At 45.4% G+C, this 72,089-nt stretch overlaps 1 protein-coding gene and 1 long non-coding RNA gene across 2 annotated transcripts; both read right to left on the bottom strand.

Moving 5' to 3' along the window:
* Window positions 1-26,854: 26,854 nt before the first annotated feature.
* Window positions 26,855-39,258, bottom strand: LOC147967547 (uncharacterized). Its single transcript, XR_015603809.1, has 2 exons — window positions 38,780-39,258; window positions 26,855-27,178 (listed from the first exon to the last, which is right to left on the bottom strand). It is a non-coding gene; the product is annotated as an uncharacterized LOC147967547 (long non-coding RNA).
* Window positions 39,259-50,355: 11,097 nt separating this feature from the next.
* LOC147967546 ((E)-beta-caryophyllene synthase-like) lies at window positions 50,356-57,590 on the bottom strand. The gene is made up of 7 exons (XM_087525329.1): window positions 57,456-57,590; window positions 56,942-57,200; window positions 56,468-56,840; window positions 53,802-54,020; window positions 53,579-53,708; window positions 51,287-51,532; window positions 50,356-50,661 (listed from the first exon to the last, which is right to left on the bottom strand). Exons 1-7 carry the CDS (start codon window positions 57,588-57,590, stop codon window positions 50,356-50,358), a joined length of 1,668 nt encoding a protein of 555 aa, XP_087381455.1.
* Window positions 57,591-72,089: the final 14,499 nt, after the last annotated feature.

The raw sequence follows: 72,089 nt of genomic DNA, 5'->3' as shown, positions 1-72,089 counted from the left end.
TTGCCCTCTCTCTATATCCTCCCTCTATTTGCCTCTTTTTGCCCGCTTGATTTTTGTTTGCTTGTGTGTTAGTTTGCTTGCTTGTCATGATGGCTCAAGATAATACTAAATTGTGTGACTTCACCAATACCAACAACAATGATTTTATTAGCACTCCGATTGTTCCTCTTACCGATGCTGAATCTTGTGAAATTAATGCTGCTTTGCTGAATCTTGTTATGAAAGATCCGTTCTTCGGCCTTCCTAGTGAATATGCCGCTACCCATCTAAATAGATTCGTTGATTTGTGTGACATGCAAAAGAAGAAAGATGTGGATAATGATATTGTTAAATTGAAGCTATTTCCTTTTTCGCTTAGAGATCATGCTAAAGCTTGGTTTTCGTCTTTGCCTAAAAATAGTATTGATTCATGGAACAAGTGCAAAGATGCTTTTATCTCTAAGTATTTTCCTCCTGCTAAGATCATCTCTCTTAGAAACGATATTATGAACTTTAAGCAACTTCATCATGAACATGTTGCACAAGCTTGGGAGAGAACGAAATTAATGATACGTAATTGCCCTACTCATGGTTTATATTTATGGATGATTATACAAAATTTTTATGTAGGATTGAATTTTGCTTCTAGAAATCTTTTAGATTCGGCTGCGGGAGGCACTTTTATGGAAATCACTTTAGGAGAAGCTACTAAACTCCCAGATAATATTATGGTTAATTATTCTCAATGGCATACTGAAAGATCTACTAATAAAAAGGTGCATGCGATAGAAGAAATTAATGTTTTGTGTGGAAAGATGGATGAACTTATGAAATTATTTGCTAATAAGAGTGTTTCTTCTGATCCTAGTGATATTCCCTTGTCTACTTTGATTGAGAATAATAATGAATCTATGGATGTGAATTTTTTTGGTAGGAACAATTTTGGTAATAACGCGTATAGAGGAAATTTCAACCCTAGGCCTTATCCTAGTAATCCCTCTAATAATTATGGTAATTCCTACAACAATTCTTATGGAAATTTTAATAAGATTCCCTCTGATTTTGAATCTAATATTAGAGAATTTATTACTTCGCAAAAGAATTTTAAAGCTATGATTGAAGAAAAATTGCTTAAGATTGATGATTTGGCTAGGAATGTTGATAGAATTGCTCTTGATGTTGATTCTTTGAAACTTAGATCTATTCCACCTAAGCATGATATCAATGAGTCCCTCAAAGCCATGAGAATTTCCATTGATGAGTGCAAAGAAAGAACCGCTAGGATGCGTGCTAAGAAAGATGCCTTTATAAAGCGTGTTCTTCTAGTTCCTATGAAAATAATGATGAAGATCTAAAATTTATTGATGTGTCCCCTATTAAATCTTTGTTTTGCAATATGAATCTTGATAATGATGGGACTGAATATGATCCACCTTTACCTAGAAGGCTTTCCAAGAATTCTGAATCTTTTGATCCTGATGCTAAATTTGATAAAAGTGGGATTGAAGAAATTAAAACCCTAGATGTTGCTAAACCCACTATTACAGATTTCAAGGAATTTAACTATGAAAATTTCTCTTTGATTGATTGTATTTCCTTGTTGCAATCCGTGCTAAATTCTCCTCATGCTTATAGTCAAAATAAAGCGTTTACTAAACATATCGTTGATGCCTTGATGCAATCTTATGAATAAAAACTTGAATTGGAAGTTTCTATCCCTAGAAAACTTTATGATGAGTGGGAACCAACTATTAAAATTAAAATGAAAGATCATGAATGCTATGCTTTATGTGATTTTGGTGCTAGTGTTTCCACGATTCCAAAGACTCTGTGTGATTTGTTAGGTTTCCGTGATTTTGATGATTGCTCTCTAAACTTGCACCTTGCGGATTCCACTATTAAGAAACCTATGGGAAGAATTAATGATGTTCTTATTGTTGCAAATAGGAATTATGTGCCCGTAGATTTTATCGTTCTTGACATAGATTGCAATCCTTCATGGCCTATTATTCTTGGTAGACCTTTCCTTAGAACGATTGGTGCAATTATTGATATGAAGGAAGGAAATATTAGATTTCAATTTCCATTAAGGAAAGGCATGGAACACTTTTCTAGAAAGAAAATTAAATTTCCTGATGAATCTATTGTGAGAGCCACTTATGGATTGCCTACCAGAGATGGCAATACCTAGATCTATTCTTGCTTGTTATGCCTAGCTAGGGGCGTTAAACGATACGCTTGTTTGGAGGCAACCAATTTTATTTTCATTCCTTGCTTTTTTCTCCTGTTTAGTAATAAATAAATTATCTAGCCTCTGTTTTGGTTGTGTTTTTTGTGTGTTTAATTAGTGTTTGTGCCAAGTAGAACCGTTGGGAAGACTTGGGGAAAGTCTTGTTGAACTTGCTGTAAAAAACAGAAACTTTAGCGCTCACGAGAGCTGCTGTCATTTTTATTTGGAAAGTGCTATTTAGTTAATTCTTTTTGAATATGATTAATATATAAATTCCTCACTTCCAGCAATTTATTTTAGAATTGTTGGGGTTCCAGATCTTGCGCTAGCTACAGATTACTACAGACTGTTCTGTTTTTGACAGATTCTGTTTTTCGTGTGTTGTTTGCTTATTTTGATGAATCTATGGCTAGTAAAATAGTTTATAAACCATAGAGAAGTTGGAATACAGTAGGTATAACACCCATATAAATAAACAATGAGTTCATTACATTACCTTGAAGTGGTCTTTTGTTTTCTTTCGCTAACGGAGCTCACGAGATTTTCTACTTTAAGTTTTGTGTTGTGAAGTTTTCAAGTTTTGGGTAAAGATTTGATGGATTATGGAACAAGGAGTGGCAAGAGCCTAAGATTGGGGATTCCCATGGAACCCCCAATATAACCTAAGGACACCTAAAAGCCAAAGCTTGGGGATGCCCCGGAAGGCATCCCCTATTTCGTCTACTTCTATCGGTAACTTTACTTGGAGCTATATTTTTATTCGCCACATGATATGTGTTTTGCTTGGAGCGTCTTGTATTATTTGAGTCTTTGCTTGTTAGTTTACCACAACCATACTTTCTGTACACACCTTTTGAGAGAGCCATACATGATTTGGAATTTGTTAGAATAATCTATGTGCTTCGCTTATATCTTTTGAGTTGTATAATTTTGCTCTAGTGCTTCACTTAGACCTTTTAAGATCACGGTGGTGGATTTGTTTTATAGAAACTATTAATCTCTCATGATTCACTTAGATTATTTGAGAGTCTTAATAGCATGGTAATTTGCTTAAAATCCTAATATGCTTGGTATGCAAGATTAATAATAAAACTTTCTTATGAGTGTGTTGAATACTAAGAGATGTTTGATTCTTGATGATTGTTTTGAGACATGGAGGTAATAATATCAAAGTCATGCTAGTTGAGTAATTGTGAAATTGAGCAATACTTGTGTTGAGGTTTGCAAGTCCCGTAGCATGCACGTATGGTAAATGTTATGCAACAAATTTGAAACATGAGGTGTTATTTGATTGTCTTCCTTATGAGTGGCGGTCGGGGATGAGCGATGGTCTTTTCCTACCAATCTATCCCCCTAGGAGCATGCGCGTAGTATCGAGGTTTTTGATGACTTGTAGATTTTTGCAATAAGTATGTCAGTTCTTTATGACTAATGTTGAGTCCATGGATTATACGCACTCTCACCCTTCCATCCTTGCTAGCCTCTTCGGTACCATGCATTGCCCTTTCTCACATTGAGAGTTGGCGCAAACTTCGCCGGTGCATCCAAACCCCGTGATATGATACGCTCTTTCACACATAAACCTCCTTATATCTTCCTCAAAACAGCCACCATACCTACCTATTATGTCATTTCCATAGCCATTCCGAGATATATTGCCATGCAACTTTCCATCATTCCGTTCATCATGACACATTCATCATTGTCATATTGCTTAGCATGGTCATGTAGTTGACATAGTATTTGTGGCAAAGCCACCATTCATAATTCTTTCATACATGTCACTCTTGGTCCATTGCATATCCCGGTACACCGCCGGAGGCATTCATATAGAGTCATCTTTGTTCTAGTATCGAGTTGTAATCATTGAGTTGTAAATAAATAGAAGTGTGATGATCATCATTTTCTAGAGCATTGTCCCAAGTGAGGAATATAAAAAAAGATAAAGGCCATAATAAAAGAAGAGAAAAGGCCCAAAAAGAAAAAAAATGAGAGAAAAAGAGAGAAGGGACAATGTTACTATCCTTTGCCACACTCGTGCTTCAAAGTAGCACCATGATCTTCATAGTAGAGAGTCTCTCACTTTCATATACTAGTGGGAATTTTTCATTATAGAACTTGACTTGTATATTCCAACAATGGGCCTCCTCAAGTGCCCTAGGTCTTCGTGAGCAAGCAAGTTGGATGCACACCCACTAGTTTCTTTTGTTGAGCTTTCATACATTTATAGCTCTAGTGCATCCGTTGCATGGCAATCCCTACTCCTTGCATTAACATCAATCGGTGGGCATCTCCATAGCCCATTGATTAGCCTCATTGATGTGAGACTTCCTCTTTTTTTGTCTTCTCCACATAACCCCCCTCATTATATTCTATTCCACCTATAGTGCTATGTCCATGGCTCGTGCTCATATATTGCGTGAAAGTTTATAGGTTTGAGATGACTAAAGTATGAATCAATTGCTTGGCTTGTCATCGGGGTTGTGCATGATGATAGCATTCTTGTGTGACAAAAATGAAACATGACTAAACCATATGATTTTGTAGGGATGAACTTTCTTTGGCCATGTTATTTTGAGAAGACATAATTTCTTAGTTAGTATGCTTGAAGTATTATCATTTTTATGTCAATATGAACTTTTGTCTTGAATCTTTCGGATCTGAATATTCATACCACAATTAAGAAGAATTACATTAAAATTATGCCAAGTAGCACTCCGCATCAAAAATTCTGTTTTTATCATTTACCTCCTCGAGGACGAGCAGGAATTAAGCTTGGGGATGCTTGATACGTCTCCAACGTATCTATAATTTTTGATTGCTCCATGCTATGTTATCTATTGTTTTGGACATTATTGGGCTTTATTATCCACTTTTATATTATTTTTGGGACTAACCTATTAACCGGAGGCCCAGCCCAGAATTGCTATTTTATGCCTGTTTTAGGGTTTCAAAGAAAAGGAATATCAAACGGAGTCCAAATGGAATGAAACCTTCGGGAACGTGATTTTCTCATCGAATACAACTCAGGAGACTTGGACCCTACGTCAAGACACGTAACAGGAGGCCACGAGGTAGGGGGCGCGCCTACCCCCCAGGCACGCCCTCCACCCTCGTGGGCCCCCTGTTGCTCCACCGACGTACTTCTTCCTCCTATATATACCCACGTACCCCCAAACGATCAGAGACGGAGCCAAAACCCTAATTCCACCGCCGCAACTTTCTGTATCCACGAGATCCCATCTTGGGGCCTGTTCCGGAGCTACGCCGGGGGGGGGGGCATCGATCACGGAGGGCTTCTTCATCAACACATAGCCCCTCCGATGAAGTGTGAGTAGTTTACCTCAGACCTACGGGTCCATAGTTAGTAGCTAGATGGCTTCTTCTCTCTTTTTGGATCTCAATGCAATGTTCTCCCCCTCTCTTGTGGAGATCTATTCGATGTAATCTTCTTTTTGTGGTGTGTTTGTTGAGACCGATGAATTGTGGGTTTATGATCAAGTCTATCTATGAATAATATTTGAATCTTCTCTGAATTCTTTTATGTATGATTGGTTATCTTTGCAAGTCTCTTCAAATTATCAGTTTGGTTTGGCCTACTAGATTGATCTTTTTTGCAATGGGAGAAGTGCTTAGCTTTGGGTTTAATCTTGCGGTGTCCTTTCCCAGTGACAGTAGGGGCAGCAAGGCATGTATTGTATTGTTGCCAAAACCCTAATTCCACCGCTGCAACTTTCTGTATCCACGAGATCTCATCTTGGGGCCTGTTCCCGAGCTCCGCCGGAGGCGCGTCGATCACGGAGGGCTTCTACATCATCACCATAGCCCCTCTGATGAAGTGTGAGTAGTTTACCTCAGACCTACTGGTCCATAGTTATTAGCTAGATGACTTCTTCTCTCTTTTTGGATCTCAATGCAATGTTCTACCCCTCTCTTGTGGAGAAACTATTCGATGTAATCTTCTTTTTGTGGTGTGTTTGTTGAGACCGATGAATTGTGGGTTTATGATCAAGTCTATCTATGAACAATATTTGGATCTTCACTGAATTCTTTTATGTATGATTGGTTATCCTTGCAAGTCTCTTCGAATTATCAGTTTGGTTTGGCCTACTAGATTGATCTTTCTTGCAATGGGAGAAGTGCTTAGCTTTGGGTTCAATCTTGCGGTGTCCTTTCCCGGTGACAGTAAGGGCAGCAAGGCACGTATTGCATTGTTGCCATCGAGGATAACAAGATGGGGTTTTATTCATATTGCATGAGTCTATCCCTCTACATCATGTCATCTTGCTTAAGGCGTTACTCTGTTTTTAACTTAGTATTCTAGATGCATGCTGGATAGCGGTCGATGAGTGGAGTAATAGTAGTAGATGCAGGCAGGAGTCGGTCTACTTGTCTCGGACGTGATGCCTATATACATGATCATACCTAGATATTCTCATAACTATGCTCAATTCTATCAATTGCTCAACAGTAATTTGTTCACCCACCGTAGAATACTTATGCTCTCGAGAGAAGCCACTAGTGAAACCTATGGCCCCCAGGTCTATCTTTATCATATCAATCTCCAACTACTTAGTTATTTACTTTGCCATTTACTTTGACTTTATTTTACTTTGCATCTTTATCATAAAAATACCAAAAATATTATCTTATCATATCTATCAGATCTCACTCTCGTAAGTGACCCTATAGGGATTGACAACCCCTATTTGCGTTGGTTGCGAGGATTTATTTGTTTTGTGGAGGTGCGAGGGACTCACGCATAGCCTCATACTGGATTGATACCTTGGTTCTCAAAAACTGAGGGAAATACTCACGCTACTTTGCTGCATCATCCCTTCCTCTTCGGGGAAAACCAATGCAGTGCTAAAATAGGTAGCACATCGATCGGCTTCAGTTAGCAGCAGTAGTGAAGGAATTGCTCGATCGGGTTCAGTTAACAGCCATCGATCGAACGCTCGGGTTCAGTAACGCGTAGCCTGCAGTGCAATCGCTCGGGTTCAGTTAGAGCCCAACGCCTCTCTTGGGTTCAGTTAGAGCCAACGCCTCGCACACACGCGCGTACGTGTACGAGAGAAACGCGCATCGCTCGGCCCCCGACCTCCCACTTTAACCAGGAACTCCCCAAAATTTTCCTCCCCCTCGCTTCTACCATGGTTTTTTCCGTCATGGACGGCCCAAAGAATGTCATGCAGCGGCGTCTCCGGCCCGCCCAGGACGAAAAGCCCATTTTTTGTCATGATTTTTTGTCATAGAAGTAGGAGCCCACCACATATATGATGATACCGGGTTTTGTCACAATTATCGTCATAGAAGTGTCATATGTATGACATAATTTTTTTCGTTCGGCCCAAAAGGTCACGGATGTGTCTTTTTTTGTAGTGGTGTATGCGGTTTATCAGACTGATATGTCTCCAATGTATCTATAATTTTTGATTGCTCCATGCTATATTATCTACTGTTTTAGACATTATTGGGCTTTATTATCCACTTTTATATTATTTCCGGGACTAACCTATTAACCGGAGGCCCAGCCCAGAATTGTTGTTTTTTTGCCTATTTTAGGGTTTCGAAGAAAAGGAATATCAAACGGAGTCCAAACGGAATGAAACCTTCGGGAACGTGATTTTCTCAACAAATAAGACCCAGGAGACTTGGACGCAACGTCAAGACACAAAAGACGAGGCCACGAGGTAGGGGGGCGCGCCTACCCCCCCAGGCGCGCCCTCCACCCTCGTGGCCCCCCTGTTGCTCCACCGACGTACTCCTTCCTCCTATATATACCTACGTACCCCCAAACGATCAGAGACGGAGCCAAAACCCTAATTCCACCGCCGCAACTTTCTGTATCCACGAGATCCCATCTTGGGGCCTGTTCCGGAGCTCCGCCGGAGGGGGCAGCGATCACGGAGGGCTTCTACATCATCACCATAGCCCCTCCGATGAAGTGTGAGTAGTTTACCTCAGACCTACGGGTCCATAGTTATTAGCTAGATGGCTTCTTATCTCTTTTTGGATCCCAATACAATGTTCTCCCCCTCTCTTGTGGAGAACTATTCAATGTAATCTTCTTTTTGCGGTGTGTTTGTTGAGACCGATGAATTGTGGGTTTATGATCAAGTCTATTTATGAACAATATTTGAATCTTCTTTGAATTCTTTTATGTATGATTGGTTATCTTTGCAAGTCTCTTCGAATTATCAGTTTGGTTTGGCCTACTAGATTGATCTTTCTTGCAATGGGAGAAGTGCTTAGCTTTGGGTTAAATCTTGCGGTGTCCTTTTCCAGTGATAGTAGGGGCAGCAAGGCACATATTTATTGTTTCCATCGAGGATAACAAGATGGGGTTTTCATCATATTGCATGAGTTTATCCCTCTACATCATGTCATCTTGCTTAAGGCGTTACTCTGTTTTCATTAACTTAATACTCTAGATGCATGCTGGATAGCGGTCGATGAGTGGAGTAATAGTAGTAGATGCAGGCAGGAGTCGGTGTACTTGTCTCGGACGTGATGCCTATATACATGATCATGCCCAGATATTCTCATAACTATGCTCAATTCTATCAATTGCTCAACAGTAATTTGTTCACCCACCTTAGAATACTTATGCTCTTGAGAGAAGCCACTAGTGAAACCTATGGCCCCCGGGTCTATCTTCATCATATTAATCTTCCAATACTTTCTTATTTACTTTGCTTTTATTTTACTTTGCATCTTTATCATAAAAAATACCAAAAATATTATCTTATCATATCTATCAGATATCACTCTCGTAAGTGGCCATGTAGGGATTGACAACCCCTTATTGCGTTGGTTGCGATGATTTATTTGTTTTGTGCACGTACGAGGGACTCGCGCATGGCCTCCTACTGGATTGATACCTTGGTTCTCAAAAACTGAGGGAAATACTTACGCTACTCTGCTGCATCATCCCTTCTGTCGGTGTCAAAACCGGCAGATCTCGGGTAGGGGGTCCCGAACTGTGCGTCTAGGCGGATGGTAACAGGAGACAAGGGACACAATGTTTTACCCAGGTTCGGGCCCTCTTGATGGAGGTAAAACCCTACGTCCTGCTTGATTAATATTGATGATATGGGTAGTACAAGAGTAGATCTACCACGAGATCAAGGAGGCTAAACCCTAAAAGCTAGCCTATGGTATGATTGTTGTATGATGAAGTTGTCCTACGGACTAAAACCCTCCGGTTTATATAGACACCGGAGAGGGTTAGGATTACACAAAGTCGGTTACAATGGTAGGAGATCTTGAATATCCGCGTTGCCAAGCTTGCCTTCCACGCCAAGGAAAGTCCCATCCAGACACGGGACGGAGTCTTCAATCTTGTATCTTCATAGTCCTGGAGTCCGGCTGAAGGTATAGTCCGGCTACCCGAACACCCCCTAATCCAGGACTCCCTCAGTAGCCCCTGAACGAGGCTTCAATGACGACGAGTCTGGCGCGCAGATTGTCTTCGGCATTGCAAGGCGGGTTCCTCCAAATTCTTCATAAAAGTTTGTAAACACCAAGAGTAGTGTCCGGCTCTGCAAAATAAGCTTCTAGGTATTGCCATAGAGAGAATAATATTAACACAAATCTAATCTGCTGACGTATTCCGCAGCGTGACATCACACTACGGCCAAGCCTTTATTCGAATCGTTTTCACTTCACCTCAGCGTGTTTTGCGAGGTGGTTTCCTTGGCATGTCTTGTCAAAGCAGAGATCGTGTCCCCTTTGTTTACGGGATTCTCGTTAATACGGACGTGGGTAACCCAACCGCGCCACTTATCACGGCGCTTGAGAGGCAAGCGAGTTTTACTAGGCTGGTGGGGACGCATAGTCGCATCCGCCCATATAAGGGGATAAGGATCCACCTTTTTACCTACGCCTTCTTCCTCCTTTGCCTACCCATCTTCTGCGCACCCGAGCTCCAGCGCCCAAGCCCGCACTTCCTACCTCAACCCTCTCCAACAATGTCCGGAGTGGGAGGTAAGTGGATGGTCTCCTCCGTCACGGAGGGCCATGTCAAAAGGTTAAGGAAGGCCGGATACTTGTCCAAAGACATCGCGCACCGGCTTCCTGAGGAGGGGCAGCTTCTCCCCACCCCAAGGCCCCATGAGAGGGTAGTATTTCTTCCCCACTTCCTCCGCGGACTGGATTTTCCTCTCCACCCATTTGTCCGAGGGCTCATGTTCTATTATGGCCTAGATTTCCATGATCTGGCCCCGAACTTCATCCTCAATATCTCGGCATTTATCGTCGTGTGCGAGGCTTTCCTCTGCATTCGTCCCCATTTTGGCCTCTGGCTCAAGACATTCAACGTCAAGCCAAAGGTGGTGCACGGCAACCAGGCGGAGTGCGGAGGTGCCATGGCGGGCAAAATTGCCAACGTCCTATGGCTCGAGGGCTCCTTTGTGGAGACCTTGAAGGGGTGGCAGTCAGGGTGGTTTTACATCACCGAGCCACGTGATCCAAAGTGGATCGCAGCCCCTGAATTCCGATCCGGACCCCCTACGCGGCTCACGTCCTAGAAGGAGACGAGCTTGTCGTGGGGTGACGAAGAAGAGTTGACCGGACTGCAAAAATGCATCCAGTCCCTGGTGAACAAGCAGCTCAAGCTTGTCAACATAATCCAGGTCATGCTCGTCCGCCGGATCCTTCTGTGTCAAGAACGGGACTTCAATTTGTGGGAGTTCAACCCGGCGCAGCATTGAACTCTAAGCAGGCTCTTCGACACGATGTACGAAGATGTCTGGAGGGGGCTAACTAAAGGCGCCGAGGCTCCCACATCCACCTCCGAAGACCGCGGATTCAGCTCGCAGCGTCCTGCTAGCGAGGTAAGATATTTCCATCTTTTACAGGATGTTAAGTTTTTTCATAGTTTGACTCTATGCGGGATCTAAACTCCCTCACCTTTGACAGGATTGGCGGGAGAAGTCCGGACAGATTAGCTGTCCGGCTCCCTTGCCCGAAGACCCAGCCCCTGCTCTCGTAGAGAAGCTGCTGGTTCCGGCACCTTATGTGGTGCCGGAGAAGAAGGCCAATAAGAAGAAGGCCACGGGGACTCGAAAGAGTTCCCGGCATATGGTGGTGTCGGACTCGTCGTCTGACGAGTCCGAGACGCACTCCTCCCGTGAAGGTGAGGATGAGGAAGAAGAAACCTCTCCCCCTCTAGCGGGGGGAGGAAATAAGAGGGAGGCCGCCCCAGTAGGGGAGGCCGAGGGGTCCAAGAAGAGGAAAACCCCTCCGCCGGACTACGTCCCCGACGCTGACGAGGACGAAGAGGAGTGGCCGGACAGGGCCAAGAGTCCGGCGAGATCGTAAGTGTTCGGATACCCGTAGATTTTATTGTTCTTGACATAGATTGCAATTCTTCATGTCCTATTATTCTTGGCAGACCTTTCCTTAGAACGATTGGTGCAATTATTGATATGAAGGAAGGAAATATTAGATTCCAATTTCCATTAAGGAAAGGCATGGAACACTTTCCTAGAAAGAAAATTAAATTACCTTATGAATCTATTATGGGAGCCACTTATGGACTGCCTACCAAAGATGGCAATACCTAGATCTATCATTACTTTTTGTGCCTAGATAGGAGCGTTAAACGATAGCGCTTGTTGGGAGGCAACCCAATTTTATTTGTATTCCTTGCTTTTTGCTCCAGTTTAGTAATAAATAATTTATCTAGCCTCTGTTTAGTTTGTGTTTTTTGTGTTTAACTAGTGTTTGTGCCAAGTAGAACCGTTGGGAAGACTTGGGGAAAGTCTTGTTAATCTTGCTGTAAAAAACAAAAACTTTAGCACTCACGAGAACTTCTTCCATTTTTATTTGGAAAGTTCTATTTAGTTAATTCTTTTCGCAGATGATTAATAGATAAATTCCTCACGTCCAGCAATTTATTTTAGAATTTTTGGGGTTCTAGATCTTGCGCTAGCTACAGATTACTACAGACTGTTCTGTTTTTCATGTGTTGTTTGCTTATTTTGATGAATCTATGGCTAGTAAAATAGTTTATAAACCATAGAGAAGTTGGAATACAGTAGGTTTAACACCAATACAAATAAAGAATGAGTTCATTACAGTAACTTAAAGTGTTTTTTTGTTTTCTTTCGCTAACAGAGCTCACGAGATTTTCTACTTTAAGTTTTGTGTTGTGAAGTTTTCAAGTTTTGGGTAAAGATTTGATGGATTATGGAACAAGGAGTGGCAAGAGCCTAAGCTTGGGGATGCCCGTGGCACCCCCAAGATAATCTAAGGACATCTAAAAGCCAAAGCTTGGGGATGCCCCGGAAGGCATCCCCTCTTTTCGTCTACTTCTATCGGTAACTTTACTTGGAGCTATATTTTTATTCACCACATGATATGTGTTTTGCTTGGAGTGTCTTGTATTATTTGAGTCTTTATTTGTTTGTCTACCACAATCATCCTTGATGTACACACCTTTTGAGAGAGCCATACATGATTTGGAATTTGTTAGAATACTCTATGTACTTCGCTTATATCTTTCGAGTTATATAGTTTTGCTCTAGTACTTCACTTATATCTTTTAGAGCACGGTGGTGGATTTGTTTTATAGAAACTATTGATCTCTCATGCTTCACTTAGATTATTTTGAGAGTCTTAAATACCATGGTAATTTGCTTAAAAAAATCCTTATATGCTAGGTATACAAGATTAATAATAAAATTCTCTTATGAGTGTGTTGAATACTATGAGAAGTTTGATGCTTGATAATTGTTTTGAGATATGAAGGCGGTGATATTAAAGTTTTGCTAGTTGAGTAGTTGTGAATTTGAGAAATACTTGTGTTAAAGTTTGTGATTCCGTAGCATGCACGTATGGTGAACCGTTATGTGATGAAGTCGGAGCATGATTTATTTATTGATTGTCTTCCTTATGAGTGGCGGTCGGGGACGAGCGATGGTCTTTTCCTACCAATCTACCCCCCTAGGAGCATGCACGTAATACTTTTCTTTGATAACTTGTAGATTTTTGCAATAAGTATATGAGTTCTTTATGACTAATGTTGAGTCCATGGATTATACGCACTCTCACCCTTCCACCATTGCTAGCCTCTCTAATACCGCACACCTTTCGCCGGTATCATACACCCACCATATACCTTCATCAAAACAGCCACCATACCTACCTATTATGGCATTTCCATAGCCATTCCGAGATATATTGCCATGCAACTTTCCACCGTTCCGTTTATGATGACACACTCCATCATTGTCATATTGCTTAGCATGATCATGTAGTTGACATCGTATTTGTGGCAAAGCCACCGTTCATAATTCTTTCATACATGTCACTCATGAGTCATTGCATATCCCGGTACACTGCCGGAGGCATTCATATACAGTCATATTTTGTTCTAAGTATTGACTTGTAATTGTTGAGTTGTATGAAAATAAAAGTGTGATGATCATCATTATTAGAGCATTGTCCCAATGAGGAAAGGATGCTAGAGACTATGATTCCCCCACAAGTTAGGATGAAACTCCGGACGAAAAAAGAAAGATAAGAGGACATAAAAAAAGAAAAGGCCCAAATAAAAAAAATGAGAGAAAACGAGAGAAGGGACAATGCTTCTATCCTTTTACCACACTTGTGCTTCAAAGTAGCACCATGATATTCATAGTAGAGAGTCTCTCATTTCGTCACTTTCATATACTAGTGGGAATTTTTCATTATAGAACTTGGCTTGTATATTCCAATGATGGGCTTCCTCAAATTGCCCTAGGTCTTCATGAGCAAGCAAGTTGGATGCACACCCACTTAGTTTCTTTTGTTGAGCTTTCATATACTTATAGCTCTAGTGCATCCGTTGCATGACAATCCCTACTCACTCACATTGATATCTGTTGATGGGCATCTCCATAGCCCGTTGATACGCCTAGTTGATGTGAGACTATCTTCCCCCTTTTTTGTCTTCTCCACAACCACCATTCTATTCCACTTATAGTGCTATATCCATGGCTCACGCTCATGTATTGCGTGAAGATTGAAAAAGTTTTGAGAATGTCAAAAGTATGAAACAATTGCTTGGCTTGTCATCGAGGTTGTGCATGATTTAAATACTTTGTGTGGTGACGATAGAGCATAGCCAGACTATATGATTTTGTAGGGATAACTTTCTTTGGCCATGTTATTTTGAGAAGACATGATTGCTTTGTTAGTATGCTTGAAGTATTATTATTTTTATGTCAATATGAACCTTTATCTTGAATCTTTCGGATCTGAATATTCATACCACAATTAAGAAGAATTACATTAAAATTATTCCAAGTAGCACTCCGCATCAAAAATTCTGATTTTATCATTTACCTAATCGAGGACGAGCAGGAATTAAGCTTGGGGATGCTTCATACGTCTCCAACGTATCTATAATTTTTGATTGCTCCATGCTATATTATCTACTGTTTTGGACATTATTGGGCTTTATTATCCACTTTTATATTATTTTTGGGACTAACCTATTAACCGGAGGCCCAGCCCAGAATTGCTGTTTTTTTGCCTATATTAGGGTTTTGAAGAAAAGGAATATCAAACATCGTCCAAACGGAATGAAACCTTCGGGAATGTGATTTTCTCAACAAACAAGACCCAGGAGACTTGAACCCTACGTGAAGACACAAAAGAGGAGACCACGAGGTAGGGGGCGCGCCTACCCCCAAGTGTGCCCTCCACCTTCGTGGGCCCCCTGTTGCTCCACCAACGTACTCCTTCCTCCTATATATACCTACACACCCCCAAACGATCAGAGACGGAGCCAAAACCCTAATTCCACCGCCGCAACTTTCTGTATCCACGAGATCCCATCTTGGGGCCTGTTTCGGAGCTCCGCCGGAGGGGGCATCGATCACGAAGGGCTTCTACATCATCACCATAGCCCCTCCGATGAAGTGTGAGTAGTTTACCTCAGACCTACTGTAACATCCCAAATTTTCAATTTGGAATGTTATACATAGATCATCATTGCATATCATATTTTATTTGCATTTTGGCTTGATCCTAGAAATCCTACGCAACTCAAGGACCCATGGAGAGAGTTGGGGATTTCGTTATTTTCATATTTGGGGTTTTCTCAAATTTTGAAAATAGGATCATTTGATTTAATTATTTTATCTTCAATAATTCCAATTATAAAAATAAGTGAGAGGGAATAAAACGACTTTCCCAAATTAAAGGAATATTGAGGATTTAATAAAAAAATCAAATAATATTTTCATTTTGGAGTTTTTCGCTGTTTAATTTGAATTTAGGAAAAATACGTGTTTCTCAAAATTGCATTTAGGCCCCAAATAAATGTTCACCTTGTCCGGCTTGATTTTAGAAGTCGGGGAAAATTTATTTCGGGATTTTTGGTGTCCGTTTAGTATTTCTTCTATTTGTTTTTCTACGCGAAACTATTTAAAAAAACGAACCGACCTAGCCGGTCCGTACCAGACCCGGACTCTAGCCCGGCCGGCCTTTATAAGCCGGGGGAGCCCAGCCCCAAGCCGCCCAACCCCGCCCTAACCCTAGCCGCCGCCGCCCCGAGCCGCCGCTGCCGCCGCTCGCGCTGCCGTCGCCTCGCCACCGACCGCTGCCGCCCCAGCGGAGTTCGCCGCCGCCGCCACCGGTCCTCACCGGTTAACCGCCCGTTTTTTTATAAAAACCGCGGTCATTTTCTTTATTTAGATCGGTTTATTTTTTTCCCGGTTTAGTTTATTTAGCGGACGTTTGTCTGTACATTCGTTTTAACGAACGGTTTTCGTCGTTTAGCCGCAGACAGCGAACATTCGTTCGTTAGCCTGTTTGTCGTTTTGTCCTTTTCTCGGATTTCCCGCGATTATTACTGATCGCGATTTCTGATCCGATTTTCATTTTAATTTAACTTTTCACTCGTTTATCGGAATCAGGCGATTCAAGCGCCTAGAGTTTCGTCTTGAAACCCTCTTTCCATTTAACCAACTCAAACAAGTTTTTGCTTCTGTAAAATTTGACTTAGATCCAAATTAGTTAACGAAGCTTATTTCTTTCGCCGTTTGACTTTCATTGTTTCGTTCGATTTGTTTTTTTTCAAACCAGAGTTCTTAAGTTGAACTTTCTGGTTAGATCTCTTATTTGAGTTTTACCATTGCATTAGATGAGTACTTATTGTTTGCTTGTTTGTTTGTTTGCCTTAGAGTACCCGGAGTGCGCCGCTTGCTACTTCGAATCTCTAGGTTTCGCGAATCATCAGCAAGGCAAATAACACTTTGATCATACCTCTTACTACCTAGTTTTATTGCATTAGATCAATCCTCAAACATTGCATGATTAGGATCTAATTAAATTGTGGGTTTTGGGAAAGTAGATGAGGTAGTACCTATTACCTGTTTTATTATCAAACCCTTGGGAGTTACTTCTACGTTTGCTTATATTGCCATGCTATGCTAGTAGACGTGGATTGGGTGAGTGTATCCATGACAGATGTGAGATTGTTAATTAATGGTTTATTTAAGGTGGCAACTTTAATACCCATCTGGGTGGATTGAGGCACCTGGGAATTCCAACGATTGCCTGTTTTTCTTTATGGACCGCCACCCAGGCTCAAAGGGATCATGAGATTATTCATACTAGAAACATCCGTGTGCAGCCACAAGCTACTATGGGCTCTAGCATAGTTGATTAAGTCGTGCAAACTCTTACAGTGGTAGACTAGCAGATGTAGGGGAAAGTAGGTGTAACGGTCTACCCGATCGTAAGGTGCTAGCGCTTCTGAAAGACTATGTCTCGGTCATCCGTTTCTCAAACACCATGTAGTGCGAGAATCCCAATGGAGGAGATCGAGTCTTGTGGGGAAAAGTGCGCAAACCTCTGCAGAGTGTATAAACTAATCATGGTTAGCCGTGTCCCCGGTTATGGATGTCTTGAGTATCTAGTACTTGGATTATGATGTGAATCTCATCATGTGACTTTAATTAATTTTGTTGGGTTTTAATGATGATGTTTAATTGGGATTGAGAGGGTGTCTACACTCTCAATGTTTAACAACCACCATGATAGTTAAATAAAATGTATTCCTTTGAAGTAGGGAAAACCTGGCTTTACGCAAAACTGTAACCATAGAGCTTTCCACCAGCCATATAAGCATGTAGTATAGCTTATTTCTGTTCATTACTCTCTATGTGTTACATTGCCAGCATATTCCAGGTGCTGACCCGTTTTCAGGCTGCAACGTTCATCTTGCAAACTTTTCAGACGACGAGTAAGGTGCCTTTAGGTCGTGGTTCTATACTCAGTGATGCCGTTGGAGTTGATGGACTCACTTATCTTCCAAGCCTTCCGCTGTTATCGTTAATAGATGGCCTTAAGCCATATTATTTTGTAATAAGTTCTCTTTTGAGACATTCGATGTAATAAGTGTGTGATTGCTATTCTGTTATAAATCCTTCAAGTACTGTGCGTGTCAGCATTACTGATCCAGGGATGACACTGATGCACAGCGATCAGACTGTTTGAGGTCTGGTCGCGACAAGATGGTATCAGAGCACATGCTGATTGTAGGACACGACCACTAAGCTAAAGCCCTAGATTACTACTCACTCTTCTCATTTCTGACTTCTCATCTTTTCTACTCTTTTAGGATGGCGGATGCAAGGAACAAGTTCACGCAACCGGATGAAGATACACCCTTTGGACGCCACCTGAAGGAAGTCACTAAGTACCTGAACATTGGAGTACCAAGCTTCACCGGGACCTTCAACGCCACTTTACCTGAGGAGGAGCACTGGATGATTCAAGTTCAAGTTCCAGGAAGGACGTTCGCGCCAGTCACCGAGCCGATAGAGTTTTCCTTTGATGCACCAACCTGGAGTCTACGGAAGAGCATGGCGGCCCACATCACCATGGGACGTATTGGAGAAGTTTACCACAATGATCTCAAGGATACTATCTACCAGATTTGTGGGCGCCGAGATGAGCACTAGGAAATGATCAACACCAAGAAGGATAGATCAATCGCAGCTTTTATCCAGGAGTTAAACCAGCACATTCGACGTCAGGAGAACCAGATGTGCGCAGACATGATAGATCTGAAGAAGGCGATGACAAGAATCACGGAGCTGGAGGAAGAACTCAAGGCTACACATGAAGATTATGAGTAGGAAATCGTCGTACTAGTGGAGAGGAATGACGACCTGATTAAGAAGATAGGAATATTCATGGGAGACCCCACACCAGTAGAAGAAGACAAAGAACCCAAGGAGATTCGCCCGGAAGATTACATCATCATCGACGACACCGACTCTGACCTGAGCGATGATGACTTTGAAGACGAAGCTAGAGCAGATATCATGGAGTTTGCAACCGAGGAATATTTTTAGTAGACCACCACATCAGTAGTAGTATTCCACCCTGTAAATAGAGTAGTCCAAGCACTTTTGCGATAGTTAGACCGATTGTATGCCCTTGTTTGATTGATTGAGTGAAATGTTTGTGTTTGTCTCATGTGCATATGGGTAGTGCTTTCTCATTAGACCTCATTCTATTCTAATCTCTTCCCTCTAAACCCATCAGATGCCTCCAAGACATGACAATGGATTTGCCTTCCCATCGGAGCTTACTCAGTTGATCCAGCAGCAGAATGCGCTGATGCAGTTGCTAGTCCAGAATCAGAATCAGGGGAACAACAACAACAACAACCCACCACCACCACCTGTTGATCACTTAACCCATTTCCTTAGACTAAATCCGCCGGTGTTATCCAGTAGCACCGAGCCTATAGTAGCAGATGATTGGCTCCACAAGATTGGAAGGGAATTAACCACTACAGGATGTACTGACGCTGAGAAGGTGTGTTTTTCCACACACCAGTTGGATGGACCAGCAACATCATGGTGGGAGAATTACACTGTCACCTACCCTATAGCCACGGTGACATGGGACCAATTTCAGCAGGCTTTCCGTACAACCCATGTTTCAGCAGGAGCTATGGCCATGAAGAAGCATGAGTTTCGCAACTTGCGCCAAGGAGGACGGACAATTGGCCAATACATGGATGACTTTAGTAAGTTAGCACGTTATGCCCCGAATGATGTTGCTACGGATGCAGCTAAGTAGGAGAAGTTTCTGGAAGGACTGAATGATGAGTTGAGCATGCAGTTGATGGTAGCAACTTTCAACAACTACCAGGAACTGGTAGATCGTGCTCTTATGATTGAAGGGAAGCAGCAACAGATTGAGAACCGCAAGAGGAAGTAACAAGGGAAATACAATTCAGGAGCTCAGTAGAAGCCATGTTTTACCCCGAAAACGAGAGGACATTTTCAGCATACCCATGGAGGAGGGAGTTCGCATAATTATAATGGCCCCAAGAATGGTAATGGGAATGGGGGGAGCAACGGTCCGAACCGTACCAACCCATCAACCCCAGCCAAGAGAGACCTGAATCAAGTCACTTGTTATAATTGTTAGAAGACCGGACATTATGCCAATGAATGTCCTGAAGCCCAAAATGGAAATGGCAATGGAAGCTCTGGGAAGAAGCCGAACCCTTTCAACAGGGGACAGGTGAACCACGTTAACGTGGAGGAGGTTGAAGCCCAGCAAGATGCAGTAATAGGTAAGTTTTTGATTAAGTCATTTACTGCAATCGTTCTTTTTGATACTGGTGCATCGCATTCATACATATCAAGGGGATTCGTGGATAAGTTTAAATTGCCCACCAAGGTTTTTGGAACACCTATGTTAGTAAGCTCACCAGGAGCGGAGTATATGGCCAGTAAAGGATGTTTTCAAGTGCCATTGAGTATAGGTAGGCATGTGTTTCCCTCGGATTTAATCATTTTGGAATCACAAGGTTTGGATGTAATTCTGGGTATGGATTGGCTATCGATGTATGGAGGAAACATCGATTGCGCCAGTAAGTTGATTTTGCTTACCACCCCAGAAGGAAGAAGGATCAAGTATGTGTCACGGCATGAGCCGAAGAGGACACAAGTAAATTCCCTATCAGGAGTTGTACAGGAGGAAGTACCGGTGGTAAAGGATTTTCTGGATGTATTTCCAGAAGAATTGCCCGGCATGCCACCGGATAGAGACATTGAGTTGTTGATTGAGCTTTTGCCAGGCACATGACCAATATCAAAGAGACCGTATAGAATGCCTGCAAAGGATTTGGAGGAGATTAAGAAGCAGATTAAGGAGTTACTAGATAAGGGATATATTCGCCCAAGTTCTTCACCTTGGGGATCACCAGTACTTCTAGTGGAAAATAAGGATGGATCGTTAAGGATGGTTGTTGATTATCGAGGATTGAATGAAGTGACGATCAAGAATAAGTACCCACTACCGATGGTCAATGATTTATTTGAATAATTGCAAGGAGCTAAGGTATTTTCCAAGATTGATTTGCGATCAGGATACCACCAGTTGAAGATTCGAGAGCAGGACATACCTAAGACAACTTTTACCACAAGGTATGGGCTGTATGAGTATACCGTTATGTCATTTGGTCTGACTAACGCACTTGCTTATTTTATGAACATGATGAAGAAAGTGTTTATGGAGTTTTTGGATAAGTTCGTCGTAGTATTCATTGCTGATATTCTGGTTTACTAGAAGAATGAAGAATAACATAAAGAACATTTGCGTTTGGTACTTGGTAAGCTCAGAGAACATCAGTTATACAACAAGTTTCGCAAATGTGAGTTTTGGTTGAAGGAAGTTGGATTCCTCAGACATGTTATATCCGGAGAAGGAATAGCAGTAGATCCCACCAAAGTTGTCACTGTGACAAATTGGGAAGCTCCAACAACATTTGGAGAGATTCGGAGTTTTCTTGGACTCACAGGATAGTACTGGAGATTCATTGAAAATTTCTCGAAGATTGCAAAACCTATGATGGAGTTGTTGAAGAAGGATACCAAGTTCAAATGGACTGAGGAATGTGAGGCCAGTTTCCAGGAGTTGAAGAAACATTTGGTTACATCGCCAGTGTTGATTCTGCCAGATCAGTGCAAGGATTATGAAGTATATTGCGACGCTTCACGTCGAGGACTTGGAGCAGTGCTTATGCAGGAGGGAAGAGTTGTTTCATATGCCTCACGACAGCTTAAGCCCCATGAATTGAATTATGCTACACACGACTTGGAGTTAGCAGCCGTAGTGCATGCATTAAAGACGTGGAGACATTTTCTCATCGGAAACCATTGTGAGGTGTACACGGATCACAAGAGTTTGAAGTACATCTTCACGCAGAAGGAGTTGAATCTCAGGCAAAGAAGATGGTTGGAGCTCATCAAGGATTATGACATGAGATTGCATTATCACCCCAGAAAGGCTAACGTAGTAGCCTATGCGTGGTGATGATGTTGATGTTCTACCGACGCAGGGCTTCGCCTAAGCACCGCGACAGTATTATCGAGGTGGACTATGGTGGAGGGGGGCATCGCACACGGCTAAGAGATGATCAACTTGATCAACTTGTGTGTCTAGAGGTGCCCCCCTACCCCTGTATATAAAGGAGCAAGGGGGAGGCGGCCGGCCTAGGAGGATGGCGCGCCAAGGGGGGAGTCCTACTCCTACCGGGAGTAGGACTCCTCCTTTCCTTGTTGGAGTATGAGAGAAGGAAAGAGGAGGAGAGGGAGAAGGAAAAGGGGGCTGCACCCCTTGTCCAATTCGGACCAGAGGGGGGGCGCAGGCCTCCTTCCTTTTGGCCTCTCTCTTCTATTCCCGTATGGCCCAATAAGGACCATACACTCCCCTAATGGAATCCGCAAGATGCAAATTTAGAGAGCAATCATCAAAATTACAGAAATCTAGTAAATCACACAAAGTCTTGGGAATAGTAGAGACACTAGCACCCAAATCACACAAAGCATAAAACTCATGATTTTTAATTTCAATTTTAATAGTTGGTTCCCACTCATCATAGAGTTTTCTAGGGATAGAAACTTTCAACTCAAGTTTTCTTCATAAGATTGCATCAAGGCATCAACAATATGTTCGGTGAAGGCTTTATTTTGACTATAAGCATGTGGAGAATTTAGCACGGATTGCAATAAGGAAATACAATCAATCAAAGAGCAATTTTCATAATTAAATTCCTTGAAATCCAATATAGTGGGTTTAGCAACATCTAGATTTTTATTTCTTTCAATCCCACTTTCATCAATTTCATCATTAAGATCTAAACACTCCGAATTTTTAGAACGCCTTCTAGGTAAAGGAAGATCATATTCAGTTTCATCCAGATTCATATTGTAAAATAAAGATTTAATTGGAGACACATCAATAACTTTTAGATCTTCATCTTGATTTTCATAGGAATTGGAAGAACATGCTTTAATAAAGGCATCTTTGGAAGCACGCATCCTAGCGGTTCTTTCCTTACACTCATCAATTGAAATTCTCATGGCTTTTAGAGACTCATTAATATCATGCTTAGGTGGAATAGATCTAAGTTTCAAAGCATCAACATCAAGAGCAGTTCTATCAACGTTCCTAGCCAAATCATCAATCTTAAGCAATTTTTCTTCAATCATAGCATTAAAATTCTTTTGCGAAGAAATAAATTCTTTAATATTAGATTCAAAATCAGAGGGCATCTTATTATAATTTCCATAAGAGTTGTTGTAGGAATTCCCATAATTATTAGAAGGATTACTAGGATATGGCCTAGGATTAAAATTCCCTCTATAAGCGTTGTTACCAAAATTATTCCTACCAACAAAATTCACATCCATAGATTCATTGTTATTCTCAATCAAAGTAGATAAAGGCATATCATTAGGATCAAAAGAAACACTCTTAGTAGCAAATAATTTCATAAGTTCATCCATCTTTCCACTCAACACATTAATTTCTTCTATCGCATGCACTTTTTTATTAGAAGTTCTTCACTATGCCATTGAGAATAATTAACCATAATATTATCTAGGAGTTTAGTAGCATATCCTAAAGTGATTTCCATAAAAGTGCCTCCCGCGGCCAAATCTAAAAGATTTCTAGAAGCAAAATTCAATCCAGCATAATTTTTTTGCATAATCATCCATAAATTCAAACCATGAGTAGGGCAATTACGTATCATTAATTTCATTCTCTCCCAAGCTTGTGCAACATGTTCATGATCAAGTTGTTTAAAGTTCATTATATCGTTTCTAAGAGAGATGATCTTAGCGGGAGGAAAATACTTAGAGATAAAAGCATCTTCGCATTTGTTCCACGAATCAATACTATTCTTAGGCAAAGACGAAAACCAAACTTTAGCATGATCTCTAAACGAAAAAGGAAATAGCTTCAATTTAACAACATCATTATTGACATCTTTTTTCTTTTGCATATCACATAAATCAACGAAGCAATTCAGATGAGTAGCGGCATCTTCACTAGGAAGGCCGGCGAATTGATCTTTCATAACAAGATTCAACAAAGCAGTATTAATTTCACAAGATTCAGCATCGATAAGAGGAGCAATCGGAGTGCTAAGGAAATCATTATTATTGGTATTGGTGAAGTCACACAATTTGGTAGCATCTTGAGCCATCGCGACAAACAAGCAATCTAACACACGGGCAAACAAAAAGCAAGCGGACAAAAAGAGGCAAATAGAGAGGGAGGATGGAGAGAGAGAGGGCGAATAAAACGACAAGGGTGAATTGGGGGGGAGAGGAAAACGAGAGGCAAATGGCAAATAATGTAATGCGAGAGATAGGGATTGTGATGGGTACTTGGTATATGACTTTTTGCGTAGACTCCCCGGCAACGGCGCCAGAAATCCTTCTTGCTACGTCTTGAGCTTGCGTTGGTTTTCCCCGAAGAGGAAGGGATGGTGCAGCAGAGTAGCGTAAGTATTTCCCTCAGTTTTTTTGAGAACCAAGGTATCAATCCAGTAGGAGCCCATGCTCAAGTCCCTCGTACCTGCACAAAGCGATAGCTACTCGCAACCAACGCGATTAGGGGTTGTCAAGCCCTTCACGGTCACTTACAAGAGTGAGATCTGATAGATAGAATATTTTTGGTATTTTTGGTATAAAGATGCAAAGTAAAAAAGGAAAGGCAAAGTAAAAAGCAAAGTAATATAAAAGTGATGGAGATTGATATGATGAGAATAGACCCGGGGGCCATAGGTTTCACTAGTGGCTTCTCTCAAGAGCATAAGTATTCTACGGTGGGTGAACAAATTACTGTTGAGCAATTGATAGAATTGTGCATAATTATGAGAATATCTAGGCATGATCATGTATATAGGCATCACGTCCGTGATAAGTAGATCGAAACGATTCTGCATCTACTACTATTACTCCACTCATCGACCGCTATCCAGCATGCATCTAGAGTATTAAGTTAAAAACAGAGTAACGCCTTAAGCAAGATGACATGATGTAGAGAGATAAATTCATGCAATATGAAATAAACCCCATCTTGTTATCCTCGATGGCGATGATACAATACGTGCCTTGCTGCCACTTCTGTCACTGGGTAAGGACGCCGCAAGATCGAACCCAAAGCTAAGCACTTCTCCCATGGCAAGAACTACCAATCTAGTTGGCCAAACCAAACGGATAATTCTAAGAGACTTGCAAAGATAACCAATCATGCATAAAAGAATTCGGAAAAGATTCAAATATTATTCATAGATAGACTTGATCATAAACCCACAATTCATCGGTCTCAACAAACACACCGCAAAAAGAAGATTACATCGAATAGATCTCCACAAGAGAGGGGGAGAACTTTGTATTGAGATTCAAAGAGAGAGAAGAAGCAATCTAGCTACTAACTATGGACCCGAAGGTCTGAGGTAAACTACTCACACTTCATTGGAGGGGCTAGGATGATGTAGAAGCCCTCCGTGATGACGGCCCTCTTCCGGCGGAGCTCCGGAACAGGCCCCAAGATGGGATCTCGTGGATACAGAAAGTTGTGGCGGTGGAATTAGGGTTTTGGATCCTGTTCTGATCGTTTGGGGGTACATGTGTATATATAGGAGGAAGGAGTACGTCGGTGGAGCACCGAGGGGCCCAGGAGGCAGGGGGGCGCGCCCTAGGGGGGGCGCCCCCACCCTCGTGACCACCTCTTTGATCCCTTGCAGTAGGGTCCAAGTCTCCTGGATCACGTTCGGCGAGAAAATCACGTTTCCGAAGATTTTATTCTGTTTGGACTCCGTTTGATATTCTGTTTATCCGAAACACTGAAATAGGCAAAAAAACAGCAATTCTGGGTTGGGCCTCCGGTTAATAGGTTAGTCCCAAAAATAATATAAAAGTGGAAAATAAAGCCAAATATAGTCCAAAACAGTAGATAATATAGCATGGAGCAATCAAAAATTATAGATACGTTGGAGACGTATCACGCGCCGCGCCTCTCGCACTGCGGCGCTCCAACAGTCTCACCGTGCGGCGAGCCAGAGCCTACCAGCGCGGATGCGCCTAGCTTGCTCTGCGGTGTGCCATCGATCATGTTGTGCGGCAAGCTGCAGCCTGTCGGCGCTGACATGCCTATCTTGATCCACGGCGCTCAAGCGCCATGCACCAAAGGTCTGCTCAACCCTGGTGATGACACGCATCACGGCGTAGTCCATCGCGTTGCCGTGCAGCGCCTCGGCCTCGACGGGCTGTGGCACCTGCTCGTTTTCCTCATCGACGAGGTTGATGGTAGAGGCGGCGCTTTGGTGGATTGGCATGCTTGAAAAAGGTGGATGTGCTATAGGCTGCGCTTGTCGCCTCCGTGCGTCGCGCGCCGCCTAGGTTTATAAGCAATATCGCTGGGTGGCGAGAAACATGTGAGGAAATGACGGGAAACGGCGGCGTGTTCATAAAACACCATCAGTTAATGAAAACTTAGCATAGAAGGAACATCGAGCTAGCACAAGAAGTAGATGATGATCAGATGAACACGGACCACACTAGGGAACCCGTCGGTGATGAATTCATCAATCGCAAACGGTTGAATACTAGCAAGTGTTTTCCCATAACACACACAGCTTATTCCATCACAAACAGGTCGGATGGATCAACTGAATGCCACATATCACACATTATCAAAAAGTAATGCGGTAGACCTTCTTTAACATGTGTTAAAAAAGGATCTTGAGGTTAAATTAACTCATGGCTGCTCCATCAACACAACTTTCCATCCAGTCACCCATCTGATGGCTGCTCCAGCCTGAGCACACTTAACTTGAGAGTTCTCTTATATGAGCTACTGGTGAAACAACTAGTCCTTGCTAATATAGGATGCCTCTTCGCATCCTTATGGCGTATCCACATGACCGCCTGACCCCAATGGCCAATAGATGCTGTATAGACAGAGCATATCACATACGTCTTATTAGAAGCAATTGTCTATGTTATTATCGGTCTTCGCACACATTTCTGATTACGGACTTGTTTGCCGCGTATCACACACATCTTGATATATTGAACCGTTTCTGTTATCTTGACTCAACGCAAACAGTTCATCCGAGTGAACCGCATGCCGTATATCGCACACACCTTGATCTAGCTGACCGTTTATTTTGTGTTGCCTAATCACAAATAGTTCATCCGAGTGAACCGTATGATGTATATCGCACACACCTTCATCTGGCTGATGTGACACCCCCAATTCGATCGTACACTAATCATACACGCAAACGTGTACGATCAAGATCAGAGACTCACGGGAAGATATCACAACACAACTCTACAAATAAAAATAAGTCATACAAGCATCATATTACAAGCCAGGGGCCTCGAGGGCTCGAATACAAGAGCTCGATCATAGACGAGTCAGCGGAAGCAACAATATCTGAGTACAGACATAAGTTAAACAAGATTGCCTTAAGAAGGCTAGCACAAACTGGGATACAGATCGAAAGAGGCACAGGCCTCCTGCCTGGGATCCTCCTAAACTACTCCTGGTCGTCGTCAGTGGGCTGCACGTAGTAGTAGGCACCTCCCGAGTAGTAGTAGTCGTCATCAACAGTGGCGTCTGGCTCCTGGGCTCCAACGTCTGTTCGCAGCAATTGGGTATAGAAAGGGAGAAAAGAGGGAGCAAAGCAACCGTGAGTACTCATCCAAAGTACTCGCAAGCAAGGAGCTACACTACATATGTATGCATTGGTATCAAATGGATTAAGGGTATCATATGTGGACTAAACTGTAGAATGCCGGAATAAGAGGGGGTTAGCTAGTCCTATCGTAGACTACGCTTCTGGACACCTCCATCTTGCAGCAGGAGAAGAGAGTAGATGATAAGTTCACCAAGTAGCATCGTGTAGCATAATCCTAACCGATGATCCTCCCCTCGTCGCCCTGTGAGAGAGCGATCACCGGTTGTATCTGGCACTTGGAAGGATGTGTTTTAATAAATATCCGGTTCTAGTTGTCATAAGGTCAAGGTACAACTCCAAGTTGTCCTGTTACCGAAGATCACGGCTATTCGAATAGATTAACTCCCTGCAGGGGTGCACCACATAACCCAACACGCTTGATCCCATTTGGCCGGACACACTTTCCTGGGTCATGCCCGGCCTCGGAAGATCAACACGTCGCAGCCCTACCTAGGCACAACAGAGAGGTCAGCACGTCGGTCTAAATCCTATGGCGCAGGGGTCTGGGCCCATCGCCCATTGCACACCTGCACGTTGCGAGGGCGGCCGGAAGCAGACCTAGCCTAGCAGGTGTTCCAGTCCAATCTGGCGCGCGTCGCTCAGTTGCTGACATCATGAAGGCTTTGGCTGATACCACGATGTCGAGTGCCCATAACTATCCCCGCGTAGATGGTTAGTGCGTATAGGCCTGTGGCCAGACTCAGATCAAATACCAAGATCTCGTTAAACGTGTTATCTTGAAATAACCGCAAACGCCGACCAGGGCCAGGCCCACCTCTCTCCTAGGTGGTCTCAACCTGCCCTGTCACTTCGCCACAAGGATCCACACAGAGGGCAGTCAGGAAAGTATGTCCTTCCAGCCCCCAATTCGTGAATCAACCGCGGGTACTCCTTGAGCCGACCCGTCTTTTGTCACCACAAGTATCATATATCATTATAAGTATATACCCGTGACCACCTCCCGAGCGATCACGGCCCGATAGTATAGCATGGCAGACGGACAAGAATGTAGGGCCACTAATGGTAAACTAGCATCCTATACTAAGCATTTAGGATTGCAGGTAAGGTATCAACAGTTGTAGCAACAATGACAGGCTATGCATCAGAATAGGATTAATGGAAAGCAGTAACAAGCTACACTACTCTAATGCAAGCAATATAGAGAAGAGTAGGAGATATCTGGTGATCAAGGGGGGGCTTGCCTGGTTGCTCTGGCAAGAGAGAGGGGTCGTCAACACCGTAGTCGTACTGGGTAGCAGCGACGTCGGTCTCGGTGTCTAGCGAGAGAAGAGGGGGAAGAAACAATAAATATAATGCAAACAAATGCATGACGATGCATGACATGACAAGTAGCGGTGCTAGGGGTGCCCTAACGCGGTATGAGGTGGTACCGGTGAAGGGGGGGTGAGAGAGTCCTGGATTAGGGGGTCTCCGAATAGCCGGACTATCTCCATTGGCCGGACTGTTGGACTATGAAGATACAAGATTGAAGACTTCGTCTCGTGTCCAGATGGGACTCTACTTGGTGTGGAAGGCAAGCTAGGCAACACGGATATGGATATCTCCTCCTTTGTAACCGAGCTTGTGTAACCCTAACCCCCTCCGGTGTCTATATAAACCGAAGGGTTTTAGTCCGTAGAACAACCATCATAACATACAATCATACCATAGGCTAGCTTCTAGGGTTTAGCCCCTCTGATCTCGTGGTAGATCTACTCTTGTACTACCCATATCATCAATATTAATCAAGCAGGATGTAGGGTTTTACTTCCATCAAGAGGGCCCGAACCTGGGTAAAACATCGTGTCCCCTGCCTCCTGTTACCATCTGGCCTAGACGCATAGTTCGGGACCCCCTACCCGAGATCCGCCGGTTTTGATACCGACATTGGTGCTTTCATTGAGAGTTCCTCTGTGTCGTCGCCGTTAGGCTTGATGGCTCCTACTATCATCGATAGTGATGCGGTCCAGGGTGAGACTTTTCTCCCCGGACAGATCTTCGTATTCGGCGGCTTTGCACCGCGGGCTAATTCGCTTGGCCATCTGGAACAGATTGAAAGCTACGCCCCTGGCCATCGGGTCAGATTTGGAAGTTTGAACTACACGGCCGATATCCGCAGAGACTTGATCTTCGACGGATTCGAGTCACAGCCGGGCGTGCCGCACTGTCGCGATGGGTATGACCTAGCTTTGCCGCCGAACAGTACCCCAGAGGCTGCGCCCGCATCAGCTCTGACCATTAGCTCGGAGCCAACTGCGCCAGTTGAGGACGGGTGGTTAGACACCGCCTTAGGGGCTGCGGTCTCAACAGCGATCGAGCCGAACACCAGCCTAAACCTCTGCGCAGCCTATGACTCCAAGGTGTCGGACTATTTTCCGGACTCCGAACCATCCGCGCCCCTGCCAATCGAATCCGATTGGGCGCCGATCATGGAATTCACCGTCGTGGATATCTTTCAGCACTCGCCCTTCGGCAACATTCTGAATTCACTACGGTCTCTCTCTTTGTCAGGAGAGCCCTGGCCGGATTATGGCCAACAGGACTGGGATGCGGACGACGAAGAAATTCGACGCCCACCCACCACCCACTTCGTAGCCACTGTCGATGATTTAACCGACATGCTCGACTTCGACTCCGAAGACATCGACGGTATGGACGACGATGTAGGAGACAAACATGAACCAACACCTATAGGGCACTGGAAAGCCACCTCGTCATATGACATATACATGGTGGATACACCCAACGAAGGCAATGGCGACGAGATAGCGGAGGATGACCCCTCCAAGAAGCAACCCAAGTGCCAATGTCAGCAGCGCCGCCCTAAGTCCCGCCAAAGCAAAAGTGGTGATACCGGCACAGGAGATAATAATACTCCGGATAGTGCCGAAGACAACAACAATCCCCTCCAGCAAGATTTAGAGCGGCAGATGGAGAGGAGGAGGATGACAATTACATCCCCCCCCTCCGAATACGAGGCAAGCCTCGACGACGATGAATTTGCCATCCCAGAGGATCCCGTCGAACAAGAGCGCTTCAAGCGCCGCCTTATGGCCATGGCAAATAGCCTGAAGAAAAAGCAGCAGCAGCTTCAAGCTGATCAGGATCTGCTGGCTGACAAATGGACTGAAGTCCTTGTGGCCGAGGAATATAAACTCGAGCGCCCCTCCAAGAGTTACCCAAGGCGCAGGTTACTACCCCGACTGGAGGAAGAAGCGTATGACACGGCTGATTGGCCACCTCGTGGCCGCGATAGAGAGGCATTCCAGCCAAAAGCTCAGCCTCCACCCCAATGCCATTCAAATAAAAAGGCATGGGGAGATACGCCAGACCTGCGAGACATATTGGAGGACAAGGCAAAGCATTCAAGATCGATCTACGGATCACGAGGGCGCACCACTCTGCGAGATGACAAACGTCACGCCGGATACAGAAGCAAATCCGTCCGGGCCGAACACAGCGAGCAAGACCCATTCGAGCTGCGTCGCCAAATAGCCCAATACAGAGGCGCCGCACACCCCTTATGCTTCACAGACGAAGTAATGGAACATCAATTCCCAGAAGGTTTCAAACCTGTAAATATTGAATCATACGACGGCACAACAGATCCCGTAGTATGGATTGAGGATTTCCTCCTCCACTACCACATGGCCCGCGGCGATGACTTACATGCCATCAAATACCTCCCACTAAAGCTCAAAGGACCAGCGCGGCATTGGCTTAACAGCTTGCCAGCGGACTCCATTAGCTGTTGGGAAGATCTGGAAGCCGCATTCCTCGAAAACTTTCAGGGCACTTATGTGCGACCACCAGACGCCGATGATTTGAGCCACATAATTCAGCAGCCAGAAGAATCGGCCAGGCAATTCTGGACTCGGTTCCTTACAAAGAAATATCAAATCGTCGACTGTCCGGATGCGGAGGCCTTAGCGGCTTTCAAGCACAACATCCGAGATGAGTGGCTAGCCTGGCACCTTGGTCAGGAAAAGCCGAAATCTATGGCAGCTCTCACGACTCTCATGACCCACTTTTGTGCAGGAGAAGATAGCTGGCTGGCTCGCAGTAATAACATATCAAAGAACCATGGTACCTCAGATACCAAGGACGGCAATAGCAGGTCACGTCACAACAAGCATAAGCGCCGCATTAACCGTGAAAATACTGAGGATACGGCAGCCAATGCCGGATTCAAAGGCTCTAAACCCAGTCAGCGGAAAAAGCCATTCAAACAAAGTACGCCGGGTCTGTCCAGCTTGGACCGTATACTCGATCGCTCATGTCAAATACACGGCACCCTAGACAAGCCAGCCAATCAAACCAACATGGATTGTTGGGTGTTCAAGAAGGTCGGCAAGTTAATTGCCGAAAACAAGGACAAGGGGCCGCATAGCGATGAGGAGGAGGAGCCCCGGCAGCCGCACACTGGAGGACAGAAGAGGTTTCCCCCGCAAGTGCGGCCGGTGAACATGATATACGCAACCCACATCCTAAGAGGGAGCGGAAGCGTGCGCTCAGGGACGTATATGTGTTGGAGCCAGTCGCCCCAAAGTTCAACCCTTGGTCCTCCTGCCCGATCACCTTCGATCGTAGGGACCACCCCACTAGTATTCGTCATGGCGGATTCGCCGCACCGGTCCTAGACCCAATCATCGACGGATTTCACCTCACTCGAGTCCTTATGGACGACAGCAGCAGCCTGAACCTGCTTTATCAGGACACGGTGCGCAAAATGGGTATAGACCCCTCAAGGATCAAACCCACAAAAATGACCTTTAAGGGCGTCATCCCAGGTGTAGAGGCCCATTGTAGAGGCTCAGTTACACTGGAAGTGGTCTTCGGATCCCCGGATAATTTCCGAAGCAAAGAGTTAATCTTCGATATAATCCCGTTCCGCAGTGGTTATCACGCGCTGCTCGGGCGAACCACATTCGCTAGATTCCATGCGGTATCGCATTATGCATACCTCAAGCTCAAGATTCCAAGACCTCGCGGAGTTATTACAGTCAATGGAAACACAGAGCGCTCTCTCCGAACAGAGGAGCACACCGCGGCCCTCGCAGTAGAAGCACAAAGCAACCTCTCAAGGCAATCAACCAGTTCGGCGCTTCAAAGCCCGGACACCTTCAAGCACGCTCGGGGCAATCGGCAAATAGACCGCCTGGCGCGATCTGAGCTCGCGTAGCAATACGGCGGCCACCCCAATCCCAGCCCAGCGGCGAAACTCGTGCCACGCGTACATAATTACGCATTAAAAATACCATGGGCACAGGTGGGGAGGGGGGCACAAATGCGGCACGCCCCAAAACGCGGCCTAAACCGCACTAGGGGCTTCCCGTTTTGTTATTTTTCTTTTTCTTTCAGGACCTTAATCTCTGGAAACACTGTCCGGCAGCACTGTTGCCGAACACATGATGCAGCAACCAAGGAGGCAGACAGCTATGTTATACCACGGAATTCCCAGGTTGATTACAGTAACGAGTGAAATATTCAATTTAATATCATTCCTCAGCTTGCCCTTGGAAGGGACATAGTCCTACTCTTTGCTTATCACACTATCTATATCACTCTGCTTTAAAGCAATTTTTTAATAAAAAATGCATGACATTACGACTATTATTGCATTCTTGTTATATATATATATATGTGTGTGTGTGTGTTCATTAATGACGCCTTGCAACCATACACTCTGGTACGGCCAATACACCAGGGGCTTACGTACGCCACAATGCAGTGTGAAAAGTCCGAACACTTTCACAAGTGTGGCACCCCGAACTTATAGCATTATATGCATCAGCTCCGAATCATGTCTTTGGTCAAATGTTGGGTTTGCCCGGCTCCTATGTTTTGGTACCTTACGTTCCGCTCTATCGGCTAAGGTAGCGCTAGGAGAACTACTGCGATTGTGCCCCGGTTCTGCCGGGCTTAGCACCTCAGTAGAGAAAGCTAAAACTGACTGTCATGATAAGGCGAGAGACTGGTCGCTGTTCAGCCAGGTTTTTTGAGTCCCTAAAGACTTCTGCCGCTTAGGGCGAGGGGCCGGCCCTGTCCAGCTTACAGGCGTGTATCGCGCCCCGGATGCGGCCTTCCGAATACCAGGGGCTTCACCGAAATTTAAAATTATAGAATTCTATGGCTAAGTGAGAGTGATAAAACATTATTAGTCCGGTTGCCTTGTTCGTTGTGCTGAGCACCTCCCTCGAAGGACCCAAATATGGGAACAAGAGTGCTCAGGTTTATCCCGAACACCCCAGCACTCGTGGCATGGGGGCAGAAGCCGAGGACTAGCCATCTCTCAGATTGGATAAATAGCCAAACAGAAGGTAATATTTTAAATTCAAACAAGCGTTGCATAGCGCATATGAAACATGTTTTCATAAATACAGGATCAAACGAGCGAGTTACTCAAATATTACATCTTTTGAACACTCATCCGCGATAAGATGGGCACCCGACAGAACACCCTCGTAGTACATCTCGGGGTGGCGGTGCTCCTTGCCCTCTGGCGGACCATCCTTGATCAGCTTCACGGCGTCTAGCTTGACCCACTGCAATTTCACACGGGCGAAAGCCCGGCGTGCACCTTCAATGCAGATAGATCGCTTGATGACCTCCAGCCGCGGGTAGGCATCCACAAGCCGCCTCACCAGGCCAAAGAAGCTGTTCGGAAGAGCATCGCCAGGCCACAGCCGGACTATAAAGCCCTTCATGGCCTGATCGGCCGCCTTATGTAGCTCGACCATCTGCTTCAGCTGGTTGCTCATCGGCACCGAATGTTCGGCCTCAGCATACTGAGACCAGAACAGCTTCTCCGTCGAGCTTCCGTCCTCGGCCTGGTAAAATTGTGCGGCATCGGACACACTGCGGGGCAAATCTGCGAATGCTCCTGAAGAGCTCCGGATCCGGGTAAGTACTCGGTAATTTACTTTTACATGCTTGCTTTGCATATAAAAAGCCTTACCCGCCGCTATCTTCTTCATCGCGTCGATCTCTTGGAGGGCCTTTTGGGCTTCGGCCTTGGCACTCTTTACGCTCTCAAGGGCCACGGCAAGCTCAGACTCTCGCGTCTTCGAGTCAAGCTCCAACGCCTTGTGCTTCGTCATGAGAGCTTGGAGCTCTTGCTGCACCGCGCCCACCCGAGCCTCGTGCTTCTCTCGCTCCTTGGCCGCTTTATCTTCGGCCTTGGTTAGCGCTTGCTTCAGGGTCGCCACCTCGGTCGTGGCCCCTAGCAAACATACAATGATCCTGTCATTTTGCAATCGCGTCCTTTTTCATATATACATATCTATAGACAGGGTACTACTTACCCTTGTTCTCCTTGAGCTGCCTCTTAGCAAGGACGAGCTCTTTCCTGGACCCCTTGAGGTCCTGCTTCAATACGGTGACCTCCGCAGTCAGTGCGGCGGACGCCAGCAGCGAAGCCTGCATATGCATATTGACATACTTATATTAGACTCCTGCAATATTATTTGATCCTCTGTTCGGCTTTTCTTTGTGAACACCGAACAAAGCATCAGGGGCTACTGTCTATGCGGTAATATTTCTACTACATTTTAAAACACTTACCTCGAAGCCTGTTAGAAGGCTGGCATAGGCTTCAGTTAATCCGCTCTTGGTGGACTAAACCTTCTGGATCACCGCACTCATGATAGTGCGGTGCTCCTCGTCGATGGAAGCGCTGCGAAGCGCTTCCAGCAGATTGTCCGGCACCTCTAGATGGACAGAGGTCACCGGCACAGGCGTCTTGCCCCTCTTAGAAGGAGGCCGCCTGCATGAGCCCGGAACCGCTGGACGGTCCGGCGTAGTGTTCGGCTGAGGGCCGAACTCAGAGCTCTCGGGGGCCCCGTCCCCTCGGCTCCCGGAGTCCGGAAGGTCGACTTGAGGCGCCTCCGGCACTGTCTCCCCTCGATCCAGTGCCTCTTGAGACAACACCTTAGCGTCGTCGGCAGGATGAGGGGAGGTGGCGGTCGGGACTGGATCGCTATTCATGTCCGACAAGCCCAGGGAGCCATCCGATGATACCTCAATATTTGCTCGGGGCGGCCTGCATAATTATGTTCGGCGATTAGGGAATGCAGTGCGACAAATGAATCCTATGAGTTACTCTAGTATCCGAATACTTATGATCTCCCCGGGGGCTTGACCCTGGGCAACCACTCGTCTTCGCCTTCGTCGGCGGTGGTGGAACTGTCCGGAAGGAGAGTCCTTCCCTTCTTGGACCCTCCGGCCTCCCCAGTTTGGGCGGCCTTCCTTTTCTTGTCTCCCCCAGTCGGTGGGGGAGCATCTTCTTCTTCTTCTTCCTCGTCTTCGGGGGAAGAGTGCGCCGCAGAGTCATCGGACGGTGAGTCCGACGACGCCTAGCGTCGGGAACTCTTTTGGGTTCCCTTGGCCTTCTTGGTCTTCTCCGACACCTTATAAGGGTCCGGAGTCAGCATCTTCGCCAGAAGAGCGTCTACGGGGCCTTAGGGAAAAGGAGCCGGACAGTCGATCTGTCCGGCCATCTTCTGCCAGTCCTGTTAAAGGTACGGGAGTTTAGATCCCGCACAGAGTCAATCTATATAAAATAAGTATCCTATGAAAGGTAAAGCAGCTTACGGCACTGGCTTGGCGCTTCGCGCTGAATCCGCAATCCTCCGTAATAGGGGGGACCTCGGCATTTTGAACAGCACCCTCCAGGCGTCTTCATGAGTCATGTCGAAGAGCCTGTTCAGAGTTCGGTGCTGCACCGGATTGAACTCCCACAAGTTGAACTCCCGTTGCTGGCACGGAAGTATCCGGCGGATGAGCATAACTTGGACTATGTTGACAAGCTTGAGCTTCTTGTCCACCATGTTTTGAATACATGTTTGGAGTCCGGTCAGCTCTTTCGAATTACCCCAGGACATGCCTTTCTCTTTCCAGGAGGTGAGCCGCGTGGGGATACCAGATCGGAACTCGGGGGCCACTGCCCATGCAGGGTCGCGCGGCTCGGTGATATAGAACCACCCCGATTGCCACCCCTTTATGGTTTCCATAAAGGAGCCCTCGAGCCATGTTATGTTGGGCATCTTGCCCACCATGGCGCCTCCGCACTCCGCCTGGCGGCCGCCCACCACCTTCGGCTTGATATTGAAGGTCTTCAGCCATAAGCCGAAGTGGGGCTTGATGCGGAGGAAGGCCTCGCACATGACGATAAACGCCGAGATGTTGAGGACGAAGTTCGGGGCGAGATCGTGGAAATCCAGGCCGTAATAGAACATGAGCCCCCGGACGAATGGATGGAGAGGGAATCCCAGTCCGTGAAGGAAATGGGTGAGGAATACTACCCTCTCATGGGGTCTGGGGGTGGGGATGAGCTGCCCCTCATCTGGGAGCCGGTGCGTGATGTCCTCGGGCAGGTATCCAGCTCTCCTCAGTTTCTTGATGTCTCCCTCCGTGACGGAGGAGACCATCCACTTGCCTCCCGCTCCGGACATGGTTGGAGAAGGTTGAGGTGGAAGTGTGGACTTGGGCGCTAGAGCTCGAGTGTGCGGAAACAGATGAGCAAAGGAGGAAGAAGGTGTGGATAGAAAGGTGAATCCTTATCCCTTTATATGGGCGGACAAAACTAAGTGTCCCCACTTGCCTGGTAAAACTCGCTTATCCCCCAAGCACCGCAATTGATGGCGCGGTTGGGCTACCCACGCCCGTGTTGATGAGAATCCCGTAATAAGGGGTCACGATCTCTGCTTTGACAAGACGTGTCGAAAAAAATGCCTCGCGTTATGTGCGGGGCTGGTTAGAAGAAACGGTTCGAATAATCACCGGGCCATGACATAACGTCATGCTGCCAAAACAAGCCAGCAAATTAGATCTACGAAAATATTATTCTCTCTACGGTGGAATGTGGAACTTATTTTCCAGGGTTGGACACTATCCTCGTATTCAAATTCTTCTGATGTATTCGGATAAGGAACCCGCCTTGCAATGCCGAAGACAATATTGCGCGCCGGACTCATCGTCATTGAAGCCTGGTTCAGGGGCTACTGAGGGAGTCCTAGATTAGGGGGTCTCCGGACATCCGGACTATCTCCATTGGCCGGACTGTTGGTCTATGAAGATACAAGATTGAAGACTTCGTCTCGTGTCCGGATGGGACTCTACTTGGCGTGGAAGGCAAGCTAGGCAACACGGATATGGATATCTCCTCCTTTGTAACCGACCTTGTGTAACCCTAACCCCCTCCGGTGTCTATATAAACCGAAGGGTTTTAGTCCGTAGAACAACAATCATAACATACAATCATACCATAGGTTAGCTTCTAGGGTTTAGCCCCTCTGATCTCGTGGTAGATCTACTCTTGTACTACCCATATCATCAATATTAATCAAGAAGGACGTAGGGTTTTACCTCCATCAAGAGGGCCCGAACCTGGGTAAAACATCGTGTCCCCTGCCTCCTGTTACCATCCTACCTAGATGCATAGTTCGGGACCCCTTACCCGAGATCCGCCGGTTTTGACACCGACAGGGGGAAACATCCGGGAAAATATCCCCGGTGTTTCGTGTTTTCGGACAGATGAATCAGAGGGGGAAAGTTGCGTGTTCGCTATGCTAGGGATGCGTGGCGGACGAACGGGCTACATATCCGGATTCATCTCGTCGTTCTGAGCAACTTTCATGTACAAAGTATTTTCATCTGAGCTACGGTTTATTTTATATGATTTTCTAAAGTTTTAATCATTTTTAGAATTTATTTAATTATTTAACTCTAACATTATCCATAATAGTGCATGCTGACGTCATCATGACGTCAGGAGTCAACATGGAGTTGACTGGGTCAATCTGACGTGTGGGTCCCGCATGTCATACTCTGTTTACTCTAATTAGGATTTAACTAATCTAATTACAGTTTAATTAATTCACAATAGTTAATTAGGTTAACTAAAGAAGATTAATTAAGTTAATTAATTCACTAATTAATTAATTATTAATTTTATTAATTCATTTTTATTTTATTTCCTTTTTCTTTTCTTCTCTCTTTTTTAAACGTTCTAGGGCCAGGCCCCACATGTCATAGGCCCCAGGGGGCCTAGCGGGTTTGGTTGCTTAGCAGGCGTCGATCGCAGCCCGATGTCGCGCAGCGGGCGCCCGCCCGCTGCCTCAGGCTCGGCCAACGGGGAGGGGAGGCACGGCGAACCGGGGCGCGCGCTCGCTGGACCGTGGGCACTGCCCAGGCCAGCCACGGCGAGGCTCGCCGACCGGAGCAGCAGCAGGCAGTGGCAGCGGCGGGAGTGGGGAGGCCACGCACGGGAGCGCTCGTGAGGAGCGCGACCAACTGGAGATGGGCTCGCACGGCGCGCAGGGGCTAGCAAAGCCTGACCACGGCCAAGCTGCGGTAGGGCCTTGTAGGGAGCGGCATGTGCGTGCGGGCAGTGGTGAGGTCCAGTGGATGAGCGAGGCGACGACTGGAGCGACAACAACACCAACAGCAAGCAGCAGTAGGGGGTTCGAGCAGTAGGGAGAAGAAAAACGAACAAAGCTCACATATGGAGCTCATGGAGGCTCTGCGAAAGCTTAGGAGCAGCAGGGGTTCGCCATAGTCGACGACGAACGCCGGCGGCCGGAGCGGGTAAGTGAAGTCGATCTGCTCGACTTGGTGCGTCCCAGCTCGTTCTGCTCCTCAATGACGGTGTAGTGGACGACGACAGAGTGGCCGGACCTGGCCTCACGGCGCGGGGACGACGGTGATGCTTGGCGGTGGGTAATACGCACACGGCGGCCATGGCGCAAGCAGCGGCTGGCCGGGGAAGCAGGCGAGCAGGAGAAGGAGACGCGCCGCGTGGGGAAAAATGGGGCGCGTGGCGGAGGCAGAGGGCACCGGATCATGGCGGCTAGGAGGTGAGCAGCAAGGCGACAGGGAGGCGCTGGTCAGCGGTGGCGAGAGAAGGGAAAGTGAGGTAGGGATAAGGGGATCGAGCAGAGGCGTTTCGCCCCCATGCGACTGTGTGTGCGCGTGAGGCGGCGCTCACAGGGAGACAAGGGAACGGTGGGGGATCGAGCTAGGGTTAGTTCTGGTGGGGTTTGGTTGGGCCTAGCAGGCCTAAGGCCCAGGGGATGAGGGGGCTTTGATCTTTTTGATGTTGTTGTTTTGTTTCTCTCTTTAACCATTTAGATTTCCTATTAGTTTCATTTTTATTATTTTATTTTATTGGTTTTGTAAAATATGAATCTAGCCCCAAAATTAGTATTATTAAGTATGCCACTGCCACAACTTATTTGGCACTCCAATTAATTAGTTTGCATATTTTTACTAATTAATAGCATTTGAGAATATGTTTTAGCTGCTGTTTTATTTAATTTTGCACACTTAAACACTTCATAAAAAGATGATTTCTCCGCCAATATGTTCTATGGATTAATTGCCAAATTTTGAACATTTTAGTTTTAATATTCGAAATCTTTTATTGTTTGCTTGATTTTGAATTTGAAATGGTTTCAAACTAACGCGAGATTAGCAATAGTAATCGAAGTGACATGGCACCATTAGCAGAGGTTATTGTAGCTTGATTATCCGGGCGTCACAGCTGCCCATTTCTTTTATTCCTCCTCACCGCAAATAGTTAATTGAACTGAATCGTGTGCCCTGCATCACACATGCAACTAAAATCTGAGCCGTATTTGATGCATCCTCAATCGCAAACATTTTGCACCTTTTTGATGGTTTTTTTACACCACCGTTTGCGATTATTGCATCGCACACAGTTTCGTGGAAGGGTCTCTGATCGTAGTGTTGCGTTAGCAGCATCCTGCAGTAGTGTTAATTATGCTTAATGCTTCCTTATGAGATTATCCGTTTCTTGGTTGGTCGCTTCTCAATCTTTTGCTAGCCTTCATTTTGCACTAAGTATGATCTCTACTTGTGCATCCAAAATCCTTTAAACCAGTTTTGCCACATGAGTCCATTATATCTACCTATATGTGGTATTCTTTTGCCGTCCTAAAAAAATTTGCATGTGTCATCTCTAATTTTCAAAATAAACTTCTCTTTTGTGTGTTTGTTTCGATCGAGAAACGGTGAGGGGTGGCTAATATTTTCCATGCTAGATGTGTTATTTTCACAATGAGTGTTTATTCACTTGTCATTACACGAGAGTAAGGCAAAGATATTAGGGATGCCCAGTCCCGAAATGAAAAAAATGAATTTACTTTATGTTGTCAAACAATAAATTTCTTGGAAAGTGTTGGTATGGAAGGCACCCATGGATACGGTTAGCCATGGAAATGGAAGTATGGTGGAAAAAGAAATAAACTTTATTTTCTGTTTGGGAACCGCCTATGATATATCTAACATGGAAAGTTTTGGGAACTCTAAGTCGTTTTCGTTGGTGGGATGGATACACCTCCCAAAATGTTTTTGTCTCTAAGTTTTTCGCTTTGAGCTCTTGCACCTCTACAAATCCCTACCTCCCTCTGCGAAGGGCCTTTCTTTTACTTTATGCAATTTTTATTTTGAATTTGAGTCTCCACCTTCTCTTATAAAAGCACCAACTAGGAGGCAATATGATGGTACTTCAGTATTGGGTGTAGCTAATATGCGAGTGTGTTTCATGAATGGATCAATGGTTGAGCATGATGGCTAGGGATAACTTATTTTAGCATTGATATTTTGAAAGACATGGTTGCTTGTTGATATGCTTGAGTATTTAAATTATCATATCAAAACTAGACTATTGCTTTGAACAATATAAAAGTTCAAATGTCCATGCTATAAAGAAAGAATATGATATGACATGTTAGGCAGTATTCCACATCAAAAGTTCTGTTTTTGTAACATCCCTACTCGAGGACGAGTAGGAGTTAAGATTGGGGATGCTGATACGTCTCCAACGTATCTATAATTTTTTATTGTTCCATGCTGTTATATTATCAATCTTGGATGTTTTATAATCATTTTATAGTTTTTTATATCATCTTTTGGTACTAACCTATTGACATAGTGCCAAGTGCAAGTTGCTATTTTCTACATGTTTTTTACATCGCGGGAAATCAATATCAAACGGAGTCCAAACGCAACGAAACTTTACGGAGATTTTTTTGGACCAGAAGGAACATAATGGGCCCTGGTTGTGCCTGGAGGGTGCTCCGAGGAGAGCACAACTCACCAGGGCGCGCCAGGAGGCCCAGGTGCGCCCTAGTGGGTTGTGCCCACCTCGGGTGCCCCCCGGGCCGCCTTTTTGCTCTATAAATACCAAATATTCCCAAAACCCTAGGGGAGTCGACGAAATATTCATCCAGTCGCCGCAGAGTCCAGAACCACCAGATCCAATCTAGACACCATCTCGGATGCGGTTCACCACCTCCATTGGTGCCTCTCCGATGATACGTTAGTAGTTCTTTGTAGACCTTCGGGTCCGTAGTTAGTAGCTAGATGGTTCCCTCTCTCTCTCTCTCTTGATTCTCAATACAATGGTCTCTTGGAGATCCATATGATGTACTTCTTCCGTCCGGGTTTATTGGGCCTGCATGCAGAAACTCAGGTACCAAGGAAAAAAGTTAATACAAATGGTGGGTGATTTAACGCTAAGAATGCATTGTCCCGAGAATGCCAATGGCCAACCAGAGTAGCTCAATTTACGACATGTAGCTGATGGCCCACGTTTTGCACTAGCCAAGCAGTTATTGCATAGTGCATGCAGCTAATGATGCGGCTGCCTAACCAATCCTGCGTGCATGCATAAGAGAGAATCGAGAGAAATTTACTGTGAAAGTTTAGGGGCCTTACAAAAATGGGACGCGGTTAGTTTGTTGAGAGGCCCAATAAACCCGGACAGAGGGAGTAATTCTGTTGCGGTGTGTTTGTTGGGATCGATGAACTTTGAGTTTATGATCGGATCTATCTTTTTATATCCATGAAAGTATTTGAGTTTCTTTGATCTCTTTTATGCATGATTTCTTATAGCCTCGTATTTCTTCTCCAATATTTTGGTTTTGTTTGGCCAACTTGATCTATTTATCTTGCAATGGGAAGAGGTGCTTTGTAGTGGTTTGATCTTACGGTGCTTGATCCCAGTGACAGAAGGGGAACCGACACGTATGTATCGTTGCTACTAAGGGTAAAACGATGGGGTCTATCTCTACATAGATAGATCTTGTCTACATCATGTCATCGTTCTTATTGCATTACTCCGTTTATCCATGAACTTAATACACTAGATGCATGTTGGATAGCGGTCGATGTGTGGAGTAATAGTAGTAGATGGAGGCAGGAGTCGGTCTACTAATCTTGGACGTGATTCCTATATAATGATCATTGCCTGGATATGGTCATGAGTATTTTAAGTTCTATCAATTGCCCAACGGTAATTTTTTCACCCATCGTTTTTTCTATTTTTCTCGAGAGAAGCCACTAGTGAAACCTACGCCCCCCCCCCGGGTCTCTTTCTCATATATTTGCCTTTGCGATCTACTTTTCCTTTGCTTTTATTTTCAGATCTATTAAACCAAAAATACAAAAATACCTTGCTACAATTTATTTTTATTTATTTTATTTGGCATTCGATCTATCAATCTACTAAGATTTTATCTCACGTCCGTTTGCCTATCTTGAGGCACACGTCGGGTTGCGAGGACTTGTTATCGGTGTGCAGGGGCTGTTTATGTTGTGTTGCTTGGTTCTCCAACTGGTTCGATAACCTTGGTTTCACATCTAAGGCAAATACCTACCGCCGCTGTGCTGCATCATCCCTTCCTCTTTGGGGAAATACCGACATAGCTTCAAGCGACGTCAAGATTCATCAAAAACATCTCGAGAAATATAGATACTTCCAGTTGCAATCTCTAGGCATTTATACCCTTTGTGAAGATTACTATATCCGAGAAAAACACATTGAGTAGACCTAAACTCAAGCTTATGATGATTGTATGGACGTAAATTTGGGTAGCAAGCACACCCAAATTTTTTGAGAGAGTTGTAGTCAGGTTTTTGATGATATAATTGCTCTAATGGAGTAGAGTTGCCAATGACCTTACTAGGAAGACGATTTATAAGATAGGTAGCTGCGATGAATGCTTCATCCCAATACTTGAGAGGCATCGAGGCATGCGCAAGGAGGGAGAGACCAACTTCAACAATGTGGCGATGTTTTCGCTCGGCAAAGCCGTTTTGCTGGTGAGCATGAGGACAAGATACATGATGTTCAATGCCTATGCTACGGAAGAAGGAATTGAACTTCTCATACTCCCGTCCCCAGTCACTTTGGACTGCCAAAATTTTCCTGTCAAAGTGTCTCTCAACAAGCTTTTGGAACTCTTGGAACACAGAAAAAAAACTTCGGATTTGTACTTTAGCAAATAAATCCAAGTAAACTTGCTATAATCATCAATGAAACTGACACATTTTTTTTCTTTCAAAAGAATCTCTAGCATGACCCCATATGTCACTGAAAATAAGCTCTAAAGGAGCATAAGACACACTGTTTGACTTAGGATAAGGGAGTTGATGACTCTTGGCACATTGATAAGCTTCACAAATGGACTCACTAATTTGACTATGTGATAATGGAAGATTGCCTTTATTAACTACTTGTTTGACTATGATTGATGACGGATGTCCTAATCTTTGATGCCACCGTGCCAAAGAGGGCTTGATGACAGAATAAACTTGATGACGCTTGCGATTGAGTGCTCCGGATGTGATGGGATAAAGCCCTCCAATGCATCTACCGTGATGAAGGAGTTCCATCGTTGCCCAATCCTTTATTAAAAAGTAACGAGGGTGAGTTTCAAAGAAGACATTATTATCGGTGGCTAAACAAGACATAGATGCAAGGTTTCTCTCGGCTCGTGGAACATGAAGAACATCTTTTAGGACTAGATCACGTTTAAGAGTAGGGGAGTTAGTAAAATCTTGACCAATGTGTCGAATATCCATACCTCCACCACTCGTAGTATGAATCTGATCATTGCCAAGGTACTTCTCCCGGAGAGCAAGTTGCTCTAGTTCACCAGTAACATGATCCGTTGCGCCAGAGTCAACGTACCATACTCCATCGCCCCCTTGCTCACGCATAGATGCAGCAACATCGCGTGCATCGAGGACGTAGTCTTCATCATACCGGTCCCAGCAGTCCATGACTTCATGGCCTGCCTTTTTGCAGAGTTGGCATCGAGGACGCCCCTGAGAGGAAGAAGGGCGACTGTTGTTGTTGTTGTTGTTGTTGAAGCCGCCGCCTCCTGGTTTGTTGGTGTAGTTGCTTGTGTTGTTGTAGCCGCCGATGCCTGGGTTGCTATAGCCGCCATCTCCCTGGGTGTTGCCACGCCCGCGCCCGCCACTGCGGTACTGCCCCTAGTGACCGCGCCCATGGCCGCGACCACGGGAGATAGAATTGGCGGACGACTGGCGGAGGTTGGTGCCGTGGAGGAGGCTGAGGCGGGCGTCCAAGCTCAAAAGCTGGTTGTAGAGCTCCTGACCCATGATTGGTTCACCCGAGCAGCAAGCATTGAGACGACAGGGTTATATTCCATGTCCAGACCGGCGTGGATCTTGGATACAATCTCCGGATCGAAGAGCGCGGCGGCAGTACAGGAAACTTCATCTGTGAGACTTTTAATCTTGCAAGATACTCGGCCATGGCCATGTTACCTTTCTGAAGATTGGTAAGCTCGATGCGGGTGTTGATCGCTTGAGCTTGACTCTGAGCAGCAAACATGGCGAGGATTGCGCGCCAAACCTCAGCCGGCGTCTGTAACGTGGCGACCTGTGCAAGAATGTCACGGGAAAGAGAGCCCATCAAATATCCTTGAAGTTGTTGCTGTTGTGCATACCAGAGGGATCTTGCAAAGTTGGCCACTTGCTCTTCTTTGCCTTCCTTGGTGATGGTGAGGGTGGCCGGCGGTGCCGGGCTCTTCTCGTCGAGGTGGTGCTCCATCTGCGCGCCTTTGATCTGCGGCAACACGACGGCCTTCCAGAGAAGGAAGCTCCCCCTTGTTAGCTTCTCCTGTGTTGGCGATCCGAGGGAGGTGGTGGTGGTGGTGGATGATGATGCAAAGGTGGAGGATGAGGTGGTGGAAAGCGCACCCATGGTGCTAGGTGTCATGGCGGCGGAGGTAGTAGACATATTCTCGGTCGAGGAAGGTAGCTAGATGCGATCTAATGAGGAAGAGGCTATGTTACCATGTGAATTGTTATGGGAAGCGTAGAACCCTTTGATCGGGCCGCATTGCTATATATTGAGAGTATGCCGTGGCTTACAAGAAGGAGAAGATGGATCTAGGTTGATCGTTACAGAGAGAAGATCGGGAAGAGTTGAAACAAAAGAAGAGATAGAATTAGATTACAATTTAAACAGACTTCTATCCCTATACAACATATTCTAACATCCTTGAATTTACTAGTCTCCTGCCCGGCCGTTGGGCGCATGACGCATTGCCGTGGCCGAGCCTGAGCCGTCCGTCGTGTGACAGTGAAACTGTTGCGGCGCTAGAATCTTTCCGGTGGTAGAATTTACTATATATGATTTTTTTTCCGATGCTAGAATCTTTGTTAGAGTTGTGTAAGAAAATTATTTTTTTGTCGTACCTCATGATTCCGGTAGCATCCTCATCACCCACACGGTAGAGGTAACCATATATCAAACTTACATACACACTTCCAAACAAAACACCAAGTTTGGTATGCCTTGGCTCGAAACATACCCGTATCATGAAACAATGTCTCGGCTCGGCATGGCTCACCATGCATTCATAAACAAGTTGTATTTCTCACCATACATTCATGAACAATTTAGAATCTGGTATCAATTGCTTGACAGAAATCTGGTATCAATTGCTTGACAGAAACCGGGTAAATACATCCAGTGACCCCCGATGCTGTTACTGTTGGATGAGAAACGAATATATTATCACGATGGCAGTTGCTCACCCTTCCTCCACCAAGCACAAATGAACCTGATTGTTTGGACGTGAAAATTCGTGTGTGAAACACAATTGAAATGGGATATTTCTTTCACTAAATAAAGGGATAGCTGTACGCACTTTGATCAGGCTAAATGGATGTTCAAAGTCTGGACGCACCTCAGTGTCAATGTTTAACTTTGATCACTATCACATGTAATAAGTGCATGGATTAAGCTTTGCAAGAATAATAGTAGTATTTTTCTTGAAAAAAAGATTTTAAATTATCAATATTTTTAATATGTGTTAACATCTAGAATAAAGAAAATATTATATCAAAATCGTTCATTGTACACCAAGTAAAGTTAAATTTAGCATATACTCCCTCCGTTCTCAAATATAAGTCTTTCTAGAGATTCCAACAAGTGACTACATACGGAGCAAAATGAGTGAATCTACACTAAAATATGTCTACATACATCCATATATTGTAGTCAATTTGAAATGTCTAAAAAGACTTATATTTAAAAACGGAGGGAGTATAAATTTTTTAAATAAATCTTAGACGTTTCATGCAACCGCTAGTTTCGCTGAGGACTGAAAAGAAATAGCTTGTGTTGCCACAAAAAAAAGTCGAACATATTAAAGAGTTCAAAAATGCCACGTTAGAAACATCTGGTGGGAAGTAGTTGGCTGGATTGGAGCATCGTGCTACCTCGCATCTCTTGGCCAATAGTGATAAAGCTGACAAGTATGTTGGTGGACAGAGGCCGAGGTTGTACCATCGGTGGATAACAAAATTTCAAGTATTGTCTGAAGGTGACTCAAACAAGGTACATGTTACTTTTAACCATCCCCATGCCCATGATTAGTGTCATCTGCAGAAAGTCTCCGAAAGTCTATGAGGAGAAGAGATGCATATGTGGATGGCCACCATGGAAGAAGGAACCTAATCGCATAAAATATTTGACCTACTCCTCTTCCTTTAAAGCATCTCCGCCTACTACAATCTCCTTCCCCAGCGTCTCTTCCCTAGGCCTGATGCCATGAACTGATGAATACCTCGTGGCGGATCTCAAGTTCATGCCAATGAGCTCTTGAAATATGTTGGAACATCAAGGAACAGTTCTAGGGTCATCGGATCTGGCTCAACCGGGTTCCAGCAAGCCGAATTATCGAAAAAGGCTTCATGCCCCGCTTTATAGATAAAGCACCAACCATACAATGAACCGTCTGAACACAGGTCCACAAAGACATACAGGGGAGAACAAGAGAGGAGAACTGGAGAAACAAGTCTAGGCTGCAAGCACAACAACATATATTCTCAAACAAAAGAAAAGATACAGCATCAAGGAGGGTAGGTATGGCCGTATGCATCGCCCAGATGCAGAGGCCGGCGGTCCTCCTCCTTTTCTAAAAAAATATCAAGGAGGATAGGTGATCATCAGTAGACGAGCCGCCAATGCCTTGAACCTCCGGATGAGTTGGTCCAGCGCCGACCTATCCTGCTGCTTGGATAACACAATTTATATATAGCGTCAGTGGGTCTATTAGGAATTATGCGCTCAATCACTAGTTTATTCCTAATGCACCACAACGACCAAGCCATCGGTCCAAAATTGACCCATGTCAATCTGTGAGCCTGACCCGAGCTTCCCTCTAACAATTGAAAAAAACTCGGGGAAGTTAGTAGGGCACCATCCAGTGGCGGAGCTTGACCAAGTCCTTTGGGAGGGGGGGGGGGGGGGACAGAATATATGAACTAGTGGGGGGGGGGGGGGCAAACACACAAAATTTCCATATGTAAGCTCTTTCTCTCAAAAAACTAAGCTTGCATGCGCCAATCATGGGGGGGCCACAGCCCCCCCCCCCCCCCCCCCCCCCCCCCCCCCCCCCCAGCAACACACTAAGCTCCGCCGTTGGCACCATCCATTCCCCCACATCTCCCGAAAGCAGCTCCATAGGAACTGGGCTGATACACAATAGAAGAAAATGTGGTTGAGGTCCTCGTCGACATTACACAGTGGGCAGGTGCCGGTCCCCGGCCCATTCTGTTTTAGAACTTGGTCACCAGAAGGAAGTCTGCCCCTGACCAGTTGCCACAGGAAGATTTTGATCTTTGGCGGTAGCTTAGTCTTCCATATCTCGGTGAGCTCTTCTGGCCCCTGTCCTGCTGCCAATCGGTCATACAAGGATTTAGAGGAAAAAAGCCCCGAGGGGTCAAGCTGCCAGGATGTGACGTCGGTCTGCTCCGACACTTCCGTCTCTGCAATAATGCCCGTGAGCTCATGCCACTCGTCAGCCTCGACGGGACCGAAGGTTCTCCGAAACGTCAATGCGCTGCCAAAACGTCAATGCAATAATGCCAGTGACGACCACGGCAACAGAAATTGTGGGTTGGTTGCAGATTGTGAACAGAGCTGGGAATTATTGCCTATGCGGATGGGGCCCAACCCAATGGTCCAGCCAAAACATGGTGTCGGACACCCTCCCGATCTCTGTCACAATGCCGAGCCGAAAACATGGTTTCAGAGATTGAATTGCCTGCCAAAATTGGGAGCCGCGAGCCTGAGAGCATATAGTGAAGGATTGTCCCCTTAGGTATTTAGCTTTGATAAAATCCAACCACAGGCCCCCATCTCCTTGAACAATGCGCCAAATCCACTTGGTCATCAGGCAAACATTCCTTCTCGTCACAACGCCGAGCCGAAAACATGGTTTCAGAGATTGAATTGCCTGCCAAAATTGGGAACCGCGAGCCTGAGAGCATATAGTGAAGGATTGTCCCCTTAGGTATTTAGCTTTGATAAAATCCAACCACAGGCCCCCATCTCCTTGAACAATGCGCCAAATCCACTTGGTCCTTTGGCATACAAATTTCACTCGACTTGACCATGTGGTACTTCTGTTTTCCGGCCTCACCAAGCGAATGCATCCACAGAATTGATTGTCTAGAAAACGGAAGTATATACCTAAAATGCATTTGCTATAATCGGTGTGAGCAGCAGGCGCGTATTTTATTTAACACCGACTACGACACACTACCATCATTCTACTAGTAGTCCTTAGCAGTAGGTATCTATTGACTATTTGACTGGTCAAGCGTAAATGAACCTGCTTGTTTGGACTTGAAAATTCGTGTGTGAAACACAATGAAATGCAATAATTCTTTCACTAAATAAAGGGATAGCCGTACGCACTTTGATCAGGCTAAATGGATGTTCAAAGTCTGGATGCACCTCAGTGTCAATGTTTAACTTTGATCACTATCACATGTAATAAGTGCATGGATTAAGCTTTGCAAGAATAATTGTCTAGTATTTATCTTGCAAAAAAAGATTTTAAATTACCGATATTTTTAATATGTTTTTAACATTTAGAATAAAGTAAATATTATATCAAAATCATTCATTGTAGACCAAGTATAGTTAAATTTAGCATATACAAACAATTTAAATAAATCTTAGATGTTTCATCGCAGCCGCTAGTTTCACTGTGGACTCAAAAGAAATAGCTTGAGTTGCCACGAAAAAAATCGAACATATTAAAGAGTTGAAAAATGCCACGTTAGAAAAATCTTGTGGGAAGTGGTTGGCTGGATTGCAGCATCGTGCTACCTCGCATCTCTTCGCCAATAGTGATAAAGCTGACAAGTATGTTGGTGGACAGAGGCAGAGGTTGTACCATCGGTGGATAATGAAATTTCTAGTACTGTGTGAAGGTGACTCAAACAAGGTAAATGTTGCTTTTTCTCGGTCAACCAACTAACTCCTAGGGATAACCATTTGATAACATACGTGTCGAAGAGTATGTCATGACACCATAAAAGGTAAAGCACCGAGAATTGGTCAAGTGGCTCAGGAAATGTTCAACACTAAGGTGCTACAAACGATTGTCCTGGTACAATGCACAATTTCTGCTTCCCATCCCTTGCTTGGTAGGTACCGACTGGCTCGACGAGGCTAGGAGAGCAGCTCCTATATGTTGCTTGCTGCCAGGCACCAGATTCTCCAGATCCAGGTGTAAAGTAGTGGACGGTGTGATGCATGTTTAGTCTAGATACTACTTGCTAAACCAGCTGATTGAAAGACTTGATTATCATTCGGCTTGCGCATAGTAGATTCTTTTCTCATAGTTTTCTCGTAGATACATTGGATGATACATGAGCGGTGAGTTTTATGGTTTCTCATAGCATGATTATTTGCATATAGAAATTTGAATACTTTTCTCTATATAGGATTTACATATATAGAATCTACTACCACTTTGAGACCTCGTGGATCGGTGTACGTGTCTTGATCCTTGTACAAGAAGTCCAACATCCATGTCGAATTCACCACTGCCTCGAGGAGCGGCGCTGTGGGCCGCACGGCGGATGGCCTGAGGACCTCCTCAATGATGTCCATCCATGACTCCTCTATGAGCTCCCTGAGCTTTTTGTATGCATCTTCCTTCGCAATGTAGTTGTTCTCCTCCATGCATGCTTCCACCGTTGACATCACAGACCTTTCGCCAGAGCACTGTTCTTGTTCTCGCTGATTTACGAGGGAAAAAGAGGGTCATGTTAACAAAGTGATCACCCGTTCTATTAATACGGCTATGTGCAGCAATGCATCAAATGATGCAGTTACCAGGGTGTCCTTTTCTAGTTAAATAACTTTTCTATTAGTTTACCTATATTGTATGGCAAGTGGTTTGTATGACCAGTTAACTATTATCCCCATTCCAAATTAGATGGTGTTCTAGAAAATATTTTCCCAAACTTCTCTGAGGGGACTGTCTTATTTGAGATTGTTAACTACAATAATATCGTGGGATTTACCATTTAAAACATTTTGAAGTTCAGTAAGTTTATAATTTACAGCAATATATCTATGTTCATTTTTAGAGTCTTAGATACACAAATCTCTAAAACGCCATGTATTAATTTACAGAAAGGGTATTTCAGAATGGAGGGATTACATCAGTTTACTTAATTGGCTTTTAATTGGCATAGATATCATGATGCACACAACTAGGATTTATTATGCTTTTGCATAATATTCACCACCAAACAAAAGCAACAAGCTACAAAACTAAAAGGATCCCAAACTTATCCATGAACTGAAAAAAGCAAATAAAATAAAACATGGCATATATTTTCAGCTGTAAGTGTGTAACCTCGTGTGAAGCCACATCATTGATGACGCGGCCGATGGTGCAGGAAGCTCGCATGATTTTGGGATAGGTCATGCCCCACTCGATGGCGTCTCTGCCCGCTCCTATGACAGTGAAGGCAAGGCATGCAACATGCATGCAGCAACAGCTAGGCACCGAGATCCGCAGGTGCTCCTCAATAGTAACTGGTGTGTCGCTTTCCTCACACCATTTCGCCTCGTTGTAGTAGCATTTTGTAGCATCGATTAGCTGCACAGGCACAATTATATATTTATTTTCCATGGGGAAGTTGATTGTCAACATACATGCATACACATATTTCTTAAGCGTAGCAGATTTTTTTTACGAGCGAACATTAATAAAACATTGAACTGGACGACTCCTTTGATGGGACCAGCATACGTTTTGTGTGGCGAATTCAGGAGTCTGAGGTCAAGGAGGCGTTAAAAAGGATGAAAGAAGGCAAGGCGATGGGCCCTGATTGTATCCCCATTGAGGTGTGGAAAGGTTTCGGGGACATAGCGATAGTATGGCTAACCAAGCTTTTCAACCTCATTTTTCAGGCAAACAAGATGCCAGAAGAATGGAGACGGAGTATATTAGTACCAATCTTCAAGAACAAGGGGGGTGTTCAGAGTTGTACTAATTACCGTGGAACTAAGCTGATGAGACATACAATGAAGCTATGGAAGAGAGTCATTGAGCACCGCTTAAGAATAATGACAAGCGTGACCAAAAATCAGTTTGGTTTCATGCCTGGGAGGTCGACCATGGAAGCCATTTTCTTGGTACGACAACTTATGGAGAGATATAGGGAGCAAAAGAACGACTTGCATATGGTGTTCAATGACTTGGAGAAGGCCTACGATAAGATACCGCGGAATGTCATGTGGTGGGCCTTGGAGAAACACAAAGTCCCATCAAAGTACATTGCCCTCATCAAGGACATGTACGATAATGTTGTGACAAGTGTTCGAACAAGTGATGTCGACACTGATGACTTCCCGATTAAGATAGGACTGCATCAGGGGTCAGCTTTGAGCCCTTATCTTTTTGCATTAGTGATGGATGAGGTCACAAGGGATATACAAGGAGATATCCCATGGTGTATGCTCTTTGCGAATGATGTGGTGCTAGTTGATGATAGTCAGACAGGGGTAAATAGGAAGTTAGAGTTATGGAGACAAACCTTGGAATCGAAAGGGTTTAGGCTTAGTAGAACTAAAACCGAGTACATGATGTGCCGTTTCAGTACTACTAGGTGTGAGGAGGAGGAGGTTAGCCTTGATGGCCAGGTGGTACCTCAGAAGTACACCTTTCGATATTTGGGGTCAATGCTGCAGGAGGATGGGGGTATTGATGAAGATGTGAACCATTGAATCAAAGTCGGATGGATGAAGTGGCGCCAAGCTTCTGGCATTCTCTGTGATAAAAGAGTGCCACAAAAGCTAAAAGACAAGTTCTACAGGACGGCGGATCCACCCGCAATGTTGTATGGCGCTGAGTGTTGGCCGACTAAAAGGCGACATGTTCAACAGTTAGGTGTGTTGGAGATGCGTATGTTGAGATGGATGTGTGGCCACACGAGAAAGGATCGAGTCCGGAATGATGATATGCGAGATAGAGTTGTGGTAGCACCAATTGAAGTGAAGCTTGTCCAACATTGTCTGGGATGGTTTGGGCATATTCATCGCGGGCCTTCGGAAGCTCCAGTGCATAGCGGACGGCTAAAGCATGCGGAGAATGTCAAGAGAGGGCGGGGTAGACCGAATTTGACATGGGAGAAGTCCGTTAAGAGAGACCTAAAAGACGATTGGAGTATCACCAGAGAGCTAGCTACGGATAGGGGTGCGTGAAAGCTTGCTACCCATGTGCCAGAGCCATGAGTTGGTTGCGAGATCTTATGGGTTTCATCTCTAGCCTACCCCAACTTGTTTGGGACTAAAGGCTTTGTTGTTGTTGAACATTAATAAAACATGCTCTTCATAAGTATAGATGATAACTTTTAAGACAACAAATATTATGATATTAGTTTTGTATGTCTTGTGAAACAAAGCCATCAGTTAAGATGAACCATACATCTAGTACACTATTTATGAGTCAAAATATTTTAAATTTTAAATTTATCAAGAGTCTTGATGATTTCATCACTTTTACCTATTTGTACACGCATGCAAGTGGCTCTACATCAATATTCCAGAATGCGATCAGGGGCTTCACGTCATAGTGCTAGTTGCGTTCCATCCATAATGATCATATGCAAGTATTTAATGATTTATATTTCTTTAGTTAAACATGTTCATAGTCTGCATGCTTGTTTCCTTGACTATCCAAATCTTTTTCAATGACCTTCATGGTCGCGAGTACTTTTCTGTAGAAAAACTTCGTGTAACCTGGGAGGTGTTCAGCGGCTTGTTCATCCCACCTAAAAACAATAGAGAGTTGTTCTAGAATTAGTATCAAGCAACACATTAATGGGTTGTTAAAACCACCCAAGCCAACATAGATATATAGAGACCTTTCCATTGCCATGGTGAGGAGCCTGCTTTCTTCTAAGGTGCTGTAGCTGTCGTAAATGTCATCGAATATCGATATAAATGTAAAGAACTTTGTGAGCACTATTCGTCCGTATGAATATTGTGGCTCAAATAAAACTCCAAGCATCCAAAAGTGCATCTCCACCATCCTGTCTCGTGCGAAGCTCAAGTGGTCTTGTAGTTGCAGTCCTTCCCACCACCTGCAAATGAACCAAGAACTTGTATTGTAATGGTACGAGGGATCATATGAAATCCATTTCAAGGGTTGTGTCTGGACTTAGAGTTTAGTGACGAAACAAATTGCACCGAGGGACAGAAGGTGAAATTTTGCCTATATTGTTGGCCCAGTCCCGATGTCGAGTACTTCTGACGATGGTAATACGACCGACGACGAACGACGATGACGAACAAACCTTGCTGACAATCTCGACGAAGTGCTTTACGTCGATACACACCGTAGTGCAAAGCTAGCTTGTACTAGCTAGTCTGCTCCTGATCAATCTTTCCGTAGGCAACACCAAAATCACACGTACGTGCACGGCGGCCAGCCGGCCGGAAACAAACGCACGCACACAAGTATTTGGATGATTGCCACAGGCCCGTCTCGAGCCTGGTGTTTTGCTTTATTGATGTCACGGTGGTATTACAAGCCTAGGGGTACGTACATATATATAGTACGAAAGCTAAGCTATCTAGAGTAATACTACTCCTAGACTAACTCTGACTCAAATACTAATCGGATACATGCTCGTACACGACCCAAACACCGCCAGCTGGGAGGGTATGTCGGGTTTACTTCCAACAATCACCCCCTAAACACGAGGTCGTTACGTCACAGCTCCGACGCCGAGCCTTCTTCGCATCTCCAAGAGCTTCTCTCGATCCAAAGCCTTGGTTAGGATGTCTGCCATCTGATCATCGGTGCAAACGTAGTTGACCTTCATCTTAGCTTCTTCCATGCAGTCCTTTATGTAGTGATACACCGTATCAGTGTGCTTGCTTCTATCATGCCGCACTGGATCTTCGCGCAGAAAACTTTCAGACTTGCTATCAACATTAAGCACCACTTGTTCCAGATCTCGATCCATGAGATCACCGTGTAGCCGCTCTAGCCACACACCTTCACACGCCGCAGTGGCAGCTGCAATATACTCTATTGCATTAACTACGGGTGCTTTACTCTTCTTGTTCAGCTCAAGACGAGGTTTCGTCGGAGCGTCAATTGGATTGCAATATTTCATAGCACAGTTTTTAAGTATCTTCCTTGCGCATGCCTCCTCGCATAGTGTGACCCCTCCGTCTTTTGATGTACCTCTATCCCGGGGTAGTAGCTCAAAAGACCTAGATCATCTATCTTGAAAAACTCTTTCATCTGTAGCTTGAACTTTGCAATCACCTCTTCATCTGCTCCGGTAATTAATAGGTCGTCGACGTAGATGCCAACTAGTAGACGATCCCTTCCTTCACCTCTCTTGTACATTGCATGCTCTAGTGGGGCTTTCTCAAATCCAAGAGAAATCAATGTCCGATCAAGTTTGATGTTCCACTCCCGAGGTCCTTGCCATAGTCCATACAAGATTTTGTGTAATTTCAGTACGTTGTGCTCTTCTTCCTCTTTGATGAAATCCGGTGGTTGATTAACATACACATCTCCTATCTCGCCGTTCAAAACCATAGAGTTTGCATCCATGTGATGTACTTTTCATGATTCCTGAGCCGCGAGAGCGATGAGTAATCTCACCGACTCCATCTTTGCAATGGGAACAAATACTTCTTCGAAGTCCACACCCTCTTCTTGCACGTACTCTTTGGCTACAAACCGCGCCTTGTGCTTCATCCACCCTTCAACATCGTTCTTGACCTTGAATTCCCACTTAAGCTCTATAGTCTTTTCATTGTTGGGAAGATCCACAAGCTCCCACGAATTATTGTCATGGATCGACCCCAACTCTTCTTTCATAGCATGACGCCAACACTCTTTCGTATTTGCGTCCACAAATTCTGCCGAGTCCTCGGCACTTGCTAGACACCGTTGCCCACTCCCTTTCACTTTTGCCGGGTCAATCGTCCGAAGAGTCTTCTCCAAATATGGGTGTAACACCGGTTGTAGCAGTACAGGTGTAGGTGGCGTTGTCCTCGTCTCTTGTGCCTTCGGAGACGACATTATTTGCATGGCTCCTTGTACCTTCAGGAGTAACTCCTCACCGTTTGCTTCGCACATTGCTTTTGGCAAAGCTAGACTTTCATCCCCGGGTACAGATGTTACATTGCCGTTCCCATCTTCTTGCATTATAGTGGCCAAGCATGGCAAAACTGTACGTACATGTGCTGGTAAAGAACCTTGCATATCTCCTGGATCACTTGCAACGTCACTAGGTGTAGATGGCCCTAGCTCACCACGTGAGCCACCAAGCCCTCCTGCTAGACTTGTTTGTAGCCCACCATGGGAGCCTTGTCTTGTGGCTAGGCCACCACACGTAGCTGCCTTGGAGGTTCCTTGTGCAGCACTCGCTGCTGGGTGTGAGGCGCCCTTACTCCGCACAAGGGATCCAGCTTTGGTGCCTGCGGCCGGTGCTTTCGGCCTACTCAGCGAGACACCATGTCCAGTGTTATATACTAGCAGATTTCGTCATAGAGAGTCACTTACAGAGTAAGAGCCCTCAGCTCCTCACAGTACAGGGCTTGCAGAATACTGAAGTCCAGCTTTGCAAGCTCCAAAATGGCCTCATTCCTTGTACTCATTCTCTCATAAACTGAGATGAAGTGTCGCGCTTCAACTCTTCGAGGCCTCCTGAAAAGAGGTGTTTCCAGCGCGCGCCGCACCTGATCGAGCAATATTGATGGTGGAATTGTCTGTTGCTCCACGGCACGCTCGAGATGGTCTTTTGCGTAAGCCATCGCGCTGCTGAGTGTTTCTTCACCATGGGTTCGAACATGGGCAGCGTTGTACACGCCCAAGAGGCTTCTTGTGTCGTTGCACGTAATCTTTCCTTCGTCATCTATGAACTTTAGGAATACATCTGTGGCATTGTCATGTATAGTACATGGTTCTATTAGGACAAATAATTCTAGAAAACCTCACCTACCCACGTCTTTGATATTCTAATTATGTTCGTTATACCTGGTGAAACATTCAATCCCTGTTTCCTGAGCAAATAAAATCGAAGGGCCGCCGTGTGAAGATCGTGGGCTTCATCGCCGGCATCATGAATCCCACACAACAAATCATTGATCTCCGTCCCATAGTGGTAGTCCAAACCAAGCCGCTGTAAAGTATCGACAAGCTCAAGCTTCTGAGGCAGATCAACAGAACCCGAATCTACTATTGTCGCCCTCAGCTCTTCTTTTATTACTTCAGCCTTGTTTTTCATGGAAATACACTGCAAGAGCATGTAACATTAGTACTCACTTGGTGTACGAGGTTATGCTTCAACAGTCCATTTTGCATGAAAATATGTTTCAACAAAAACATACTTCATGATGTGCGTTATATTATCCGCTAAACCTTAAGTTAACTTCTACATTCTGTAAAACGACATCTATAAAGAGTTGTGCAACGGAAGTACTACTAGTTCATCAACCTAGCTCCAACAAGAAGGTACAACACTGGAGTGTGCTGATTAAATTTAGTTCACCTGCGCCGGAGAGAATGGCCTGAAACCAAGGAAGAAGTCCCCCCATACGGTGGGGTGGTGAAACCCGTGGCTGCGCTGGTTGTCGTTCATCGCAGGCGGGTGTGGGCGACGGTGACTCTCCACGGAGGCTGCCATTGCCGGAGAACGTTCGAGCTCAGCTGATCACTTCTCTCTGATAATGTTAAGGTTGGTGATGCATGCCTTGTGAACTGGTTGGCTTTATATAAGAATTAGAACAGGAGAGGCCCCTAAACGGTACACGTGTATAATACTGGAGACACACAGGAACACTGAATGGAAAATTCACGTGATATTGTAACTGTCACTTTCAGTATTGTGGCACAAATGTGCCCATTAATTAAAGTTTTTTATTCGAGAAGTTATGTAGAGGTTTGAAAATTCTAAGACATGTGTCTCTTTCATAGTACGTTGTTCCCTTTCGGCAGGGCCACCCGAAAAGATTCTATATTAGTAACTGGAGGCACTCAGAGAGACACCATGTAAAGTCACATCATCTAAAAAAATTAGATGGTTGGATCTAAAAAACACAATGGTGAACATGATTTCATGCACCCAATAAGATAAAAAATAGCAAAAGAATCAAACAATTATAAAATTTAAGGTTATAAAACTTGATCGAGTGTCTATTCACATGTGAACTTGTGAAGTTTCACGAAGAAATGACATGTAACCATGATATTCTTAACGAAGAAACAAAATCAAACCTTCATATTACTTTAAACACACGAAAACACATTTTTTTGGTTTTTACAGCATTTTTCTTATTTTACTAGTCATAGTGGATGCGTGTGGAACCATGTTCCAAAATTCCATGGCCGTTGGATCTCTAATATAATAAACCTTCCCCGCGAGTTGCTGCATGAATATAAAAATTAATTACAAATGACTTATATATGAAGGAAAAGATCTAAATCATAAGCTAATAATTTGAACATATAAATATTCCGTACTTGCATTCTGTCTAAATCAGGGCATTTCACAACCTTTAGGAAGTAAATAAATTAAATAATTGTCTAATCTACTACATATGTCCAGTGACAAAAATAAACATATTGTTATGGTTTGCATGGGCTGAAGTTGGATGCTTGCATGTTGAGAGAATTAGTGATAATTGAATAAGGTTTGCATGGGCTGAAAAATATTGTTAGTGGATGCTGACGTGACACACTTGGTGAGGTGGATGACTCGCATGTTGAAAGAATTAGAAGTAGTGGGGATCAACTATTTAGGTATTATGAATTATAGATGTGGTTGAGATTCAATTGTGTACGACGTAAACATGTACACACACGTGTGTGCGATCTAAAGAGAACTGGCTGGTGAGGTACTCCCTAGTTTCTTTTTTACTCGACACATAACTTCTTTATTTCTTTTGCGATTTAATCTACGTCCTTCCCATCCAGACCAATTTAGTATATATCAACAAGACTTCTATTGGATAATCAACTGTTGGCCCACAGCCCAGAACGCATTATATGCACTGCATGAGCACATCCGAAGGTAAATTTGCTTATGTAGCAAGTACTTAAGAGTAGAGAGATGCTTGTGGTAACATAACACGCTACCTTAACATAACGAACCCCAATGCAATATGAATCTACATCTTAATAAATGAAGGTTTGCACGATACTACAAATATGTTACTACTCACTATGAAAGTTACTCCCAGCTATGATTAGCCTTATATGGATATATGTGGTTTGAAAATTCTAAGAAATCTATTTCCATGTATGATGTTTGCATGATGTGTGAATAGAACTATGAAGAAAAAATTCTTCAAGTTCCACACTGTCGTGGTGGGCGCACGGCAGATGCCAAAGTATGGCTAAAGAAGGGAGGAGGCTCGAGGGCACCGGTGGGCTCGAGAGACGAGGTTGGCATGAGCGAGCGAGGGACGCAAGACATACCCAGGTTCGGGGCTCTCCGGAGAGATACCACCCCTAGTCCTGCCGAGTGTGGTTTATATGAAGCAGTACAAAGTTGCTTCTAGAGCTGTTTGGAAGAAGAAGGAATGCATGCCAGGGCTTAAGATGTTCCTTCTCCTTGTGTGGGTGTCTGCGTTCTACCGATCGGATCGCCCGTCTGCATGAGGGCTCCTGGGGGGTTTTATAGGTCAACCCCCCAAGGGTACAATGGTAATGTTACAAAGCCATGGGGCTGGGTTGTCATCGTCTGGGAAGCCGGTGCTGGGACCCGCCGGGTGTCAGGGCTCGCTAGGTTATCCGGGCGCGGGCCCCGTGTGCCAGCACGCACTTTTCTTTGTCTTGTCGATCATCACGGAGTGGCCAGGTCGAGTCCGCTACAATGGTGCACCGCCAGGTCGCCATCTGCCGGCGTCAGCAGTGACGATGGGCGCGCTGTAGCCACGACGGCCATGGTTAGCGTGCAGGTGGGGCACTGTTGCCATGCCTTCACCGGTCAGAGGAGTTGGTGGGTCACTGTTTCCACGCTCATCCCTTTAGTGGAGACCTGTCCCATCATACCTTGGATGGGACAGGAGCTGACCCATGGCCGGGTTGAGGAACACGCCACGGGAGAGCTGGCTTGCTGAAGAAGTCTTGGTTCGTAGGTTCAACCGGCTTGCGCCTTCCGGCAAGGCCGGGTAGCCGTCTTGGTTGGGTCAAAGCGTTTGGCCGAGTTGAGGGACTTGGTTGGGTTGAGGAACCTGGCCAAGCGTGAGGCGGCTAGAGGGGCGATGCTGGCCCCGGTGTTTTTGAAAAGGATCCGGATTCCGTTGCCTGCCCGGGGTCCATCCCCCCGACAGTAGTCCCCGAAGCTATGAAGGTCCGCCGGCTTCAAGTAGGAGGGCCTTCGCAGTTTCCCCCTTGAGGACGCGGCTGTTGGTAAATCTTGCAACCTCCGGGTCCGGCAACACCCACTGTGTGCCATCTTCCGGAAGCCGGATCACGGCATCCCGGTGTGGGCGGGAAACTGAGGAGTCCGCCGAATCTTGAAACAATCTCTTGGGCTCGGTGCGGGCACCACGTGGCGCTCGAGAGCCGAAGGGACCTGACAGGCCACACGCGTGACGGGACGCGACGACGAGTTGGGTCCCGTGACTGCGCGCCCTCGGCCCACACACGTGGATTTATTGCGGCGTCCGCGGGTCGGTTGCCATTCTCGAGTCAGTTATTGCGCGTGGTACGTGCGTAGTTGTTGCGGGGAAGTGGGAGGGGCGGGCGCAAACGATCCCACTTCCCCACGTTCCCACCATGGCTTATAAATTGGGAGGAGGGGCCGGCGGAAATCACTCTCACTCACGCTCCCCTTCTTCTTCCTTCTCCTTCTTGCTCTTGCGACTGCTGCGCACCGCGATGCTCCGCCGCTCTTTGAGCAAGACTTCGCCGCCAATCTTCTCTTTCCTTGTTCTGCTCCACCCCGCACCGTCCATGGCATTGCCGTCGGGCTCGTGGATAGGTTCCACCATCACCGAGGAGTACATCACATATCTGCCTGACACCAGGCGCCTGCCGAGGGAGACAGAAGTGGCCGTGCGCCTGCCGGAGGGCGAGCAGGAGCCGCGGCCGGAGGGGACCGAGCGCGTGGTCTTCTACATGCATTTCAAGCGCGGGTTCCGCCTCCTCGCGAGCAACTTCTTCCGCACATTCCTGGAGTTCTTCGGGCTCATACCACACCATCTTGGCGTGAACGCCATTCTGCAGCTGTCTGACTTTGTTACCCTGTGCGAGCGGTACCTGGGGGTCGAGCCCACGATCGACCTCTGGATGCGCTTCTTCTCCTTGAACCAGCAGGGCCCAAAGGCCGGGGAGATGTCCTCCTACGGGGCCGCCGTCATCACGATGCGGACGCACGGGGAGTGCCCCAAGATGCCGCTAGAGGATTCTTCCAAGAAGTGGCAGAACTCCTTCTTCTACGTCCTTGGTCTTTGTACTTTGCCACCGCTCATCTTCTTGTTCATCCCGATGCGACGAGGAAGGTTCTATTGAATGCCATCCCGCATCCGTATGACCGGGGCGTCGACGCAGGTGGAGCGGGCATGATTGGAGGAGGCGGCGGCCCAGGGCGAGGACCCGGAGGAGGCCGACGCCGACGCCGGCGAGGCACGCCGTGTGGGTAATCTTCTGAGTTTTCATTTCTTGAGACGCCGGCTGTGAGGCGGCGTGGGGATGCTGATACGAGTCGATGACGCAGCGGCGTCAAGAGGGGGCAGCGACGCGACTGGAGCCGGGTTGGCTCGGGGGACGGCGGTAGCAAGCTGATCTCACGGGAAGGGCGACGTGGTGCCCCAGAAGCCGGCTGCGAAGCGTACGGCGGACCCGGCTGCCGACACCAAGCGCCCACCAAGAGGAGACGCCGCGCGCTGCAGGCGGCGCCAGCAATCCCGAACGTTCCGCTGGTGGTCGGGTAAGTTCTCTTCTGTTGATTTTTGGTGAGCTGCCGAGCGGGTTCTCTTGGTTCTTGTTTGTTTATTATGTTATGCCTTATGTCGCTGATATCGCTGGCGCTGGTGACGATGGAGGCCGTGTCTGATGGCGGCGTTGTGTTCCGGAAGACTCGGTCCCCGTCATTGACCGGGGCGAGGAGATGGCCGACCCGGACCTGGGCCTAGACCCAGCCGATGCTGAGGGCCGGGCTTGGAGTGACCGGAACCGGGTCATGGTGGAGATGGAGGCGGCATCGGCCCAAGCTTGGGTCAGGGCCACGACTGTGAGGGGGCGGGCCGCCGAGGAGCCGGCATGGCCCCAGATGCCGGAGGGCATGGAGCCAGCAGCGGCGGTCTTTATGCCCCCATCATCGGAGGGGGAGCGCGGCCATGACGGCCGTGCGGAGGTGGCGGAGCTTGACCGGGTGGTTGTGGTGATTGGGGATGACACCCCGCCACGGGGCGACGCTGTTGAGAGGGAGGAGGCAGAGGGAGGAGGAAGCGAAGCCGTCTTGGAGGAGGCGATGCCAGACGGGGCGCCTCAGGCACCGACGGGTGGGCGCCGCAGCCTGCGGCGCCGTAGACGACTCCGGTTGTTGTGTCGGAGGGGGCGCTGGCCTCGGAGGAGGCGGCAAGCCACGAGCATGCCCTGGTCATCAGGCCAGGGAGCCGTTAGGCCGCCGGGCCGCAGCCGGCTCGGGCTGGGCCCAACGAGGTCTTCTTCGGGCCCCCGATGCAGGAGGAGGCGGCAATGGCTGCCGTGAGCCAGCACCTCCGAGGGAGCGTGGAGAGGGTCCAGGCCTTCGCCCAGGCCTAGACGGAGCGGGCGCGGGAGCTGGAACGCACCGTGATGGTAAGTTTTCCCCTTTTGCCTTCTGCTTTTCTTCTTGCGGCTAGTTAGTGGGGGCGCGCTAGCACACCCACTGGGTGTAGCCCCCGAGATTTGGGCCAACTATGTAGTAGTTGGGTTGAATCCTATGTGTTTGGCTCGTGTTGATTCTTGTTACTTGCAGCAACTGGATGCCTACCTGGTCGGCGTCTTCAACCGGCTCCCGGAGAAGCACCGGCATCTCAAGGTGCAGCTTGACGCCTGGGAGGAGGCGCTCCATGTCGCCGAAGGTAATATTCTTGCGTGCTCTTTAGTGGGGGCGCGCTAGCACACCACTGGGTGTAGCCACTGAGATTCGGGCCAACTACGTAATAGTTGGGTCAAATCTCAAAGTAGTCTTGCTTTTGTTTCATGAGTCTTCGTTACGTAGCCGCCATGGCCGAGGTGTTATCTTGGTGAACCCGACGGATATGGGCCGGCCATCAGTACGACCGGGTCGTCGCCGTAGCCGGCCGGCTTCGGGTCGAGGTGGCGGAGCTGAGGGTGGAGGCGGCGGGAGCCGAGCGAGCGCTTGCCGTGGCCGGCCGGCTGCAGGAGCAGCTAGCGGTCGACAAGAGCCATCTTCAGGCCGAGGTGGACCCTCTCAAGGCGGAGGCGGTCAAGGCGGTGGAGACCAAGCAAGCCCTTGCTGAAGCCGGCCAACAGCGTAACAAGCTAGCCGACGACAAGGGTCAACTCCAGGCCGAGGTGGAGGGCTTGAAGGCGGCGGCCGTCACGGCGGCGGAGGCCCATCAGGCGGAGCTCCTTCATTTGCAGGAGGAGCATGAGAAGGCGGCCACCGCGAAGGACGCCAAGCTGAAGGAGGCCGACGCCAAGGTCGCCAATATGGAGAAGGCACTTCAGGACCGCGACCGTGCCGGTACTAGGGAGTGGCACGGTATGTTGCTTGAAGCGCAGCACCTGGACGAGACCTTCGCCAGTAAGTGCCTTCTTTTGATTCTGCCGGGTTGAGAAGCTGGCTTTCTTTCCTTCTTGTTGCTGGAGTGTCTTGTTCTTCTTTCTTATAGGGCACTTCTTGGAGACGCACGGGGCGGCGGAGGAGGCCATTCACTTCCAGCGGTCGCCGCAGGGGATCATGGGTGCCAGGACCGATCCGCAGGTCACCTAGACCTTCTCGGAGGTCATGGCCGCGACCGAAGCTCGCCTACAAGTCTTGGGCGAGCAGATGGCACGGCTCTCCCAGGTTGGCATGGGGATGATGGCGGCCCTCTGGCCTGGCGCCGTTGCGCCAAACAGCTTCTCGCGGCTGGCGCGGTGGTTGGAGGCTGGGCCGGAGCAACTTCGGGTGTGGTACGTCTCCGCCGCTCATGCCGGTGCCGAGATGGCACTTAGGTTCGTGATATCTTGGCATCCGGATCTGGCGCTGGACCGGCTGATGGGCCAGCGAGTAGGCGCAGAGCGCCAGCTGCAGGCGGAGGCTCTCCGGATCTTGATGCAGGACGAGTTCCAGCTGGAGCGAACAGACGATGGTGCGGTCGTTCCTCCTGGCGATTTCGGCCTGCTTCTCGACGATCCGGAGGGCGGCTCCGAGGAGTCGAGCCTCTACGAGGATGAGGACGCCGAGGCGGTAGATACCGGCTCCTCGGTGAACCCGGAGGCCACCGGGGGGAGACGGCAGCTGCGTGACCTGGCGCTGGAGATGCCTGAAGCTGAGGCCGCCCTGTTTTATCTTTGCGACAATTTCTGTTAGGTAGCAGGTCCACCCACTCACTGGATGTTTAGGTGTAATGTAATGAACTCTGGCCATGGGCCTGTTTTAATTTCTGATGTAAATATTTTGTGAGTGTTTGCACTTTCACTTTCCGTTTTTCAGCCATTTTCTTGCCTGCCTCCCCTCTTGCCCCCCCCCCCCCCGTGAGTCAAACGGCTGGGCTCCGGTCCATGACAAGGAGTTCATCCCTTTGGAACGAGTACGCGGTACTTAGGATTTTTAGACGTTGAGCGCGAGCGAAACACCCACTAGGCCGGCTAGTGGCAATCCGGCAAAGCCGGTTGGCAAGCAGCCGGTCGTGCGGTAAGTTAAGGCGGTGGGGCCGGGTTGGCCGATTCGGCGGACCTAACTTAGTATTTCACGACGTGTTGGTGCTTTGGCCCATAATTCTTTGCTGGCCGACAGCCGAAGCCGGTTCTGTGGCATAGGTTAAAGTGGAGGACCATGGTGACCGGACCACGCCGAGATGTGCTACGGAAGGCGGCAGGTGGCGGTCAAGCCGGCCAGCCCTCGAGCCCCCGGGTTGAGCGGTCGACTCGGCGGTGGGGGCTTTTTAAGAAAAAACTTGCACAAGTGTGTGAGACACAATAACTTGGTCGAAAAGGGCAGCCCTAGAGCGTCCCCATAGTCTTTTATCATGGTTACAAAAGGCAGTAATACAAACTGATACGTCTCCAACGTATCTATAATTTTTGATTGCCCCATGCTATATTATCTACTGTTTTAGATTTTATGCGCTTTATTACACACTTCTATATCATTTTTTTGGACTAACCTATTAACCCAGAGCCTAGTGCCAGTTTCTGTTTTTACCTTGTTTTAGAATATCGCAGAAAAGGAAAACCAAACGGAGTCCAATTGACCTGAAACTTCACGGAACTTATTTTTGGATCAGAAGAAGCCCAGAAGACTTGGAGTACACGTCAGGGGATCTACAAGGAGGCCACGAGGCAGGGGGGCGCGCCCACCCCCTGGGCGCGCCCTCCACCCTCGTGGGCCCCTCGTGGCCTCCCTGACGTATTTCTTCCGCCTATATATCTCCATATACCCTAAAACGATCGCAGAGCACAATAGATCGGGAGTTCCGCCGCCAGAAGCCTCCGTAGCCACCGGAAACCAATCTAGACACGTTCCGGCACCCTGCCGGAGGGGGATTCCCTCTCCTGTGTCCATCTTCATCATTCTGGTGCTCTCCATGACGAGGAGGGAGTAGTTCTCCCTTGGGGTTGAGGGTATGTACCAGTAGCTATGTGTTTGATCTCTCTCTTTCATGTTCTTGAGGTGATACGATATTGATGTATCGTGAGCTTTGCTATTATATTTGGATCCCATGATGTTGCTTCCCCCCCTGCTCTCTTGTAATGGATTGAGTTTTCCCCTTTGAAGTTATCTTATCGGATTGAGTCTTTAAAGATTTGTGAACACTTGATGTATGTCTTGCCATGCGTATCTGTGGTGGCAATGGGATACCACGTGATTCACTTGATGTATGTTTTGGTGATCAACTTGCGGGTTCCGCCCATGAACCTATGCATAGGGGTTGGCACACGTTTTCGTCCTGATTCTCCGGTAGAAACTTTGGGGCACTCTTTGAGGTTCTATGTGTTGGTTGAATAGATGAATCTGAGATTTTGTGATGCATATCGTATAATCATACCCACGGATACTTGAGGTGACATTGGAGTATCTAGGTGACATTAGGGTTTTGGTTGATTTGTGTCTTAAGGTGTTATTCTAGTACGAACTCTAGGGCTATTTGTGACACTTATAGGAATAGCCCAACGGATTGATTGGAAAGAATAAATTCGAGGTGGTTTCGTACCCTACCATAATCTCTTCGTTTGTTCTCCGCTATTAGTGACTTTGGAGTGACTCTTTGTTGCATGTTGAGGATAGTTATGTGATCCAATTATGCTATTATTGTTGAGGGAACTTGCACTAGTGAAAGTATGAACCCTAGGCCTTGTTTCAATGCATTGCAATACCGTTTACGCTCACTTTTATCATTAGTTACCTTGTTGTTTTTATATTTTCAGATTACAAATACCTTTATCTACCATCCATATACCACTTGTATCAGCATCTCTTCGCCGAACTAGTGCACCTATACAATTTACCATTGTATTGGGTGTGTTGGGGACACAAGAGACTCTTTGTTATTTGGTCGCAGGGTTGCTTGAGAGAGACCATCTTCATCCTACGCCTCCTACGGATTGATAAACATTAGGTCATCCACTTGAGGGAAAATTGATACTGTCCTACAAACCTCTGCACTTGGAGGCCCAACAACGTCTACAAGAAGAAGGTTGTGTAGTAGACATCAAGCTCTTTTATGGCGCCGTTGTCGGGGAGGTTAGCGCTTGAAGGTATATCTTTAGACCTTGCAATCGAGTCTTTTAGTTTCTTGTTTTATCACTAGTTTAGTTTATAAAAGAAAACCATAAAAAATGGAATTGAGTTTGTCTCATACGCTTCATATTTTTAATATCTTTCGTGAGTATGATGGAAAGGAAAATTGTGCCAAAGTGTTAGGAAAAGAATGCATTAAAATGCTTGGCACTAAATCTTTGAATGATGAGCATGATTGCAATGTTGTTAGTATGAACTCCTTGAATATACATAGTACTAATGATGATTGCACTAGTTATGATGAAAATGTCTCCTATAAACATGTCAATTTTTGTGGAGTGCATTGGGTTTGTAAGTACACACCAAATAGGGAAAATAGATATTGCAAGAGGCATAAGTACTTAGAAACTAAATTGTTGCAAGAAAGGCTAGATGATTGTGCTGAAAATTTAAATTTTCTTGGCCATACTTGTGAGCTTTGAAGTGAACGTGGTCATTTAACCATCCGATGCAAATTCTTTCATGATCTAATTGTGTCCAAAAATTGTGCTGAGTTGATTTCCCTTGCACATTATAATGAACTTATCTTGCTTATGGGGTGCGAAGAATGAAACATATAACTGGGGATCTTCCAGAATTTGCCCGTTATAAACTGCTTGGCTTTGATCTAGAGGAAATTTATATGTATTGTGCGGTGAATTGCATTGGAAATCCTTATATTGCCAATTACATAAATAAAAGAAAACAAATAGAGGATGAAGAGAATACTAACAAAAGGGAAGAGACTTCCCAATACCCTTCTATTATTTCTTATGATGAATCAGGTAACGAGGAGGAGCCTCCTATTCAACCAATCTCATTAATAAGGAGCTCCAAAAAGAGGATTGAACCCACACATGATGTGGTGAAGAAGAAGAAAAGAAAAAGGAAGAGAGGTAGAAAGATATCTCCCCCAAATAATGCTGCTCCTATTACTATTGTGCCCCATGAAAATATAATTGTGGAAGATAATGATACTTCTTATGATCTTGAAAATCTTTTTGGCACTTGCTTGGAAAAATATGATAATTGCTATACTATTGGTGCTATCCACACTATTAATGATGAGAGTGATTATGCTTATGATACGAAAAGGCCCAAGCTTGGGGATGCTATGTTTGATGAAGATGGTGTTTTTGAGAATATATTTGCTGCAATTAATGTTTGTCCCAAGCTTGGGGAAGCTATGTTTAATGACGATATTTTTAGTCTCCCAAGTTTTAACATGCAAATTTATAATGATGATAGCATGCCTCCTACCTATGATGATTATTGTGATGATACTTATGCTATAAAAAGTAGTGATTATATTTATTAAACTTGTCATGATTATGAGTACCCCTTCTCTGAACATTACTCTTTTAATGTGGAAACAATTTATAGTATTCAAATCTCTTATGATGCTCCCACTACTATTAATGAGGAGAATTTTGCTTGTGTGGAGAGTAATAAAATTCTATGCTTATAAATCATGAAAAGAATGCTTTAGGTGCTGGTTATATTGTTGAATTCATTCATGATGCTACTGAAAATTATTATGAGGGAGGAACATATGCTTGTAGGAATTGCAATAATATCAAGTTTCCTCTCTATGTGCTTAAAGTTTTAAAGTTATGCTTGTTTTGCTTTCCTATGCTAGTTGATTATTGTTCCCATAAGTTGTTTGCTCACAAAATCCCTATGCATTGGAAGTGGGTTAGACTTAAATGTGCTAGTCATATTCTTCATGATGCTCTCTTTATGTTACAATTCTTATCTTTTATGTGAGCATCGTTGAAATCATCATGCCTAGCTAGGGACGTTAAACGATAGCAATTGTTGGGAGGCAACCCAACTTTATTTTTGTTACTTACTTTTTGTTCCTGTTTAGTAATAAATAATTTATATAGCATCTGTTATGATTGAGTCTTTATGTTTTAATTAGTGTTTGTGCCAAGTAGAACCGTTGGGAAGACTTGGGGAAAGTCTTGTTGATCTTGCTGTAAAAAACACAAACTTTAGCGCTAACGAGAATTGCTGCCATTTTTTATTGGAGAGTGCTATTTAGTTAATTATTTTTGAAGATGATTAATATTCAAATTACTCAGATCCACCAATTTATTTGAAAATTTTATGAGTTCCATAAGTATACGTTTGATCCAGATTACTACAGGCTGTTCTGTTTTTGACAGATTCTGTTTTCTATGTGTTGTTTGCTTATTTTGATGAATCTATGAGTAGTATCGGAGGGTATGAACCATAGAGAAGTTGGAATACAGTTGATATTACACCAAGATAAATAAATAATGAGTTCACTACAGCACCTTATGATGGTGATTTGCTTTCTTATACTAACGGAGCTTACGAGTTTTCTGTTAAGTTTTGTGTTGTGAAGTTTTCAAGTTTTGGGTAAAGATTCGATGGACTATGGAATAAGGAGTGGCAAGAACCTAAGCTTGGGGATGCCCAAGTCACCCCAAGGTAATATTCAAGGACAACCAAGAGCCTAAGCTTGGGGATGCCCTGGAAGGCATCCCCTCTTTCGTCTTCGTTCATCGGTAACTTTACTTGGAGCTATATTTTTATTCGCCACATGATATGTGTTTTGCTTGGAGCGTCATTTTATTTTTATTTTGTTTTGATTGCTGTTTGAATAAAATAACAAGATCTGAAATTATTAAATGTTAGAGAGTCTTCACATAGTTGCATAATTATTCAACTACTCATTGAGCTTCACTTTTATCTTTCGGAGTAGTTTGTCATTTCCTCTAGTACTTCACTTATATCTTTTAGGGCACGATGGTGGTTTTATTATATAGAAATAGATGAACTCTCGATTCACTTAGATTATTTTGAGAGTCTTAAATAGCATGGTAATTTACTTAAATAATCCTAATATGCTAGGCATCCAAGAATAGTAAAAACTTTCACATAGAGTATTGAATACTAAGAGAAGTTTGATACTTGATGATTGTTTCGAGATATGGAGGTAATAATATCAAAGTCGTGCTAATTGAGTAGTTGTTGAGAAATACTTATGTTGAAGTTTGCATGTCCCATAGCATGCACGTATGGTAAACGTTGTGTAACAAATTTGAAACATGAGGTGTTATTTGATTGTCTTCCTTATGAGTGGCGGTCGGGGATGAGCGATGGTCTTTTCCTACCAATCTATCCCCCTAGGAGCATGCCATAGTGCCGAGGTTTTTGATGACTTGTAGATTTTTGCAATAAGTATGTGAGTTCTTTATGACTAATGTTGAGTCCATGGATTATACGCACTCTCACCCTTCCATCATTGCTAGCCTCTTCGGTATCGTGCATTGCGCTTTCTCACATTGAGAGTTGGTGCAAACTTCGCCGGTGCATCCAAACCCCGTGATATGATACGCTCTTTCACACATAAACCTCCTTATATCTTCCTCAAAGCAGCCACCATACCTACCTATTATGGCATTTCCATAGCCATTCCAAGATATATTGCCATGCAACTTTCCACCGTTTCGTTTATTATGGCACGCATCATCATTGTCATATTGCTTTGCATGATCATGTAGTTGACATCGTATTTGTGGCAAAGCCACCATTCATAATTTTTCATACATGTCACTCTTGATTCATCGCAATCCCGGTACACCGCCGGAGGCATTCATATAGAGTCATACTTTGTTCTAGTATCGAGTTGTAATCATTGAGTTGTAATCATTGAGTTGTAAATAAGTAGATGTGTGATGATCATCATTTTCTAGAGCATTGTCCCAAGTGAGGAGTAATTAAAAAAAGAGAAAAAAAGAGAAAGGCCACAAAAAAGAGAAGGCCCAAAATAAAGAAGAGAAAGGCCATAAAAAAGAGAAGGCCCAAAAAATGAGAGAAAAAGAGAGAAGGGACAATCTTACTATCCATTGCCACACTTGTGCTTCAAAGTAGCACCATGATCTTCATGATAGAGAGTCTCTTGTTTTGTCACTTTCATACACTAGTGGGAAATTTTCATTATAGAACTTGGCTTGTATATTCCTACAATGGGCCTCCTCAAGTGCCCTTGGTCTTCGTGATCAAGCAAGTTGGATGCACACCCACTTAGTTTCTTTTTGTTGAGCTTTCATACATTTATAGCTCTAGTGCATCTGTTGCATGGCAGTCCCTACTCCTTGCATTAACATCAATCGATGGGCATCTCCATAGCTCATTGATTAGCCTCGTTGATGTGAGACTTTCTCCTTTTTTTGTCTTCTCCACATAACCCCCATCATCATATTCTATTCCACCCATGGTGCTATGTCCATGGCTCGCGCTCATATATTGCGTGAAAGTTTATAGGTTTGAGATTACTAAAGTATGAAACAATTGCTTGGCTTGTCATCGGGGTTGTGCATGATGAGAGCATTCTCGTGTGACGAAAATGGAGCATGACCAAACTATATGATTTTGTAGGCATGAACTTTCTTTGGCCATGTTATTTGGAGAAGACATGATTGCTTAGTTAGTATGCTTGAAGTATTATTATTTTCATGTCAATATTAAACTTTTTTCTTTAATCTTATGGATCTGAATACTCATGCCACAATTAAGAAGAATTACATTGAAATTATGCCAAGTAGCACTCCGCATCAAAAATTCTATTTTTATCATTTACCTACTCGAGGACGAGCAGGAATTAAGCTTGGGGATGCTGATACGTCTCCAATGTATCCATAATTTTTGATTGCTCCATGCTATATTATCTACTGTTTTAGATGTTTGGGCTTTATTATACACTTTAATATCATTTTTGGGACTAACCTATTAACCCAGAGCCCAGTGCCAGTTTCTGTTTTTACCTTGTTTTAGAATATCACGGAAAAGGAAAACCAAACGGAGTCCAATTGACCTGAAACTTCACGGGACTTATTTTTGGATCATAAGAAGCCCAGAAGACTTGGAGTGCACGTTAGGGGATCTACGAGGAGGCCACGAGGCAGGGGGGAGAGCCCACCCCCCTGGGCGTGCCCTCCACCCGCGTGAGCCCCTCATGGCCCCCCTGATGTATTTCTTCCGCCTATATATCTCCATATACCCTAAAATGATCGCAGAGCACAATAGATCGGGAGTTCCGCCACCAGAAGCCTCCATAGCCACCGAATGCTAATCTAGACCCGTTCCGGCACCCTGCCGGGGGGAATCCCTCTCCGGTGGCCATCTTCATCATCCCGGTGCTATCCATGATGAGGAGGGAGTAGTTCTCCCTCGGGGCTGAGGGTATGTACCAGTAGCTATGTGTTT

The sequence above is a fragment of the Triticum urartu genome, chromosome 5A (assembly GCF_056163025.1).
Source record: "Triticum urartu cultivar PI428250 chromosome 5A, HENAU_Tu73, whole genome shotgun sequence".
NCBI classification, from domain to species: Eukaryota; Viridiplantae; Streptophyta; class Magnoliopsida; order Poales; family Poaceae; genus Triticum; species Triticum urartu.
Note: the sequence above shows the minus strand (reverse complement) of the source record. Positions and strands in the feature narration are given on the sequence as shown.

Excerpts from the sequence above, each read along its gene's own strand:
- LOC147967546 (XM_087525329.1), bottom strand. The coding sequence starts at position 57,590 with ATGGCAGCCTCCGTGGAGAGTCACCGTCGCCCACACCCGCCTGCGATG. Across the intron at positions 51,533-53,578 it reads AGCATGCAGACTATGAACAT|CTAATCGATGCTACAAAATG; the intron begins GTTTAACTAAAG and ends GTGCCTGTGCAG. Across the intron at positions 50,662-51,286 it reads ATGATGTGGCTTCACACGAG|CGAGAACAAGAACAGTGCTC; the intron begins GTTACACACTTA and ends CTCGTAAATCAG.